The sequence below is a fragment of the Terrapene carolina genome, unplaced genomic scaffold, assembly GCF_002925995.2.
Source record: "Terrapene carolina triunguis isolate 2854851 unplaced genomic scaffold, T_m_triunguis-2.0 Scaffold233, whole genome shotgun sequence".
NCBI classification, from domain to species: domain Eukaryota; kingdom Metazoa; phylum Chordata; order Testudines; family Emydidae; genus Terrapene; species Terrapene triunguis.
In genome coordinates, this window is record NW_020664584.1 from 8757719 (window position 1) to 8829807 (window position 72089).

At 45.1% G+C, this 72089-nt stretch overlaps 1 protein-coding gene across 2 annotated transcripts; it reads right to left on the reverse strand.

The window, feature by feature from the left end:
* Positions 1-13396: 13396 nt before the first annotated feature.
* CBFA2T2 (CBFA2/RUNX1 partner transcriptional co-repressor 2) lies at positions 13397-38622 on the reverse strand. Of its 2 annotated transcripts, none has more exons than XM_024194571.3 (10): positions 38485-38622; positions 34328-34569; positions 32347-32436; positions 31103-31284; positions 30049-30302; positions 29257-29342; positions 26582-26777; positions 23610-23678; positions 22478-22665; positions 13397-16761 (listed from the first exon to the last, which is right to left on the reverse strand). In XM_024194571.3, the coding sequence occupies exons 1-10, from the start codon at positions 38600-38602 to the stop codon at positions 16471-16473; spliced, it is 1716 nt and encodes a 571-aa protein (XP_024050339.1). In that variant the 5' UTR covers positions 38603-38622; the 3' UTR covers positions 13397-16470. The 2 variants fall into 2 exon arrangements, with proteins under 2 accessions (XP_024050339.1, XP_024050338.1); XM_024194570.3 differs by having other exon boundaries at positions 22478-22668.
* Between the last annotated feature and the right edge of the window lie 33467 nt (positions 38623-72089).

The following is a 72089-nucleotide window of genomic DNA, read 5'->3' on the forward strand; positions in this document are numbered from 1 at the left end:
ATTCCAGCATCGGGCTGGGTGGGAACTCAGAAAAACAGCTTGGGACTGAAGTGGCTGCATGTACACAACTCAGCCATGTTTGTTGTGCACAAGTCGGATGAGAACTGGTTAAAAACCACAGTGGTATTTGTGGGGTGGGCGGGGCCTTAACTGCTGGTGACAGGCAGGATCTCCCTCTCTAACGCAGGTTGTCTCAGCAGAGACTCAGTTGGTAACGTGTGGGGAGGGGAGAGCCTTTTAGGGGCAGTGAGGAGCCCTTCCTGGTTCCCCAGCCAAGCCTTTGTGGAGGTTCATAAACCATCTGGCCAAAGTTTCCTCATTTTTCATGTTCCGCATGCCCCAGCACTTCCAGGCTCCCGCCTGGGCAGGAGCAGAAGAGGGGAAATACCAGGAGAATCCCAGTCTGGTTTTCAGGCTTGGGAGGGAGTTTAGACCACCGTCCAGGTGTATCCAGTGATGTGGGGTCCAGCCATCACTAAGAACAGGCCTTATCCTATTGCAGACCCAGGAAACGTTTGGGCTCTAAGTGCACGGCAGCTACAACGCTCTAGACACCTGAATCCCCCAGTACGAAGCCTGGCCTGCTTTTCATCAGCTTGCTCTCGAGTCATCAGTCCTTATTGCCTTAGCCTCAGATGCAATTTAGTGCCATTGTCCTTTTCACGGGGAGGCTGTGGATGGGGATAACCTGGAGATGGGAGACCCTCCATCACCACAGTGTGATTCCTCTAGGTTTGGATGGAAAGGGCCGTTGGGGGAGGTCGTTGTGTTGTACCAAAATACTGCAGAGCTTTCATGTGCCATGGGAAGGCATTTTGTGCATGCTGTTAGAGGCTGATCAGTGCAGCTGGGGGAGCTCACAGGCCCCTAAAGGCTGCCCTCTACAGAGAGAAGGCTGCTGTCATGGGGTGCACTCACCGCAAGGGCGCCTCCTCCTGGTTGCTCCAGGGATTAGCTCTTTCCAGGCCCGATGCCCCCTTCTGCCACTTGTTACATTCCCTGCTGCCTCTCTCTCATTCTCTGAGACTCTGGGTGCTCTCATGGCTTGGCCCTCCAGCCAAGTCACTAGGTGTTTTCTCCCTTCCAGGGTACCAGTCTTTCCAGACAAACTGCCTTTGGCAATCTTCCCATTCACTGCCCAGACAGTGCCACGTCCCCGGTGACTAGTAGGGGAACCCAGGCCCACCCTCTACTCCAGGTTCCAGCTCTGGGACCCTCTACTCTGCAGCCAAGGTCTGCAACATCTTCTTGAGCCTTTTCCTACACCCTTTGCCCTAGGATTCCTGCCTTCCCTCTCTGATAGCCAGAGAGCAGCAACAGGTGCCCTTACTGCAGCCCCCTTCTGCTACCAGCTTCCTGGCTTTATCCTGCCCCACCTGTTCTCAGCTGGGCACTGTCATCATTCAGGGGATTAACTGGGCCACCTAATTCCCCTCAGCTGGGGCCTAGCTGGTGAATTGGCCCCTTCTCAGCCTCATTAACCCCTTCCAGACTGGTGTGGGGTTCACACCCCAGCATGGTAGCAGAGCAGTCCCTTGACAAATGCATGGCTTGGTTCACAGACACAGTCACCTCACTGTACCAAGAGCTTCATCTCCAAATTGAAGACAGTGAGATTTCCCCCTCCCCTTTATAACATGAAGTATGCCGGTCTCTGAGGACTCCAGAAGCCCTTTCCTAGGGGACGTGCATATTGGTTCAATCCCAACAGTGCATTCTGCTTTCTGTCCTGCATAGCTTGAATGAGGGGAACCAGTTTGTCAGCTTCCACACACGTTCCTTCCACCCGTTTCACTGCTGCTCTTCACACCCTGCCTCAGTGCCAGCAGCTACGTAGCCATTGGTTAGTGGGAGACTCCCACCTCGGCGCCATTTTGTTGTGCCAACTGGCCAATCATGGGGTTTGAATTATGAGCCCCTAAGCCTCAGGGTGTTTTGTATGGATGCCTAGAAGAAACCCTTCCACCAGCTTCACCAGGATGGGACTCACAGGCTGTGGTGCTGACCCCACCCTAGGTGCAGCCCAGTTCCCTCTGGCAGCGCGAGTTCCCTGTGCCCACTGAGTATTGGGCATAGAAGTTAGGGAAGTGCAAATGCACAGGGCTAACATTGAAGAATCCAGCCCCAAGTGCCTTTCCCCAGGCCAGAGCCAGCATTAGAACCCAGAACTTCCTGCTGGCTAGTCCCAGGGCACTAGGCCACATCTCCCTCCGAGAGGTGACATCTCCCAGTGTTATATGACACAACACCTGATTGCAAAGGCACGCTGTGCTGTGACTCACTGGGGTTCCGTTGTGATGCCATGCTGGGTCACAAGATGACCTACACCTGATCCAGGGACCAGGTGATGCTGCTGAGCAGTGCAAACCACACGGGTGAGTCCCAGTCCATCGGTTCCCGGTGTGACCGAACAGGATTTAAGGCAACGCAGCTGAGAGGCCAGCGCCCTGAATTACTGTACCTCACAACGGAGCAGGTGTGTGGGTGAGTGAATCCAGACAATTCAGCTCACTCCATGGGTGCTGTTAGGTCACAGTCATTCCTCCCCTTGGGGTCAGGTGCAGGCCTGTTCCCTATGGATATTCTCCAATGCTTTCTCCCTTTGGAGAGCATTCCACAGTCTGACAGAGCTCACCACAGCTAATAAAGCCATTCGGCCCTAATTGTGGTTTCCCTTTATGGTGAATGATCATTTTCCACAGGTAAAAATTTTCCCTTCTGTTCCCTGAGCCAACGCCCAGCAGAGGGCAGAGAGCGGCTCCGGGCCCTGGCCTAAATAAACACTATTAACCACATCTCACAGATCCAGTTACCTGCAGGAAGCCCCGGAGCAGAGGAGAGTTTCCTGCTGCCCAGGTCACCCCATGTGGCAGGACGTGTTTGATAAAGTGTCACATTATCACCTGGCAGGGTGGTTTGTTCTAGGGTGGCAGGAGGCAGTTCCAAAGGGATCCCCTCGTCCCTGTAGCTCACAGCCCCATTCAGGCCAGCCACCTTCTGGGTAAGTCCCCCGTTGCCCCAGCTCCAAGACTGGCCAGTAGGTTGCAGTAGTGGCACTGGTTTAGGTGTCTATTGCTCTGGGAAGTCCTGTCCCCAGGCCCCATTTACCACCCTCCTAAAACAGAATGGCAGCTGACCGGACTCGGCTCCGGGAGCGCTTCAGAAGTTGCTCGCTCAGCCTGCTCCGAGAGCTCCCAGCTAGCCAGGCAGAATCTGCAGGCAGCAGCCACAAACTGGGGCTGGGGAGCAGAGCTGAGAGGCCCCCAGTGAGCACCCCCTGCCCACAACCCTCCAGGGTGCAAACGTGGGGACTGGTAGCAAGAGCTTCCTGGCTGCTCCCAGCTCATGGATGGGAACCCAGGCAGGGCTCTAGAAAACCAAGAAAAACACCTCCTTGCGTTGCTTGCAGGAGCACATTGGAAGCCAGACTCCAGAGCACAGGTGCCAGAAACCCACCTAAGCAAGGGAGCAGCTGTTCTGTGGCCTGGCTGGAGTTCCCAGGTGCTCTCAACCCCCTGGGAGCGGTTAGGGCCACCCTATCTCCTGTAGGCTCAGGGGGTGACAGACCTGCCCCAGGGCCCTGGTCTGCTCTGATCACAAGGCCCTCAGGTGGCAGATACTGTGCTCTCAGTGCCTAGGGTGACCAGACAGCAAGTGTGAAAAATCAGGACAGGAGGTTGGGGGTAATAGGAGCCTATATAAAAAAAAGACCCAACAATCAGGGCTGTCCCTATAAAATCGGGACATCTGGTCACCCTATCAGTGCCAGCCATTGCCCTCCATGGATTGAGTGATTTGTATTCATTCCCATCACACACCCGCCTTCTGCCCTGTGAAGGACTGAGAGAGGCAGTCAGTTAGCCCTGCTCCCAGCTGCTGTGGTGTCAGAGATCATTAACTGAGGTCATTAACTGGCCCGTCATGCCGGGGCCAGGCTCAGATGGAATCACTGTATAAATTACAATATTTAGCAGCCAATGGTGTGACGCTCCCTGGGTGGCTGCTGGGCAGGGTGGGCTTTGAAGGCTGAGCAGGGGAGCTGGCAAACCCTGAAAGCCAAGCCCCAGCTGTCTCAGCAGCTGGGAGCTCCTCTGGTGGACCCAGCACTGGTGAAAAATGCAATTGATCCACAGAGCAGGTAGCTACAGCAGGGGCAGGGGTGGGTGGGCTCACACACCTCACCCTCAGTCTAGTCTGGAAAAGACCAGCTCCCACTAGCTTAGGCCTACTTGACAAATGCCTTTGTGAGCCCTTGGTCGGTGAGACAGGCAGGTACCGGGGTACTGAAAGAAGAGGGATGCTTTTGGTCAGACACCACTGGAGTCTCCAAGAGCAGGCAGGGCTCCCAGGCCATCCCCTGACGTCCAAGCCTCTTGGATCCAGGACCAGCAGCAGGAGCCACCCTGCCATACCCTCCAGCTCTTTCCCCCAGCGTCGCACCTATCTTGCTCATCTACAATCCCAGGCTCAGCCAGGCTGGGAGAGGGCAGACACCACCCTGTCCTCATCAGGGGGAAGTCTGCGTGCTACTGCCTGAAGAGCGGAACTACAGCCCAGCACCCCAGACACGGCAGGACAGGATTTCTCTCTGTGCTGGCGTGTATCAGGGTTCATACCATGGTGCTCAGAGAGGGGCAACACCAGCCTCTGGAGAGGCTGGTACGTCAGGTGCCAGCCTCAGTGAACCACAGCTGGCCTGCCAGACGCTGCTGTGAGCTGCAGAGCCAGCTTGGGAAGTGGTGCAGGCTGGGTGTGCCCTGGGTGATTCCCTACAGCCGCCTTCCTAGCACCCCTCCCATCCCACCAGGGCTGCAGCACAGGGCGGACGGGAAAGGAATTAATTAGCACACAGAGCCAGGCGGTTGCAGCCCTGCCACACAGGCTTCCCAAGGGGAGGGAGGCTTGTTACAAGCCCAGGCATTTTCATGGCTCCAGCTGACCTTGAGATAAACCCACAGGAATCCACGTGGGAGGCAGCGGAGCAGGAAGAAGGTTGCAAAAGGCTCCCAGGACATGCAGGCAAGTGAATGGTGCAATGTCTGAGGTCAGAGAGGCCCTGCTGACCCTATGGCCTTCGGCAACGTACAGTGCCAGAGTGGGGCAGCGTTCACCTAGTTCAGCGGTTCTCAAACTGGGGGTCAGGACCCCAAAGTGGGTCACAACCTTGTTTTAATGGGGTCACCAGGGCTGGTGTTAGACTGCTGGGGGCTGGGGCTGAAGCAGAAGTCTGAGCCCCACCGCCCAGGGCTGAAGCTGAAGCCCAAGTTACAGTGCAATGAGGTTTGAGAAGCCCTGACCTAGTGAATGGATCTTGCGGCAGAGCCTGGCTGCCTGTCACGTAGGCAGGGGCCATAAACCTGGCCATCTGATACCAGAGTCTGGGAACCTCCAGCCTTGCCCCCTGGAGACACAATGAACAAAGGAGTCCCCGGGTGCAACATGCCTGGAGCCTTCTATTAACTGTCAGGCCCTGTCCTCTCGAGAGCAAGTTCCGGCCCCAGGAGTCTGTGAGCGTCTCACCATTCCCAGTGGAGCTGGGCCAGGGCCGGTCTCCAGAGATCCTCAAGCTTCATTTCCAGTCTGGGCTGCAGGCTTGTGTTATTCCTGGGCCCATGCCAGAGGCACCCTCCTCCAACCCCAGCAGTGCTGAGCCTGGCGAGGGCAGGTGCTGCAGGGGGTGGTGCTGGTGAGGCACTAAGGGGCGTTTTCAGTGCAGGGGCCAAACTGAAAAATTCCTTGTGGTTCAAATCAAAACAGATTTGTTTTGGTTCGCTCGGAAGTGAGATGCAGATTTTGGTGGTTGTTTTTCCATTTAGTTTTGGGTCATTTTCCAGGTGTTTTTCACCCTTTTTGTTTTTAAAAATTAGCCTAATTTCTAACCAAAGCGCCATTGGAAACAGATTCCAAATGTTTCCTTTTGAAATATTTCCAAATTGGTTTTTTCAGGTTTTTTAAGCCGAAGCCACTTGCTGAATCCGACCTGAGCCCTCCAAAATGCATTTTTCAGCAACTTTATTATATGCCGAAGAGATTGCCCCCACCTGTCTGTCATCGCTTTGAGTCAGTAATAAACCATGGCTCCAGCACTGTGTTACTGGAGGGCCTCTTGCTCAGCTGAGCCCTAACACTGAGGCCCTGACCCACTGATAGTTATCAGTGAGATCAGGGTACTTTAAGAAAGAATAGACCAGTTAACCCCCGTTCTAGCCAGATTCCTGGGGGGATAATTGCACACCACCGACCTAAAGTGCCCTTGTGTTTTTCACTGGAGACACTATTCTCCTTTTCCTGTCCTAAGCCATTGTTGCAGTGACACTGCGTTTCACACAAGCGGTGGCTGCATTATGACAGCGGATGATGTGGAATCTCATTTATACTTTGCAAAGCACCCTTTGGGCTGAGTACGCCATGGAAATGGAAAACGTTATTGCTATGGTTGTTAGAGATAAGGAAGGGAACAGGCAGACGTGCTAGAGACACGACATACGGAAAAACAAGGGAAGAAGCTCCGTTCTTTTATTTAACCAAGTGAAATGTCAGCAGCTTTCGAGAACTCTCTGCTTAGACAATGTTGGTAAAAGTGCAATCCCTCTGCAGGAAATGAGGCAAATGGAAATGCAAAACCCCTGTAGGAAAACTCACAAGCTCAGTCTGATCCCTTTGTGCACCAGGGGACCAATCTTCCAGCAGCTGATTCAAGATTATTTACCTAATTATGTTGATATTAAGTGATTGTCACTTCAGAGGCTGTAATGTGCTGCATGGGAGTTAGGGACGCTGATGCTTTATACAGATCCAGTCCAAATCTGGCAGGTTGGGAGAACAGGAGACAGCAGGCTTCAGACCCTGGGATTTGCAGTGATTGGGGAGTGCGTGCTGCTAGACGGAGGGAAGGAGGAGACACATTTGCTGTTAGGATTGCCCCACGGCTGTCACCTCAGCAGTGCTGGGCAATAATGCAAGTGGGGAAACCCAGGTGCTTTGTATGAGCTGTGTTCTGAGCCCAGCTGGGAGATGACGATAGCCTCTAGAGTTGTGCATTAAACATTAACTCCGTCCCTGCTGAAGTACTGTGTGGACCCACAGCAGACAAGGGTGACCTGTGAACATTGCCCTGCCTGGCTAAGAATTGCTCACACCCTATTTTATTGCCCCATGAGCCCCACTGTGCCCCCTTGTCCGTCTCATCCAGCTCCTAGGTCTTGTCCTCTACACTGTAAGCTCCTTGGGACAGGGACTGTCCTCCTCTATGTTTATGCAGTGCCTGGGACAGTGGGGGCCAGCCTGGCTGATCTCTAGTGACATGTATACGATAAACATTAATTAGAAACAACAAAACCCTGACAATGATGTGAGACAGCAGCTCCATTGAGGGTTAAAGTTTTACCCCAATTCTACCCCATCTAATCTAAATTGATATTTGTTAGAGCTACACTACACAACTAATCATTTGTCCCAGGAACTTCCCCTACTTTGCTGCTGGACAATTGCTCATAAACAAATTGCCAAAGTCCTGGAAATAGCCATTATCCAAAACTATCTGCAAATTTCTTCAGCCAGCGAGTCTGCCTCTGGAGGCCATCTGTGAACAGTTCCATGTGGACATCCAGAATTCCTGTCATGTGGCACTGGTTCTGTTCCCTGATTGGCTAACATATGTAACTAATCCATATTGTGCCCACTGAGAATTTTACATCCCAATCTACGCCACAGTGTGGAGTTGGTTTGGGCGGATACTCAAGCAGTGGCATTTTAAGGGTGCCGGGGGCGGTTTTGAACTGGCAAAGCAAAATTCATACTGTATTCAAACAATTCTCCACAGCTAATGTCCCCCAGTGTCTCCCGACCTGTAGTGTCCAGACAGCACCTGGTTATGCTGGTGTGCAGGCAGTAAAAAGCTCACACTGACACTAATCTGACTCCGTGAGGAAGTGACAGCCTCACACCTCTCCAATCATCTCTCTCCTTCATTGCTTCAGCAACCCAGGTGCCATTGTCACAATTTGTCTAGCAGCCTGTCTCCCCAAGGGGCAGATCGCTGGAAGGGCTGTATATTGTTTGTCCAAAAGAAGGTAATGAGCGGGGCCTGGGCCAACAGAGAGCGGAGCCTTCCAGGTTTGGCTGAACGAACCCCCGGGGAGCAATCGGGCACTAGCGGCTTTCTGAGCAGAGAGGAGGGAAGGAAAGGGCTGAAAATTCAAGGCAGTCACTGTTGATCGTGTTGTCTGCAATCACCTGCAGAAGTGCCGTATCAAATGGAAGGAGCTCCAACAGGCCGGAGCAGTGACTTGACTGCATTAATTACGGGTACTTTCCAAAATTAAAAAACTTTCCCTCTGCATAAGCTGCTGTATTCGAGAACTTCAACTCCGCAGGGTTTCACTCTGGAAAGCAGGCAGCCTCATTAAAGCAGAGAGCAGAACGGCTGCTTTGACGAATGGCGTACACAACACATACCATTAACAAAGGTCTGGGATTACTCAAGAGACCGGCTTGGTAATGAACATGCAGAACTTGTTTGAACCAACTGCCACCCTGGCTCTCTCAACACGTATTACACACATTATTTCTAATGATATATTTGCCTCAGAAACAGCTGGTGGGGCCATCACTGAGCCGTAGTCCTTACTCTTATTGTGAATTACTTGTATTTTCTATCTAAGTTCTGACACGGCGCACCTCACACAGGAGTTATCTCAGGATGGTCTCTGGCCTGTGTTATACATGAGGGCAGGCTAGGGGCCAGAGTGGACGTTTCTGGCCTCAATCTATGAATCTTTAATTGTTTTACCCCACAGCACCCCCTTGAGGTAGGGAAGTGCAATGACCCCCATTGTACAGATGGAGAACTGAGGCCCAGGCCAGAAGTCATACACAGTCTGTGACAGATCTGAACGCAGGTCTCCCATGTCCACTGCCACCCTAACCACTGTACAATCCTTACTGTACTGCCTTGATGCCCTGAGTGGTAATGTCCACACCCACAATAAAAGGCAGTTTCTGCCCCAGAGAGCTTACAATCTAAATAAGCAAGACAGACAAAAAAAGCAATATTCTTCCCATTCTGTCTATGGGGAAACTGAGGCACAGAGCAGTTAAGTGACTTTCCCTAGGTCACCAGGAAGTTGGCACCAGGGTCAGGAATGGAACCCAGAACTCCTGTGCCCCAATCCAGTGCCCAAACCACCCTTTCCCTGCTGATGGGGCTAAGGCCAACAACAACCTGCAGTGGGATTTCTATGGGCCCAGCCAAAAGGAGATAGGATACAAGCAAGATGAAAGGCAGTTATAGTCTGAGTACAATTGCTGCTAGGAAATCTTTACGATGCTGGCTAGATCCAGGGATTAAGAAGGGGAGATGGGTGCTGGTCCAATCCGGCCCAGCTCAGGAGCTATTTAGGGCCATATATTCAGAGCTGTGCATAATTGCAGGGCTAGCTAACATGCTTATGCTAATTAGGGACACAAGGTGGGCGAGGTGATGTCTTTTATTGGACCAACACCTGATGGTGAAAGAGACCAGTTTTCAAGCCACACAAAGCTCTTCTGCAGGTCTGGGTAAGCAAGTGCGCAGTTCTGGTCCCAAACGACGTCACACTGGTGGCAGTCTGTGAACTGAACCCAACACCTAGCAGGCACCTTACCAAACCATCATTGCATCTGTCATCCTTGGGGTGGGTCTGGAGAGACCAAGGACCAAACATGTAAAGGAGACTGAACTGGTTTTTAAGCCCTAGGGATGGCAGGACTTGGGTTAGGTGGAATAGAGGAAGCCTGCAGGCAGATGAGAATTAAGGTAGGATCCCATGCCAGAACTGGCCAGGTTTGCACCTCTGTAGCTTGAAATCTGACAGGCAGGAGGCCAGTGTAACTTTCACACTTGTAAGTGGGAGGGTGGGTAAATGGAGTGAATTATATTTGCAGTGGGTCAAGAAGTTCCCTATGGAAATGGATCCAACTCAACCTTTTATTACGTGAGTGTTATTCTGCACTGGAGGAGTCTCCAAAGATGTGGATGATCAGATAGCAGCAGCAGCTGCCATGTTTCCAGTCCTTTAGCAGCCTCTGTGAAGACACTGTGACATCAGGCTTGCTACAAAGCTGCAGAACCACAATTATGCCAACTCTCTTTATTGCATGGCAATGAAACATGGGCACTGAGAAAGGCTGAAGAGTGGCTGATTGACATTTTCGATTCTCATAGTCTGTCAGCTGCTCCGTATCAAGTGGAAGGACACACTCAGCACTGAGGATAGTTGTAGCAGAACCTTGTAACTACCTCCATCAGCACTGGTTTGGTTTTGGCAGTTTTCTTGGTATGGACATATTAGGATGGAAGACCAACAAATTACAAGGGTGTTTACCAAGGAATGCTGCTACATGGCCAGTGATCATGTGGTTGCCAAAAGCTTTGGTGTTGTGATAAAGTTTGCCAGCAATGAACAAACTGAATATCCAGCCAGACCACTTTCAGAACTTAGCTAGGGATCACTCTGGGTGGCAGCATCGGCCAGCGACCTGCTGGCCAGGAGCCTGCCAGAAGTCCAGCATTGAAGCTTGGTGGAGCATAGGCAGGGTACTGATGATGGGTTTTTGGTGTCACATAATCATAGAATATCAGGATTGGAAGGGACCTCAGGAGGTCATCTAGTCCAACCTCCTGCTCAAAGCAGGACCAATCCCCAACTAAATCCCCAAATTGCCCCCTCAAGGATTGAACTCACAACCCTGGGTTTAGCAGGCCAATGCTCAAACCACTGAACTATCCCTCCCCCCGAGAGACCCTGGCCTAATCGGTTTGGCTCTGAGACAAGTCTGAGAGCGGCTTGCATGAGGATAGCCGTCAGCCTGACATCCCTGTCTTTTTTGGTGCACAGTCTAAAGTCCCAACAGATCTGGCACTTGCGCTTCATGCGAGTTTTGCCCAGGCACTTTAAGCAGCTGGAGTGCGGGTCATTTACAGGCACAGGCTTGCCACAGGTGGCACAAGGCTTGAAGCCCAGAGCCCAGGGGATGTCCGGCCCCTGGGGCAAAGTCCCTCTACGATAGGAACTATTTACGCTAACTATACACTACACTCTGATAACTGCAAACGTAGAAAAAGTCCAAAAGCCACTAGGAAGAAGCCCTGACGAAGGAAGAAGGGGTGTTCCAGCAATCCTCATAGGCGGTAAGTAATTGAGATGGTGCGGGGCCAGCAGTGCACCTTATACCAGCGCATAAGCGCACAGCTCCAGAGGGTGCTAGAGCCTGCCCAGTGGATACTACTAAGGGAAAAATCTCCAGCAATGGTGCACGTGGTGCACACGCGCCTAGCATGGAATGGACATGAGCAAGACTCGCAGAAGAACCGTTCACAGTAGTAGCCAGTGCCTTTCTGCTGAATGCATAGAAGAAATGTGGGTCACGGACCACATGCCATGGTGAGAGGAGGTACAACAGGCTGGCCAAAGGTTTCCTGTTGGAGAGCAGGCTTATTTGCTCTTTGGACAATTTGGGTTGCCTCACAATTATAGAGAGAGGAAACGAGCGAGACTACAGCAGGAACGAGCACTGCACTCGTTCTAGAGAACGCAACAGCTTAACGTTCAGACTTAATCCAAGAATAGATGCAAATTCACAGTGAGAATCTGTGATTAGAGCAAATTATGGTCTAAGATTTTACCGTTGTGAATAATGCATTAAAATGCCGTCCGCCCAGCAGGGTAAAACACTGGCTGCCAAATACAAATGCATGTTTTTCTCCATGTTTAGAATTTCATTTAAACAAATGAATTAAGTGTTTGTAAAAATTGCCCGACAGAGCCCTGGAGGCTGAAATCCTGGGATTATGCAGCATGTAAGAACAGCAGACACAACTATCCAAATCTCCTCCAGACTGAGCCTCAGCCATGGCTGGAACATGTGCCAAGACGGAGAGCATGCAAAGGTGATGATTGTGGCCTCCCAAATCCTCTCCTGTAATATCAGATAGAGAAGTTATTGTTCACTTCCTGTCCTAAACAGCAGCACACCATCATTAGGGGTGCACTGTTAGATGCGTTCCACCCCAGAGACAATCACATTTCAGGAGCGATGTACTCCATATGCAATAGTCGATGGGGACCAGGTCTTCTGACTGCAAAAGAATGTAATGTAAGGAATTATTTACCTGAAATGTCCCATCACCTTGCAATCACATCCCATTCTGAAATGCAGGTACTTATTGTAATTATTTACAGTATCTTCTAGACATCCCAACCAACATCAGTGCTCCAGCATGCAAAGCACTGTACATACACAGCAAGAGACATTCCTTGCCCTCAAGGGTCTATATTCTAAATAGACAAGGCAGTCAAACTGTGGGAGAAAAGAAGATGCCACATACAAGCAAAAATCACAGATTCCGAGGCCAGAAGGGACCATTGTGATCATCTACTGACCTCCTGTACAGCACAGGCCAGAGAACAGCCCCAAATAATTCACAGAGCAGAGCTTTTAGAAAAACATCCAATCTTGATAGAAAAAGTGATGGAGAATCCATCACACACCATGGTAAATTGTTCCAATGGTTAACTGGGCTCATCTGGGATTTGAACCCAGGAACTCTTGCACCCAAAGCAAGAATCATACCAATGAAGCACCTCTTTGCAAAGCTCTCTGCAGCATCTCACTGCAGTCAAAGGTGAGGAACTGAGGCTCAGCAAGATGAAGCGACTTGCCACTCCCTTCTTTTGGGTAACAATGGACCTCCATCCCAGCAAAAATCTGGCATCCTCGCTTTCTGCTAATTACTTACAAGAGAAATGTCAGACTGTGAAACTAAAGTGACTGAAAATGTTATTTGTCCCAGAGAAACCAATCCCAATTTGTGCCAAGCTTTAAGCAGTGATTTTTGTCTCTAAATGTTAGTTGCTCCCCCTCAACACTGAGACTTCAGCAGGTTGAATATGCTAGTAAATCTGAGGGGGGGGTTATGAAATTTTATATACATACATACATACATATATATATATATATAAATGAAATATGAATATGAAATTGTATATATATACATAGATAGCTAGATCGATCGATCACTGGAATTTGGGGGCTAGAGAATATCCTTTGCGATAAACATCTTGGCCTGAGTACCAAAATTAAACCACTTTTAAAAAACCTCTGTGCATGACTCAGGTTGGAATTCTGCATTTGTAGTTGACTTTGGGGATTCATTTTGGGCTCCATGGATGTGCCCGAAGATTGGCATGGCTGCCTTGGTTTCTCAGCTTTGAAGTGGACATACTGCTGTCATTTCCCACAACCCTTATCAGTCATGGGAGTGTGGCACTGTTCCAACAGAAACCTCAAGGAATCTAAGCCTGTTGCATGTATCATGATAGAATGCTATTCCTTTTGAGAGATGAAGGAGGAGTGGTAAGATGAATATAGTCTTTTTATTGACTACTTTGAGTAGAACAAACTAAATACATCTGTAACAGTTTGGGTTCCTTTATACAGTACATTAAATAAGTTATGCACAGGAATTAAGTAACAAATTCCTATTACAGAATTAAATGACAAAAAAATATAGAAAACTCAATCCAACAAGTCTTCCCATACCAGAATTTCACATTTATCATTCCAGGTTTAAAAAAATCATTCTAATCATGACGGTTAGTATTTCATTTATTTACATTGGGGTTAATTTTTATTTTAATACATAGAGAGCCATTGAAGTTGCATGAAAACTATGGAAGACTGTCTATTTACAAATAATTCCTTAGAGCACTGTATTGCTCTCATCCTTTTTGGGGTCTGATCTTAGGGATTGCCCTTAGACAACTAACTAGTATCACTTCAGTATTTGTAGCTAAATACAGAGGACACTACAAACATTGAGGCAATGTTATGTAGTTACCGGAGGCAACTGAAAAAGTTTTCAGGGTTACCACTGTACCAAGAGGGTTCTTAATCAAACCTTCCATTGGGAGCATTGACTGAGTAAGGACTGCAGAATCCCGTCCTCTATTACAAAGGATATTTTCATGAAAACCACATACTCTGTGGCTTCTCTCTGGTCCTTCTCAACCCAGTACAATGCTGATGGGTACTGGATCGTCACTGGAAAGGTTTGATAGTTTAAGAGAAGAACAGGACTTTGGAGGGATTTCACACCTGAGACGCTGTTTCTGCAGAAATATGCTGATAGCAATAGCAAATGAAGGGAACAGAGATGAGAACCTTACTCAGGATAGGAATTGTTTGCAGATAGGTTTCCACTATCCAGGAGGCATCAGCTGTTCTCTGAGGTGAATATAGATGGCTATGGAACAGCCTCACCCCCCGAGATGGCCCCAGCTCTTGTACTTGAGGCAGGTATGCACATATGCATGGAGAAGGACTTCAGACAAGTAAGGAATACTGCCAACAATTATCCTTGCACCCGGCAATCCCGAGCTGTTCTTCCTTTAAGAAGCAGAAGAGTCTGTACCAGAGAAGCAGCTCTTTCACCTATCTGCAATCTGTATCTACAGGCCATGACTGAGTCCAGGCTCTGAACTGTGGTAGTAACCATCTCTCGCGGGGCAAAAACTAGTGATTCTTAATACGGAATTTCGGCAATGAAGATTTTTGCCTGGGAGTGAAAACTATTAAGACATGTGAGTTAACCACTTCATTACTGGAGACTGCAGCTTCCAAATTACGCTAAGGACCACAGCCCAAGCAATGAGCTAACCTGCTCTTGTTACCGTGGCATATCAACAACATCCAGTCGACAGCACACCTGTTCTCATTGCTAGCCCGAGGAATAGTAAACTACATCTCCATCAGCAGCTGCCATTTTAAACAGTGACCAAATATAATTTAGGAATTATTTGTCTTGTTTGGCTCCAATCCAAAGATCACAGAAGGACAACACAGTCTCGGAAACAAAACCTCAATGAAGGGTTAATACTCTAGCCCTTATTCATGTGCAGCATGAGAAGTCAGTGGGACTCCCAAAGCGAGCATGCGCCGATTCCTGTTGCATTAGCTGCACATATAAACAAGTTTTTAAGGGACTCATAAAATAAGTTCTTCTAGGCAAACTCTGCTTCTCTCCATGCATCAAACCAATGTCCCCCCGGACCAGATTAGAACATCGCCTTCAGGCCCAACCAGCTTATTAACAGCCAGTTCAGCATGCCACAACCCAACCAGATTGCACCCTTCTGAGCAGCCATCTCTAGACCAGGCTTTAAATGATGGACAAGGTGATATACATTGGTTTATAAATGCACTGCTAGTGAATTTTGTCAACTAGAGCAGTGCAACCAGGTGCTTGGATAGGGTTGCCCTTCTCTGCATGGAACATAGGTCTGGAACCAAGAGTTCAGCACACAACAGAGCTCTGGTAATCCTATTTAGGCTTGGACGTTGAAAAAATTGACATTAGTTGCAAAATTCTGAAACTTTTTTTTAAAATCGTTGCACCAACATGCTTGGAAAGAACAGGCTGTAAATGATCCATTGCAATCGTGTGGAGGAGATTCACAGGGTGAAAACAAAGTCAACAAATCTAAAACTAACAGTTTCCATGCAGTGGAAAAATCTTTCCTGCACAGCAAAGTAACCCAACCCAGCCACTGGGGCAAGGGGCCATGATGACAGGTCGAGATTTGGTCTGAAATATTCAGCACACAAGGAGAGTGGAGGCTCCTAACCAAGCTGATTGATAAACAATGGACTGTCCAGTTAGAGAAGAGGATTAAAAATGGGCCATATAAAAAAGATCAACTGTTCCCTCTCAGCACGGAGATTTGTTTAGCTTCCCTCCTCAACAGACCACAATTCTCCTCTACTCCAGGGAATGCCCAACCCCTGTAATCCCAGTGAGTCACTACCCAGCTGAGACCTGGGGAAAAGCAGACATCTTTAACCAAGAAACTGCTTATTTCTCATTACGCTGGAGAATGAGAAGTTCTCCCACTGAGGAAAATCAGTTCGGGTGGACAGTTCATTGCAGAGAGTTAAGAAGTACAGAGCCATCTGGGAAGAAGAAAAATATGTATCTGATGAAAGAGGAGGAGCAGTGAGTTATATGGGGAGGCTGTTCAGGCAGCCTGGCCATCCAGCAAAAAGGAGAACACCACACTTCATCCTTGGATACTGCGCGCTGCTCGCCTGGATTCTCTTACATGTCAAGGCAGGACACGGGAGCTCCTTCCCAAAGAAGTTCAATTAAAACAAAGCGGAAGAGGCCATAGTCCTGAAGGTCCAAGTGACGTGCTCTCTGGCGCCAAGACTTAAAAGCGAACAGCGTTGAAGTCCCATTGGCAAGGCTGGCATGTGGTTCTTAACAACTGCTGATGGATTATAATGAAACGGAAAAAGCCTCACAAAGATTAGCTGGAACGTCGGGGCTCTAGAGTAGCCAGTGGAGTTTTGACAACCTTCTGTGGAGCGTATGTGTTTTTTAGGATTAAAAATAGGAAAATGTGTAAAACATATTGAACTGAATGGAAAGATTTAGAGTCCATTAGTGTCTATTGCTGTCACAGAAGCTGGGGTAGAGGATCGAGAGGTCGTTGCAGAGGTCTTCTCTAGGGCGGGGCTTGGCACCCCATCGGCTGGCTTGGCGGTGGCTGCTGCCAATCGCCCTGCTGGCAGGGAAAGCGGCTTGGCCTGGTTGTGTAATCCTTGTCCGCAGATCCGATGATGTCGCTCCCAGTCTTTGTGCTGGCAGAAAGAGCCACAGTACCGGGCAATGTTGCATCCGCTGCACGTCTCACTGGCTTTGCGACCGCAATTCCAACAGCTCTGCAAGACAGAAAACACTTGACTTAAAAATATATTTCCAGAGGACGTTTATATAGTTTGGAGGGCAGCAAGACAGGGCTTACTCGGCATTTGCAGGATTTGCAGGCTAGGGTGACCAGATGTCCCGATTTTATAGGGACAGGCCTGATTTTTGGGTCTTTTTCTTACATAGGCTCCTATTACCCCCCACCCCCGTCCCGATTTTTCACGCTTGCTGTCTGGTCACCCTATTGCAGGCACTGCTTTGTCCCAGAAGAAATAACATGTAAAAAAATCCACCACTTCCAGCCATTTCACACACATTCTAGCCCAGGAACAGACCACGCTTCTGTGCTAGAACTAGAACCTGCCAGACTGTACCCAACTGACAGCCTACCCCAAGTGCAGGCCCAAGAGCACAGATGCTGCTACACCATATTTTCATTTCCTGTTTTAAGCAGCTCTATTTTACTATCCAAGGGCTCTTCACAGAGATTACAACATTATTATGGAGTTGACATTTGCTTGTGACCCTGCTTATCTGCACAAGAGGTTTCAATGGACTAATGTGAAAAAGAAAAAGCTAATTTAAAAGCTCATCCGCCAGGTGAAACTGTTCCCAGGGGGTGAGATTCAATCTGGAAGCTGGAAGATGTGTCAGCTGGCGGGCTTACACCGTGTGACTGGTTTGTAAGGAGCACAAGGGCAAAAGGCCAAAACCGGGAGCTGTGACTGCAGTTGGTCACAGAAGCGGAATTGGAGGATTAGCTTTCTGCAGCAAAAACATACTGGGAGAGCAACGTCTGCTGTGAAAAAACAGCTTTCCCCAGATTCCATGTGTACCCCCTTACTCCCACCCCACAAGACGTATTTCACGAACCACCGCGCTTCTGCAATGCCAACAAAAAGCTGCTAAGAGAGCAGGAAAGGGAAGCCGCCTCGAGAGTTTCTCTGGTGGCGCGTCGCTCTTGCTGTGAAGCTCGGCAAGATGTGTGTTAAGCAGCTCTCACAGCTCAGCAGTTCTGCACCGAAAACCATTTGCTCCTGGCAATAATTTACTGGCTTGTAGCAAAGAGCCTAACTCAGTTGATTGGTAGTGGAACTGCTCTAGAGTCAACACACACAGGAAAGCAGTCAATCTTTCAGAAGAAGAATGTGGAAAAATACTCCACTGGCATGTGAAGCCTGAGAAATTAAGTCACAGCTTGAAAGCTACTGACACTCCTGCCTAAAACAGTTTGCTTCTAGCCATATTTTATGGATTACAGGATACGCTGGAATAATGACACAGCTTCTTAATGTGGTGTCTGAAGAATAATGCATTCCACAGAAGAATCACAGAGGTTAGTGACAAAAAGATCTAGTAGCTGGACAGTCCAGGGTTTTCCTGCGGCTCTATGCTCCAATGCCGTTTCAGGAATCCAGTTTTAACTGTATCACATGGTGGTGCTTCCATCATTTCCCTTGGGTGAACACAGCATCACTCAAACAGATCTCGCTAGCTAAAAGTTTGCCCTGATATTTAGCCTAAAAATCATTCCTTTACTTAATTTTATCTCATAACTTCTGTATCATGCTAACCAATTCCTCCCGCTCCTTGATACCAGCATCCCTCAATCCTTAGTGACTGCTACACCCTCTCCTTAGATGTTTAGCCAAGAAATAGATAACTATATTAAATTTCTTTTTGTCCCCAGTCATAATAATATGTAATAAATATATAGCTCCTTTCATCCTGAAGGATGCCTGCGTACCAGCTGGAGCCAGCTGGGTCAGAACTGGGCATGCAGTACCATCCAATCATGGCTCAGCGATCGGTAGAATTGTGTGACCCTCCATGAAGTAGTGATGGCTTTATTCACAGCAGATTGGACATTACTGAGACACTCCTGGAGGAAGAATCTGAGTTACCTTGTACAATTTGGGCAACATCAATATTTTTCAGTGGGACCATGAGGATTTTCTGCACGATCCTAGAATGAGGTGGCTGGTGCCATCTGTGAGGCTTGCCTCCCTCTGGAGAGTTGCCCGAACAGGCCTCTTCCAGGCTAACTCAGTATCCTCACAAACCACATAACCAACCCATGCAGAGCCATATTCCATCGACACCAATGGAAGACACCATAATCACAAGAGAGACCAGCGTTTCTGTGCTTTGGAATGGGAACTCTTGTTCCTTGATGCCCGAGACCTGAACAAGGAGATGGGGAGGGCAATGCTATTTCCTCCCAGAAGTTGGTCCAATAAAAACTATTACATCACCTACCTTGTCTCTCTCATTTCCTCCCAGACTCAGACAGTCATGGTACCACAGAAACCCGCCAAACAATGAGAGCAAGGGGGCTATTGCTGGCCTCCACAATTCACAACAAAACAAACTCCATGTGCTCACCAGACCCTCGCCCAGAAACTACAGATCCAAAACAAACCAGAAACACCCACACAGCGATGCTCCAGAAATGCAACTGTGGCACAGCTAACAAGGGTAGGAAAAAAACAAAGACAGATCAACGCACATGTTCATTCCAGAGTTTGCAAAGTGCTTTGGGAGCCTTTGGAATAACAAGAGCTATAGGAATCTTACTTTTATTAATTTGAGCAGTAACATTTCATAACCTTAACAAGTGAGTAAGACAGGAGCACAGCTTCTTTCCTTCTGACTCTCCCAGTGCAATGAAGCAGTTTATACTTGCTACTAGTCTTTCAGACATCACTTTGCAAATGACTCTGTATTCATTAAAAAAAAAACACAACAACCCTTCTTCTCATCACACGCCCACTTCAGTTCTTGAGATGCACAGTTAAGTGCCGGCTTCTAAATTAGCTGTTGCCACTCAAGAAAGATCTAGGAGTCATTGTGGAATAGTTCTCTGAACACTTCAGCTCAACGAGCAGGAGCAGTCAAAAAGGCTAACAAAATGTTAGGAACTATTAGGAAAGGGATGGAAAATAAGACAGAAAATATAATGCCATTGTATAAAATCCATGGTGTGCCCACATCTTGAATAGTGTGTCTAGTTTCAGTCACCCCATCTCAAAAAGGATATGGGGGAACTGGAAAAGGTTCAGAGAAAGGCAACAAAGATGATGAAGGGTATGGAACGGCTTTGACACAAGGAGACAAAAAGATGATGGCTGTTGAGCTTAGAGCTAGGAAAGTGGCAAGGAGGATAAGACAGAGGTCTACAAAATCACGAATGGTGTGGAAAAAGTGAATAGAGAAGTGTTATTTACCCTTTCACACAATACAAAAACCAGGAGTCACCTGATAGTATTAAATTTGCTATTAATTTCATTCAACAAGAGGAAGAACTTTTTCACACAACAAATCTGTGGAACTCATTGCCAGGGGATGTTGTGAAGACCAAAAATATAACTGGGTTCAAAAAAGAACTAGATAAGCTCATGGGAGATAGGTATATCAACTGCTATTAGCCAAAATGGTCAGAGATGCAACCCCATGCTCAAAGTGACCCTAAACCTCTACCAGAAGCTGGGAGGGGAAAACAGGAGTGGATCTCTCTAAAATTGCAACGTTCTGTACACTCCCAGTGTAGCTCTGGCACTGGCCACTGTCAGAGACAGGAGACTGGGCTACATGGACCATTGGTCTGATCCAGTATGGCCATTCTTATATTCTTAGGTTAGTGCTGAGAATCTTAAGATTCCTCTTAAAAAAAAAACCCAAGTGTCTTTGGGATTTCCTCTTCCCAATCTTTATTCTCCATGTGTTAAATTAGTTTCCCCTCTAAGGGCAGGTCTTCACTAGGGGGGGGGGGGGTGTCGATTTAAGATACGCAAATTCAGCTGAATTTGACGTATCGGAGCCGACTTACCCAGCTGTGAGGACGGCGGCAAAATCGACCTCCGCGGCTCCCAGTCGACGGCGCTTACTCCCACCTCCTCTGGTGGAGTAAGAGCGTCGATTCGGGGATCGATTGTTGCGTCCCGACGAGATGTGATAATTCGATCCCCGAGAGATCGATTTCTACCCGCCGATTCAGGCGGGTAGTGTAGACCTAGCCTAAATTAGCTCCATACAGATGCATACAGAACCCCCTGACTGTACTCACCATGCACAACACACTTCAAGGGGCCATTAATGAGGGGAAGTAAATCAGCATCAGGGGGAAAATGGTGGAATGTCATTTGGCAAGAGCCTGGATGTGACAAGGCCAGAAAGAGAGAGGAGTCCAAGATAACCCCAAAGCTGAGCCACTGAATGATGGAGAGGATAGCAGAGTTGTTGCCAGTGATGGAGAGAGACTAGTGAAAACAGTGTTAGCACTATATTTAAATATTCCCCAATATTAAGATCGAATCTATTGTAGAAGCATTGTGAGAAAAAGAAAGAATGGACCAAGCTATTTTCTTTGCTCAAGATGACGGGAATTGAAAAGGTAAATAAACTAAATTTCCACTGTAATAATGTTAGGCATTATTAATGAGGAAGGTTATAATTCATTTTCATAAAATCAATCCTTACCTGTCAGTGCCCACTAATTATGAAGGAATCAAACATCACTGTCTAGAAAACATGCAAATACCCTGTTGGGTATATTTTGTGGGGGTTTTTTAGTCCTGGAAGGATCAAATTAAAATTTTGCACTGACGTGCTCAAGATTGTTCATGCTCCACTAAGCTTTACGAGTTTTCACTAATGAGAAAAATACTAGGGCTATATGTGGAGTGCAGTTAAGTGTTTATCTCACAATGAATCTGTTATGCAGCACGTGTCTTGTAAGACAACACAAACCCCAGGATCCAAGATGATATTCACCATGCTGGTCTGCACAGACAGATGAACACACACTTACAGACTGCTATATAATGAGCTATGTAAGTTTCTGAATGCCCATCTGGAATTAAGTGCGGAATCAAACTAGGATGTTGCTTGTCTTTCGGGCAGCAGTGTGGCCTAGTGGGTAGGGTACTAGGGATGGGACTCAGGAAATATGGGTTCTATTCCTGGCTCCGCCACCAGTCTGCTGTGTGACAATGGACAAGTCACTTCCCCTCTCAGTGCTTTTGTTTCCCCATCTGTAAAATGGGGGTAATGATTAGGGTGACAAACTTAGGGACACTTTGGGTGTGTGGGTGGGGTTGGGGGTAAGTGTGAGTGTGAGTGAGAGAGAGAGAGAGATAGTTGCCTATGTAAGACAAAGCCCCTAATATCAGGACAGTCCTGATAATATTGGAACATCTGGTCACCCTAGTAACGATCCTGATCTCCTTTGTGAAGTGCTTTGAGAACTACGGATGAAAAGCACTAGATAAGAGCTAGGTATTTATTATTATTATTATTATTTTAAAGTCATTAAGAAAAACAAGGCAACTTTTTTTTTAAATCTCTCCAGGGCCTGCTACAAAACCTGTTGCTAAAGAGTGTCTGTACTCAAAGGAAAGTGGAACAGAACTGTATTCAGCAGCTCTGATTTTCCTCTCGTACTGGGATAAATCTAGTGTAGCTACTGTGGCGCTGCTCCGAGTCAGGATCCCCATACACACTGGCCCTTCAACACGATTTTCACGTACACGAGGTAGCCTCTTACACAGGTTTCACAGCATGCCCAATGGAATCATTTCTAAACTGATCCCGCTGTCAAAGAAACAAAACGGGAGTTCAGAGCCCAACGTCCACTGCAAGTCAATGCGAACTGGGCACCATGTCTCATCCTAGAACACTGCCCATCGTTCTCCCAGCCCAGGCTGCAGGGATACGGCCCTGGGTTCTTACCTCTGTGGACTCTTCCTGCTCATTAATTATGAGGAAGGCATCCTCAGTAGCTTGGCGCTTTGCGTCTGCAATGGTTTGTTCCATGCGGGCCCTCTCGGATGCAATCATTTCAAATGCCTTCTGCTCTGCCTCAGCCACAGCTTTCTGCACCTCAGACATGGCCTGGCGCTTCACCTCATTCACGGCTTCTTCTGGAAGAAAACAACAGCCTTATCAACCAGCCTCGCAGGCAAAACAAGCCTCGGACAAAGATGACTGAGTGAGACTGGGCAGGAAAATCCCCCCTGGGCAGCACTATTCAATGTTAGGGCGGATTCACTAATGAGACAATAAGCAGATAAGAACACTGGCTCCTGCCAATGAACCTCACCCCTGAGCTGAAGAGACAACCTCTAGGGAGAGAGGGGAGTCCAGTAGCCTCAGGCAAGTCAATCCATGGCCACTCTGCTGAGGCTGAAGACAAGGGTGCCTACTTAGTGCCAATTGTCATGATGCTTACTAGGATAAGCCTACCTACTGGGACCCAGTCTAAATCCACCATCTGGTTCTACACAGCCTTCTGATCAGCCCTGATGCCAACTGCTTCTGGTCATCAGCTTGTAGCCACTGAAAACCAAGAGTACTGGAAATCCAGGCAGGAGTAGGTCAAGAGCAGGCAAAAAAAGGGCTAAAAACACCCTGCAGATTGAAGGCCCAAGAAATGGAGGGACCCAGATTAAGTTAGATGAAATGGTGCTGGGTTACGTTGCAATGGGATTTGTTTCCCCAACGTATTAACTCCAAACCTCTACACTCGGCCGCTGGGCGCATTAAGTTCAGATCTACGTTTTCCCAAGTGCGTCTCCAACAGTTTCCCAAACTTGTCTCCCCAGGTATTTATACTTCTGGGGCCGGGCGTGCACTGAATGTGCCACGCAAACTCCCAAACTGCGCACACACATCAAGTGTGTGCTCAGCTCAGGTGCATGCATCTTTGCAAATCTAGGTCAGCATATAACCAGCCAGCCAGGAAAGGAACAGCACATTCAAGATGCTTTTCTACAAGCATGACTTTGCATCTGGCCCTGTGTCCCATCTGCATTTATCTTAAGCTTGTGGTAACTCTGTCAAGTGACCATCTACAAATACTTACCAGCTTTTTTCCATATCTCTTCAGTAACATAGCCCGTCCCTGACCTGCTGCTAAAGTCCCGCTGGGAATCTGTGGAAACAAGGAATGCACTGACAGATCAGCAGTGTCTCCTCTCCCTGAATTATTTTGCTTAAACAGCCATTCCAAACCCTGCAGGAAAGCTATGAGAACCTGCAGCCAGTGCCTATAAACCTAGCTAAAGCACCAAGGGACCACGATAGGCTTAATAGCTAAAACCCAAGCAAGTGATTTCTGCAGCTAAAACCATTCATCAAATGGCAAGATGATAAATGAACTTTTAATTAGTGTCCTGCTTGATTTATTGCACAGTGTAATCCACTTCCATCTTCTGATACTTTATAATCACAGGCTATATTTATAAATATACCTCATCAAACATCTGCTATGTGCAATGATTGTGAAGATCAATCTATACTAACAATGTATTACATTAAATACAGCACTTTTCATTTTCAAAGATCCCAAAGGCAACTCACAGACTAAAACAAATACAAACTATGCATCTCTCAAAGCTATAGGTGTACAGACAACTGGCCCAATACTACACAAGCTCAATGAGATCAAATGTGACAGATGCTGGTAAACAGTATCTCTATTTCGTATCATGTGATCTCAGCCATTTAAAATGTATTTCCATTGGAAAGGTTTTAGAAATCCAGTAGTATGGCTTTTACACACAATCCTTTCTGATATTTTTTTTTTTAAAATATATGTTTTTCTAAAGGTTCACATGACTTCAGAAAAACAAAACTAAACTAAGTCAAAGGGTAATGGAAGGGGCAGAAATATCAGTTTGTTGTTCCATAGGTTCTTACAAAACACTGCAATGTATACCCCAGCTATTTCACTGACTTGGAGGTTTTTGATCTAACTGCACCCTCTAGCTTAAAAACACTGGTATTACAGTCCTTGATATTACAACCTGTTAAGGGAGAACTCAACAAGATTCCTGCTCTTTTAAGTAATTTTTAACACCTTGGTGCTGTAGCTACCTTAGTCCTGAGCAGTTTTAAAAGGCTTTTGTGTTCTGAGAAGCAACTACATTCAATGGTATTCCCTGTACTTAACAGATCTGCTCCCTGCGTGAATTCATTACCATCTGCTGACTCCAGTGACTTTTTACCACTTTGCTGCTCCAGTTAGAATCAACATCGTTAAGAAAGAGGGAGCTGGGTTCTGTCTCTTTTGTGAGGTCAACAGAATTATTTGCTAGGTTCTAGTTGGTTAAACCTGTAAAAACTCAACTGAAGGCAACAGGGCTGCACAGGTGTCCCTGAGGGAATCATTTGTCCTGCAGAATCTTTATTACCTATGGCAAAGAAATGAATGAATGAGTCCAGCTTGACTCTCAGAGCCCCAGGTAAGTCTGTAGGGCAGGCAGGTAGAGAAAACAAAAAGCAACACATGTTTTCACTTGTAATTTAAGTGCCCGTGATCTGGAATTTGAGTGACAAACACAGAACTGCACAGTGCTATTTTTAAGGGTAGAGTAGAGCAGAGTAGAATAAGAATTCCTGGCACACCATTAAAGACTATACTTCCAATATATTAAGAGGGGCTGTTCACAGAGTATACCTTCTTCATGGCTTTAAACGGACTGAATGACAATGATTTCTTCCTAATGAAAACCTGCTTCTAAAACAAAGCCTACAGTTCCTTGGCACTTTCAGAGATATCATGGTGCCAATTAGTACTGATTTTATAATGATGGCTGCAACCATTCTACACTCTATTCTCGGTCCTCTTCTCCCCAAAATATTTCTAAAGAGAAATTTCTATAGAGAAATTTTAATTTTTGCAAAGTTTAGGGGAAGCTGCTCAAGTCATTTCAGAACTACAGGCAGCTACAAGTTCACCATGCTTCCAATAATTTTTTTTTTTTTTTTTTAAAAAGCATTCACTATTTTTGGGGTGCACCTGAAACTCAACATCAACTCGGTTTTCAAGTTTCAGATCTATATGATACTTTCAAAGTAGGGCAAAGGCCAGTCTGGAGAAACCCTTTCAGTCTCAGAGTGTACGAACAACTTATTCTTCCTCCAGTCACTCACTGATACATGTAAGTTTCAGAGCACTTGATCCAACCGGATGTTGCCATGCAACATTTCACATTCCGCGGCTTTTAGATCTGACACATTAGATGAACCAAAGGGCCCTGTTTCTAAGCCTCTAGGTTTAAATCTCCCTGTGACAAAGTTCCTCCTCTATCTTGGTGGGTCCTGCGCTTATTGGCGGATTTTCTTGCCTCAGAAATTCACCATGTGGGTTGGGCAACAGCCCAGAGACCTTCCCCTCTGGAAGAACCCACAGTCCAGGTCAATTGGGAGGTTTGGGGGGAACCCGGGCCCGCCCTCTACTCCGGGTTCCAGTCCAGGGCCCTGTGGACTGCAGCTGTCTATAGTGCCTCCTGTAACAGCTGTATGACAGCTACAACTCCCTGGGCTACTTCCCCATGGCCTCCTCCAAACACCTTCCTTATTCTCACCACAGGACCTTCCTCCTGGTGTCTGATAACGCTTGTGCTCCTCAGTCCTCCAGCAGCACACCCTCTCACTCTCAGCTCCTTGCACCTCTTGCTCCCAGCTCCTCACACTCGCACCACAAACTGAAGTGAGCTCCTTTTAAAACCCAGGTGCCCTGATTAGCCTGCCTTAATTGATTCTAGCAGCTTCTTCTTAATTGGCTCCAGGTGTCCTAATTAGCCTGCCTGCCTTAACTGGTTCTAGCAGGTTCCTGATTACTCTAGTGCAGCCCCTGCTCTGGTCACTCAGGGAACAGAAAACTACTCTTCCAGTGACCAGCATATTTGCCCTCTACCAGACTCCTGTACCCCACTGGTCTGGGTCTGTCACACACCCCCAAATCTGGAGGACGCTGCTGTGGAACCACAGCCTCAAGTGACCAGTAAGCCGCCCTGCAACAACATGGCAGCCGTTGGCTCCTGCTCTTACCACTGCTGATGGAGTCAGAGCTCCCGGGACTGTGCTGCCTCGAGATGAATTCACTCCCTCCCTTCCTTGTCTCTGCACTCTCGCTGCACCGCCTCTTCCAGTAGTTGAGCTCCTCCCGGTCAGCCTCCTGACAGCGCCGCAGAACAGCCATGGAGCGCCTAGTCTTCTCCACCATTTCCATGATGCAATTCAAAGCCTGTTGGGGAGGGAAAGGTGCATTTTCAGAACTGGTTACCGATGCCTGTTTCTTTGGCGTTCTCTAGAGCAGAGAATGGTTTCTTAGTGGAATATGCCAAATTGAGAGCGTACTTCCCAACAACAGGCCCAGCCTGCTTATGTAGGCCAAAGAACGCAGAATCATTTGAAGGCAATGGGAAAATCAGAGACATTCAAAGTCCCGGTGAAATAAAGCAGAATATTCTCTCAACAGCTGAGATTTTTCTTGTTACAGTATTATTTAAATGAGTTCTACTTTAGCATTATCAGATCTATGATAGCAGATTCCTATTTGACTCCTTATTCTTTACTATATCTCTACAGGTAAGACTAGGGATCTGTCCCTGTTTGGACCAATTATTGGCACAATTTCAACCACTGGAAGGTACTTGATATGCTCAGAGAGTCAGGAAAAAAGAAATAATATCAGCTACTCTCACACAATTATTGTTCAAAAATAGCTTTTATTCATTCCCCTGGCATTTGGTAGAAAGCCCCATTTTGAAACTGTGTGGGACAGAATTAGTGAGAAATTTCTCTTTATTGGTCTGCAGCTCTAATCAAGTCACTGATTTACAGAAGTGACATTTCAACACAATTTTTGGCTATTTCACATCAGCCATGTGAAAGAGGGCTGAAATCTGACACTCTTAATATTTCTAAAACTTCCTGAAAAGGTTCATAGAGAGCATACTGTATTCAAAATTTCTATCCAACTCCCATCACCTGGAGCTGCACAGAAAACAGAGGGGAATGCAGTGTGTACCCAGTGATTCTCCATCAGGCAGTTAGATTAACTTTGCCTTAGGGAAAAAGACAGTTGTCAGCAGGGATCCTAGTTTTCCCATGATAAAAAACAGCAAAATTCTCCGATAAAAAAAACAAACAAACATAAAAATCCACGTTTTTCTGTGATTAAAATGAAACACTGAACTTTAGTCTCCCTAACCACAATATATAAGTTATCAGTTGAACACAATGTTTTATTTACAATTTTTAAGCAAGTTCGAAATCTACAAGCGTCATCAATCATTATAATAAAATAAATTACCAGAATTGCTCTCCGGCTGCCAGCAGCTTCTCACACCGCCCCAGAATACATTCCACGCTCCCCCCCAATGGGCATATCCCCAGTTTGAGAACTTCTGGAATAAGTAACACTGGTACTTTCAGTAAAATGTAGTGAATAGTTAACATATGTTTTTATTTTTTCACAAAATGTAAAAACTAAAAGATTCTCTGTAAAAATGCAAATTATGCATTTTTCTGCAGCAAATGGATTTCTACGATCCCTGTTGTCAGTAACTAGCCATATCCCAGCCGTGCAGGATTTAGGAAATGCTTTAACTTTGATATCATCTCCCATCTCACAACACAATTTTATCACAATTACGTTATATGCAGGGATCAATTTGAAAAGCCGCTAATAGTTTTCGTTGACTTCATGGAGTCCCAGAATCCAGGATTAGTATCAGAAGATTGAACAGTATTTTGGGGTAAATTTCCAGCCAGGCCTCTGTCCAGCCTCCACTTGTGCACGTGCAAAATTACCCCACAATTTGGTCAGCACTTTGTAGATGAAAATACCTGTTACAATGCTAATATTTGTATGTACCCTCGAAATAGTCTTGTACCTGTACGTGCATGAAAGTGGTAGCATTGGGTCCAATTGGGTTTTGCCGGTGCAATGGTTACTAACTGAGCTCACAGAGGCATTAGCTTATTTAAAGGTCATAAACAAGTGTAAGTCCTCACAGACATTGGTGCCTGCAAAGTGCAGGTGTAACCCACACGTGAGTGTATGTTACAGATTCCCCTGTGCCTGACCCACGGAGGGTCTGAGTCTGTTACAGACTCAGCTACTGAACTTTTGCTCAAGCTGCAGTAGCTCTGGAGGTCCCATGTTCAATCCCCACAATGCCAACCAAGATGATAGCTGTCACAAAGACACAAGTTTGTGCCACTTGTCCATGTCACAATCAGCCCTTCGTTTCCAAACAGACCCGAGAAGATAGCAATGCTCCCGCTCTACTTAACATTGCATTATCAACAGCAGCAAAAAAAAAAAAAAAAAAAAAAAAAAAAAAAGTCTTTGTTCTTCTTTAACTAGCAATAGCAATTACAAGGTCTTTACATTACACTGCAGTTTCCATGAAAATATATTGCCTCCTGCTGTTTCCTTACCGGCAGGGTGCTCTGCGCCCTTTTGACTGCCTTCACAGCACAAAGACATTTACTCCGTCTTAGCCAAAACCCAGATTATCACAGGAGATCAGAGACTCGTTACGGAAAATTCGGCAGCAGTTTTAAAACCTTTTTAGTGCGCACTAAAACAGGCCACTCAGAAAATGCTGAATTGGCATCACCTATGACACAGTCATGTAAAATGAAGCAGCTGGCGGTTTGGTTGCTGGGGCCACAAAGGATTTTTTTTTTTTTTTTTTTTTAAGGTTCCTTACGTGATCGAGATGCTTCCACTCATCAGCCCACTCTCTCTCTGTTAGGCGATGGTCCACGAGCTCATCCTGATAGCCTCCATTTAAACCTGTTATGAATTACACCCAAAATTAGGATTGGACAGGATGATTTCTTCCATTAGACTTTACCACACTTTCAAATTGTGGTCTGGTAGCTCCAGCCAGCGGATAATAAGGCTCGTTACACTGAAAAAATGTATGTTTCAATAGTGAAGAGCAGTGGTGTGGAAAAGAGAAAAACCTTGATTTGCGCAAGTATTTTTTCCTTTAATCCCAAATGCACGTACTTCCTATGAAACTGGTCTCTGGGAACATGGCTACACTGCAGCTAGTCACCTGAGTCCAAGCCCACCAGACCTTCTGGGGGTAAGCTTTGGTGGCTAGCCCAAGCTACAATGTAAACACTGCTACTTCAGTGCGGTAGCTTGTGCAGAGTTAAGACAAGTCTGTATCCATGCTGGGAGGCACACTCCCCATTGCAGTGCAGGACATACCCTCTATTGCCTACAGCAAGAGGGACCACTCGGACGACAGCAAATAGCTCCACTTACACGGTATTCTAAAGAGCTCCTGCAACTGGTTGTTTAGATACAGCCCCCCTGCCCCCCACAGGTTCATCTGCCTATAGAAAACGATTTCCAGCAATGTGCATTTTATTGGCGGATCTCCTCAGTATGCTGCCCGGTGGTGTACCGGACCATTCCATAGGAGCCCTGGTATGACAGATTTGGCAAGATGACGTATGGGACAGAGAAGGGGCCATGGCTTTCTTACCGAGATTGCTATGTCTGTCGCGCATATCCCTCTGTTCCAAGAGCTTGTTGGGGTCTCTGTACAAGTGGGAAGTTGCAATGTCTTCCAAGGTGTAGTGCTGGAGTGGAGGTGGGGTTGGATGGAACTGCCCAGCAGGATTCATGAGGGGTAGAGCCAGGGCAGGGCTGTGCCGCGGAGCTGGACTAATGGTGCACACTCTCTTGGCCGGCGGCTCCGACGGGAGCGGGTCTCTCTCAAAACTATTTTCTTCTCTTCTGCAAACAAGCCAAAAGAGGTGGATTTCTGTCAGCACTAAGAACATATTCAGAAAGGGAAAGAGATGAACCCAGCCGTCCAGAGAGAGAAACAGATTTCAAACCAGGACTCTGGGCAGCGGCACTTAGCAGGAACAAGCTGGAAAGCCAAAACAAATGTATTACACTTGAAAAAACCCAAAACACAACTACATGACACGTTGCCATTGGGAGGTGTGGGGGAGAGAAGAGAGGATGTGAATTTAAATTATTTCCAGTTGCTCTTCTCTAAACTCCAGGCACATCCTATGTAATTACACACAAAACTCTATCCAAAATACAATTAGCAAAGCTTAAAATAGACTTCCGAAACACACCCCTCCCTGACCCCCAGTATCTCCTCCAGAACAGCCTCTTGTTCCCTACGCACTCCACTCCCCCAGGGAAAGCCTCAGGGAACAGCCACCTCTTGCATTTTAGGCCAGACTGAAGACGACATGCTAGCTTCTAGCCAGCGAGGCACTCTCAGCCAGACTCTGCTTGATAGCGGATCAGTGCCTGAAGAAAACCCTGTGAAGCCCGGCGCAGCGTCCTCACAAGCACACCATTCTCTTGGAGAATTTTTATAGAGCCACGTTGGACACAGAAGTGAGAGCGAATTAGAGGTGTCATTAACTGTGAATGAGAGTTTGAACAGGCCATATGGCTTAACACAGGGCAAGAACAACATCCTCCAACGGTATTAGGTTTCACTTTGACTTCACTGCTCCAGGAACAGGGCCACTACTTAAAAACTGAATTGAACATGCAGTTCCCTTTACCTGTCTGGACTATGTCTCTTCCCATTTCCATTCACCTCCAGCAGCAGCTCAGAGGAGTCGGCTGGGGACGTGGTGTTTGTGTTCAGTAGGATGTGCTCATGCTGGGCCAGGTACTGGGAAGGCGTTTGCTTGGCAGCCCGGGCGCAGTGCAGCAGCTCCCTCTGCAGCAAGGGAAGGTTGGCCTGGAAAACAGGTTGCACTGCATTGCAGTTCTGGTTTGTAAAGTCTGATGGCAGTGTCAGTTCCATCTGTCTACTTGACTCCAATTATCTGTCAAAATGGCACGACTAGTGTCCACAATTTACAATTAACGGGGCCTGTGCTATAGCCTTGCTGTGCATTACAAAGGCACTTTATGATGTTTGTATATGTGACATGTGCTCATGTGAAAAAACTGTTCTCTCGAGAACTAGGGAGGGCCTGAAATGAGTTGTGTTAGGAAACAAAACGTTACACAATAACCGTCCTTGTGATTCCAGCATCTTGACTATTTCAGGGCCTTGCACATCTGAAAGCAAGATCTGATTAGATCACTGCTGAATTTAGTTCTGTTTTATTTTTCTGACACACAAATAGACAAGATAGGCTATCATAGGCTTTAATATGCTGTTAGGGCTATCCCAGATTGCTGTATAAACAAATATTTAGAACATATGTTTTATGCCTTTAGTGCATCTCTAATGAAAAGATGACAGCATTCAACATTACATATCAATTACTGATTTGTTTTGGTGGAGTGCATAATTTCTCTGAAACCTCAGAAACTCCCTTCCCTAAGTACTTGTATTTCCTCTGTTCAATACATGCCCAGCTGGTCTGCTGAAATTAGTTATGGAGTAAACAAGAAATAAATTATGATACTTGGAGTTAAAGAGAATGTGTGGAAAAATGAGTCAAGTAGCTTATGCCCAAATAAATCTGTTAGTCTTTAAGGTGCCACCAGACTCCTTGTTGTTTTTGGAAAAATGAGATTATGCAAAGAAATGTGTCGGGAAATTCAGTAATCACCTTCAGATGCAATCAGCCCAGGGGAAATGGACAATATAGGATCTTTAATGATGTCCATGACAAAGTCACACTTTCCCTCTGAGCTGGTCATATTAGGTCAACATGACTGTATATTCTGGTCTGTCCTCCTGCGACTTTATGTGTAATTGCTCTGATGAGCTTCCTGTTTACTGGTTCCAAGCAATCGCAGTGCTGCCGAACACCACATTAGCGAGACCCTGCAGTTTCACCCTCACCTTCAGAAATGGAATCACAAAGGGACGAAGAGGGAAGTTGGTGGCCTCTTGGAGCTTGCAGTGAAATTCCTCAATTGTCACTGTAGAATTCTGTAAAAAGAAACAAAATGAAACTCCATCTTCTGCATAGTTTAGTCCTTAAAATAAATTCCGTGTGAAGAAGGAAACCAATGAAACTTGAAGTTAGCCTTTCCATTTGCCATGTGGGATCAATAATGTTTGCACCAGATTTTAGTCAGCAGCACCTTATCTCCTAACTGGCCTACCAGTCCATTGCCGCAGAGGATGACTGAAAGACTTCCCAAATCCATGAAACATACTCCACAACCCAAAATACAATAGAAAGTGCTCGAGTTCTGTGGAAGCACCATAGTGATTTCCAACGTGGCTTTTAATAATTGGTTGGAAACACTGATTGGGTACCATCCCTTCTACTCTGAAGGTAAAAATGCCTGCATGCACTATAATCATTTCTAACACTTGCACAAATACAAATCCTAATACACCCAGGTGTGTATCAAGCAAGCCATGGGTTTTCCACCAGCACTGTATTCTAATACTTACGCAGGTGTTAAGACCATTGAAAGAGTCTGCACAGGTGTTGACAAATTTGTATAGTGCGTGCAAGTACATGCACACACGTGAACAGGAAGGACACTGAAAGTTCAGCCTTCATTTGTTAAGGCTAATTTTCAACACTTACGAGAGTTTAGCACTATTTTCATTTGCTCTCCTAGTGTATCTGGATTAAATTATGCGGAGCAGCCCAAACCTGGCATTAAGAGCCAATAGCCATTAATACACATCATGTGTTCTGCTAGGTATCCCATCAGAAGCATTTTGTGTGTCATGAGGCTCTCTGCTCACTGGAGGCTTAGAACTTACCTTTTTCTAAAATAGTGACTGAATCAGTGAATTTACAGCAGCTATCCCTGTACAGTGGTAGCCAGAGGACCCAGGATTCACCAGAGATCTTTCTCCTTATCTTTAGAAGCATATGCATTTAACCAGTCAGCCACATACTGAACAGTTACAGAAAATATCATGGTGGCCTGTATAGATCAAACCTAGCACTTACATCACCACTTTTTCAGAGCACCATACCAAACATCAATCCATTCTCACCACAGCCCCGCGAAGCAGGGAAACATTATCGGTTTTCCCCAAGGCCACACAGCAAGTCAGTGGCAGAGCCTGAACTTGTGAGTTCCTGACTCTCTCCCCTCTGCACATTCCTTTAGACCACATTGCCTCATGCAGCAAGGAAATATTAAGTTTGACCACACTGAAGCCATGACAGTATTTAACAAATGGTGTGTCAAACTGGCATTTCCTTCATTTGGAAGCAGATTAGAGCAAAATCCATCAGCAGCCAGAGTCAGGAAAATTAGGAATTCTTTGTGTTCCAGAGGGTTACAAGAAGACACAAGCAGGAGACTGTTTATCTAGCAAAAAATAACATGCACTTCTCAGTTGCAAGGAAGCTCTATCTGCAAGAGGAGGCTGAGGAGAGTCCGTTCGGGACCCTTTAGCAGATGATTTACATCATAGGAAATTACTGTTTTGAAAAAAATCAGACCTGCTACTCTATTTTCAGTTAGAAAAAAAAAACACACACCAGGCCTGTGATTTTGTAAGGTAGAATTTTTAGCCCAAACCCCTCTGGATTTCATGGAGCTTAGTGGTGTCCAGCTAGTAGCTGAAGAGAAATACAGATGAGATTCCACAGCTTATTGAAGCCAAATGAAGATGATGAAAAACAGAAAAGTTATGAGACAGGGTAAACATTATAAAAAGTTTAGTAAACTTGGTAAATTGCTTTCCCATAAGCCACAAATGCATAGTATTGTGCAATATATACACATGTTGGCTGCCAAGTTCCCATCACTAGCAGAGCTCTGGCCCACCAGAAAAGCCCCAATGGCCATTTGAGAGGCTTTGGGTTTGAGCGGCTTCCAGGACTCCATTTGTTAGTGCTTACCACTAGCGCTAGGACGAGGGTCCGGACCTTCTCCCCAATCTCTGGTGAAATGTCATTGCCAAACTGCTGAAGGGTGGTAAGGAAGCGCTTGAGTTTGCTGAGCTGCCGGGCTCCACAGGTTGCTGGGAGTTGCTGATTGGTCAGTGAGGACGACGATGAGGAGGCAGGACCGTTGCTGAATCTCTGGGGTGGAGAGGGTGCCCCATTCAGCGTGGGGGGAGAATGGTTAATCCCATTGGGCACTGAAATGCAGAGCCAAACCAAAATGTAAGCATTAGTGACCACTGCTGCAACATGTCGTAGAAATACCCGAAAGGGGCACACAACAATTCCATGCCAGTTCGAGAGACTCAGAAAAGAAACCTGACTAGAAACAGAGCAGAGCACCTCAGAATTGTGGGTTAAAGCAAAAATACAATATTAAAATGGCCACAATGGGTCTATTTCTTCAATCCCTGTACCTGTTTCGCTAAGTGCTCATGAAAACACAGGACATTTCCCGTTAACGTACTCAAATACAAGGATGCAAGCACAGCTTTGTTGAATGGTATTTATACCCATTACTTTTCAGCACTCTAACCTTTCCACTTCTGGCTCTGTTCCGATACGGAAGTTTAAATATTCAGCCTCTTGTAGACCAGCTGTAGCAGTTTGCAGGCCAGATCAGCTGTCCATAGTTTCTTTTTTAAAACTACTGGTCAGCTGTTTTTTAAAATGTTTTTCTCATCTGAATCCTATTGAAATTAAGAGCATGGACTCTAATAGACTCCCAAGGCCTACCTTAACTTCCAAAGACATGAAATAATTACTAACAATTAGGGTTAAAAAGAAATGCTTTCTAAATAAATACATATGGTTGCGATAGCTCTCGGGGAACTGAGCTTCATAATAGATCACATGCTCAGATATGCTTTAACTCACCCAGAAATTATGGGCTACACGCCAGAATTTCTGGGTGACGTTTTCTGGCCTGCATTAAATGATTGCAATGGTCCCTTCTGGCCTTAAAAATTGACAAATTCAAGGTAAATCAATTTTGTTCACTTAGTCCTGAGTCCTGCCAAGCATCTGACAGCACAGATGTTTGCACCCACATGAAGCACTGCTGACATCAAGAGGCCTTTGCTGTGGTGTAAAGGTCCATCCAGGTGGATCCCACTGCAGGATCACGGCCATGCCGCTCCCCAGGGAATTTACATCTGCCTCAGTTTTGCAAGTGTCTGCTGTTTTTGATCTGATCATGTTGGTGACCTTGTTCGTCTATTTCAACATGCTTTCTGACTAAATTAGACTAAGTTGCTGATGTTTAGGGGCTTCAGGAGGGATTTGAAAAATTGTTCAGATCCCAATACAGCTCTTGTGCAATCTGAGGTCCTGTCTGGGAAACGTTTAAAGCAGGCATCTGATTTAGGCCCAAATGCGATCTAAACCATGAATTGCAGAGTGGAAAAGTACATCATATTCAAAATATATTTTAAGTCAATTCACGGTTTCAAATTTACAGCCCCAAATCTGGACTCCTTGTACCCCAACACCCATTATGGTCACTGGGAGTTTTGGCTGAGGAAGTAATACAGGATCAGGCCCCAAAGAGTATAAAAACATTACAGTTCCTCTTTTAAGGGCACTGTTTGGAGCAGCACTGCAGAAAGGATTCCTAGGACTGTGCTGTCTTTTTGGGAAGCTGATGCACACACATGTACACATGCACGCAGAGAGAGAAACGGAGTTGATATGGCTGTTCAAGAAAAATAGATATGACCACTTCATCTTCATATAAAGAACAGGGAAATCCAGCAATATTTACCAAATTGGACCATGAGAAACAGCCTGGAAAAATTATTTATAAACTTAGTATAGTGCAAACTATGGTAGGTTAATAAAAATTATATAAAATTATTGTGTCCTTCTAAAATGAGAGCCTTTCAACTTCAAAAGACTACACGGGTGAGACCTTCTCAAATTATGGGAAGGGAAGGATTAGGGCAGTTAAACCGCTCAAGGGCTGCTCAGAGATCTGAGGTTATAAAAGCTCCACACACCTGTCGTGGCAGTGGAGAAGCGGGGAGACAACCAAAGAATAACCAGAGTCAGTTACAGATTCACAGGAAAGATAAGGGCAGAAAAAAAATATCAAAGCTTGCTCATGTTAATGATGAACGGGGTGAAAGGGCTGCTACAGAGGGAAAGTACTGCTAGGCAGAAGTAGGTCCATTAATATAGAGAGAGGGAATGAAATTAATGACAACATGCTGAGCTCTTGTTTTAAAGGTGACCTGCAAAGAAAAATAAAAAATGGCTTATGAGTTGTGTCTCTCATTATTATGGCTAAGGAAGATCTGAATGTATTTTAAAAAATGTATTTTAAAAAAATTAAAAGTAAAGGAATCTATGGAACATTTAAACACTTTCAAAGAAGCCAAACTAGATGGTGGGCATTCTATGATATTAGCATGCATAATGAATCCAAGAGAAGTATTTGGGACAGTACTAGAAGACTGGATAAAAGCAAATGGCGTAATGAATTTCAAGGAGGAGGATCCCGGCAATTATTTCCCCATAATTAACATCTATTCATAGTAAAAAAAAAAAAAAAAATGCAATAACTAACCACTAGATAAAACTACCATAAGTAATAAGCAAGGGAGGCAGCATGGGGTACTGACTAGGACACTGGGATGGGAAATCCATGTTCTATTCCTAGCCTTGTTACTGAGCTGCTGGGTGAAGTCAGACAAGTCTTTCCCGCAGGATCTTTTGTCTGCCTGTTCGGTTTAGCTCATCAGTTCTTTGGGACAGGTTACTATGGCGTATGTACAGAGCCGAGCACAAAGGGGCCTTGACTTTGGCTGGGGCCTTTAAGCTCTACTGGAATATAAATAACGAGACTAATCCTCACCAGACCTACTTCACTCCAATGCTAGTAAAACCTAAGTTAGCGAATGACCAGACCCCAGTAGGATTTTAGTAGATCTGAGACTGTGTGATACAGAACCTTACTTGAAAAATTAATTCAGAATGGTTTAGATAAGACTGAATAACCATAAAGTAGGATGCCATAAAAAAAACAATGTATCAAAGATGAGGGCGAGGGAAAGTTTGATGTGGTAGCCCAATGATAAGTATTACAGAATATCTAATTAAGCATTCTGGCAGAGAGGTTAAGTGGTAAGTGAAACTCACAGATGACACTAAATTGTGAGGAGTTGCAAACATCAGTGAGGGCAGTAAAATAATACACAGGTAGCTAGAGAGATGAGACGTGTGGGCAGAAAACAGTGAGAATCAACTTCTAAAAAAATGTACCTAGTGCATCTGGGGAAAGATAATCCTTAACTCAGCTGTTGCACGGAAGGAAGAAAAGTGGAAAGCTGTAATGCTGAGAAAGGCTTTGGGGAGATAGCGGATGGTAAATTGGATACGAGTTTGCAATGTCATAATGGGAGCAAAAAAAGTCCAAGTTCCTTTGAACTGCATAAGTGAGGCACGAGGGAGCAGAGAGGGAAATACCCCTCTGTACTATGCTGGTGCTATTGCAGGTAGACGAGTGTTATTTCTTGGCATCACACTACCAGAAAGAAAAACTCGAGGGAGTAGTTGGAACAGCAACTGAACAGAGCAGGGGTATGGAGGGACTGAATTATGACTAAGAGGGGCAATGATAGTCAACCCTTATTGGAAGGGTATAAATAATTGAAATGGAGAGAGATGATTTGGGGCGGAGAAGAGGAATAATGAGGAGCAACTAGACCTTCCTGGCAGCGAGATACATCAACCCATGGACTAATCTCCCAAGGGAAGCAGTGCGAGTACCAGCACTTGTTTTATTTAAAACTAAACTGGAAAAAGCACTTCTGTATTTGAGTCAATGTACCATAGTGAACAATTCTGCACCAGTAGGGAGAGGCACTGGATAAACTACCTGGTAGGATAGCTTCAATCCCCAATCCCAGTTCTTTGCTACCGTGAAGTGCCCACTACAATGCATAACTAACTCTCTATTCTGGGTATCAGCACACAAAAACAACTGCAATATTGGCAGCAACTTTTAAAAACTGAATGTTTCCCCCACATCGAAATTAAGAGTCCTGTTGAAAATTCAAGGGGAAAAGCAGTTTCCTAACATCAGTTCAGATCCAGGTACAGACAAGCCTTACATGCCGTAGGAGTGAACGACAGTGGCCGGGGTCCGCCTGGGTTTACAGGTGGCAGTGGTGGCATGCTTGGAGGAGAAGATCTTGACTGTATCTTCACTTCCACAGGCGATCCAGGCATCACTGGCACCCTCTTCTCACTAGCAACTGTTAAGAGAGGAAAAAGAGTTTAAAGCTTACTGAAGGTCAAAGAAGCACACATACACCCTGCCCCAAACCAAATCACTCCTCTGAACTCACAAGGCTAGGGGGAGTAGTAGAGAAAGCAAGGTGCTCATATTTTGCAGTGATGAGGGCAGCATAAAAACCTGAATGGAATAGGTTAAAACCTCTGCAGGCAGGATACGGATATGGAGCACACTACAGTCTGGATTGATCACGAGCGCACGCATTAAACACACACTGTTCCAAGTTTTTTGTTCGGTTATTTGTTAAATCTTTTCAAAAGTAACAAACCTGCCTGGCAGCACCAGCCTATTCCTGCCAGCACACTGTACATACATGGGTGGGATTCTGAGAAGTGACTCACGAGCACAAGTCCCATTGAAAGTCTGTATGATTTATGCTGCTAAGTCCCTTAGACACTTTTGAAAATCACACCCATAGTTTTAAAGAAGGCAGCTGAAAATGAAAGACTTTCACATCTCCACCCCTCATTAAAACTTGAGGTCAGGCACATAGCTCTCACACAACACAAGGCAGAGTTACATTCTTTACAAGGCGCCTGTGATGCCATCAGGTGGCTGGTGGAAAGAACAAACTCAGGCTTTGGCAGGTAAGTAAAGGAGACATTTGTAAAGCTCTTTTGTTTCAAGGTTTGATATTCAGTGCCCCAGCAGGTGTGTGTTTGCAGGTGTCAAATGCACGCCTCCCTTCTGTGAACAGCACGGGCTGTGCACCCTTGCAGAAATACAGGGCTACCCGATCACACAAAAGGAAGGATGTGTGAGCATTCAGATAAGTACATCTGAATAGACGAGTACTTACGTGGGCACTGAAAATAAAGCCTATAAAATGTACGGATGCATATACAGTAGAGTATTCTCCTAAAGGTTTGGGTTCTTAAAACTTAGTTTTTATAAAACATCATTCCACTTCACCTTCAAGGCCATGTCTTCATTGCAACAAAGGTGTGACAGTTAACTCATTGTTAAATCCTAGTGGAGACGTGGCACCGTAGTTTTTAATCTCGATATAGCTAGTCGAGATCGACCCCAGGTGGAGGGCTCTAGGGTTGAGCTCAACTAGTTACATCAATAAAAACTATCTGTGTCTTGTTTCCACTAGGATTTGACTTTGAGGTAGCTCTCCACTTGCCTGCAGCAAAAGACAAAGCCCAAGCGTCTCCAAAGCACGGCTGCTTTACTAAGAGCCAATAAACCTGCCAGCATATTAATCAGAGAACATGGATGCTTACTGCTGCTGCTCTGACGACACTGGCACGCAGCTCATTCATAAGTTTGTGACCCAAAAGGGGCACCGTGAGATGATGTGATCCATATCATCCCCCTCAACAACGTGCTGACCACTTTCTGCTCCTGAAACCGATGCCTGTCTCCTCCGATTGGTTCCCAAACGCGTTGTGACTATGTTGTAGCATGCCCTTCATAAAAACGTTGAAAGATTTCCAGCACATCCATCTGGGCCCTGGCACTTTTTTTTTTTTTTGGCAGGGAGGGGGAGGTGAGGGGAGGGAGCAAGGGAAGGAAGGAAGGGACAGTTGTCTTTCACTTCTATGTGTTGTGTGCAGTGTGAGAAAACCCAAAGGGAACCATCATTGCAGACCACCTGCTTTTTCAGCAAGGCTGCCAAAGGCCTGGAGGAGAGCTTAGCAGTTAGACATGTTTCAACCTTCACCACTTGGCATAAGCTGGAATTCAACACAGCCTACAAGCAGGGCACTGAAATGCCTACTGAAGCGTTGACTGAAAAGTTTGGATTCTTTCTAGTGTAAAAGGAAAAAACCTCAGCTGCTTGGATACTTTTATAACAGCTGAAACTAATTGCCTTCACTGCTGATTGGTTATGGGCAAAGGAAAAAGCATTCTGGAACTTTGAAAGGTGAGAAGGCACATGGGGCATTTCCCTTGTCATGAAGGACGTCTGGGCAGTTTTTTGTTTATATGTAATGAAGCATGTTCCTGTCTAACAAGCCTACCAAAGAGTTCAGAGCATGTTTATGTTAGGAAGGCACTTCAGAAAAACAGCAAATTGCTACTCACAGCTCCTTCACTGCCAAAAAACAAATCTAACTTCTATCAGCACTGCAGAGCAAGCTGGACTCCATTCTGCCATGTGCAGCATCAAGAGAATTGTCAGCGAGCTTCTGATAGCATAATCTGTATTACTAGCGAGGATTTAAAAGGCAGGAAGGACCCAGCTAGACCTCTGGGGCTGATTAGAAACATCAAATAATACTTCTTAGCACTAGAACAGCCCTTCTCATCTTCAAAGCATTAACCATCAGTAGAGGTAAGAAGCATACACATTTTTACAACTGGAAAAAACTAGCAGAGGTGAAGTGACTTTTCTAAAGCCCTGGAAGGAATCTGTTTCCAGTTCTGAATTAGAACTATGAAATTCTTGGTTCCCAGACCTGTGTCCATCCACACCTCTTTAGACTGGAGATGGAAGCTATTGAGAGGGACTTAATAAGGAATCGCCCACTGAGAGCTGAGTTTAACCCACTTAGGTGCTGTATAAATACTGTACATAAACACTACAGAACAATGTCATTTTTGCAAGTTATCAATCAGCACTAAAGAACACAGTTGTACCAGGGCTTAAACTCTGAGTGGAACAATCCTATTTTTTTTTTTTTAAAGGAAACTGATTGAAATGAGAAGTTTTTCACTGAATTATAATCACAAAACCTGCTGCTTTGCAATTTATGGCAGCAATCTGTTCTCCTCAGTAAAGGTGCTGGTTTGTGAAAGCATCGAAGGAACAACCTGGCGCCAGAGCCCTTCTGCACCAAGCACTTGGCACTATCGCCCATGGCCTGAAATCCTGTATGCAAGTCACACGCTCCTGTTTTTCCTGCATACACCAGGCCACAGGTATCTCATTTATTCTCCTTGTGGAAAATCATCCTTAAGGTCAGCAAGGTAACAAATGGATCTTGCACTCCAACAATCTCCCTCTCTGTGAGATTAGAGAGGTGACATTGGCAGGGTGAGCAGAGATGACTATACAGTAAAACATCCATTCTCAAGCAATTAAGAAACTCTCTCCATTTCAATGGATTTGGGATTGCTCACAATTAAAAATCAAATCAAATCTGCAGCCCTACTGTATTTATATAGCAGCAGGTGTGTGTTTTAGTTTATATAAATCCTGTTTCACACCAGTAATTTTCTGTTCAAATCTCAGCTTCCCATCCGCCAAGAAAGCGACCAGAGATTATTCAAGACACTGGCCATATACTGTACACTTCCGTATGCAACTGTTCGTTCACACTTTTACATTAATTCATACTGAATGTGTCCATCCTTCCTGTGTGTTCACTTCCTGCAAATACTCTAGCAAATAAGTTTATTGACAGGAAAATTGGAAAGGGGGGGGGAAAAGAGGGGGGAAGAGAGAAACCAACTGTGAATCAGACAAGCATTCCAGAATATTCACAGAGAACAAATTTTGAATTTGCAATCAAAAGTATTCACACCAGAAACTTCATGCTAAGAGTTGCACTCATCTGTTCAGGGAACAGAAACACACCCTGGGATCTACAGCGTTCAGTCAAAACAGTTCTAACTGTAAATATCCAATACTTTTGCTCCATAGTTTGTGAGCTACCCAGTGACTGAAATATGTTTGCACAAATCATTTGAATACATGCAAACAGTGAGCTAACTCATGGAAATTATAATCGATTGCCAGAAAAGAAACAAACAGAAAAGAAATTTCTACAACATTTGATAAATGTCATTCACTGTAAATTGTTCTTCCTGTTCTAGCTTTACAAAATTCAATATTCTCTCCTACCTTTACCTCCAAAAAGACAGCACACATGCAAACATATGCATGGTACCCCTTCCATACTCTGTTTTCTTCACCCCTTTCCTGTGAAACCTGTTCCCACAACTGCATATGGGGAACATGACATGAAACATACAATCTCACTAGAGCATGGACTGGAATCTTGACTTTGATGATCTCTCTTTCCAAACTATTTGCAGGACATATTAAACATACTGTCAAAACACTACCAAGGGCACATTTTTAAAATTAAAGTGTTTTTTTTTTTAAATAAAGGCCAAGCAGAAATATTGCCATTGTCAGCTATAACAAAAAGTTCAATGGAATCCCACCCCCTCCACCCCCAATAAACAATCCCATGCACTTGTAATAACTTGCAAAACACTGCATTGCTCTGTGGCAGTGCATGAGAACCTGAAAGCCAAAACTCACAAGAAATCAAGTGGCTTGTTTTCATGGCTCACCATGAGCGAAATACAAAAAGCAAGCAGCGCTGTTAGATTTCACAAGCTTTCTATTACTGGATTGTTGTGGTTGTAACCCAGATAAGGACGTATCTGTCTTCTAAACATTCTGATTTTACATATCCCTTTAATGGGAATAATATGGGTTTTTACTCAGCTTCACACAGAGAAAAACGAGCTAAAATGGGACAGTGCAGACACTGATGGAGGAGGTCAGCTCTCCCATCAAGGGCTGAAGGAACATTGCTTTCTTCTCACACTGAACTGTTTAGGAAGGTTTGCTGGTTCATCAATGACAGGATTTTAATTCAGTCTCCGGCTGCTGATCTCCAGCTGTGGTTAGGGAGAAGGGACACCCAGCGGCTGTTCAAACTGCGTGCAAGCCATAGAATTTGCCAGTTATCTGAAATCATGTTGAATAGAATCAAGTGCAATGTTAACTGTTTGGAGGCAGGAAGTGGGACATTAACTCAGTCTAAATGCACATCCAAGTTAGGATGCTTTTCAGCTCCCTGACGTACAAGGTTCATAAGAAGCACCAAACAAGACAACACTGGCAAACCAAACTCCTTCTTCCAAACCTGCATTTGTTGCTGCAGCCTCCCTGTAAGAAGAGCAGTTGCATTTGATAGCTTGACCACTCAGAACGTCAGTTTAGCATCTCTTCCTAAATTGGACATCTTAATCTGTTCTACTTCAAACAGGCTTCCTTCCAAAATTCCAGACAAACTTCAGTGCTAACTCCTGCTCCTCTACAAAGCTATCAAACTTGCTGTTCTATGTCTCGTGTGGGAATGTTAGCTGACATGGTTTGGTCTGACGGTGCTGATTGGATCTATTTTAGAAACGTTTATGAATTCGGTGTCGCTATTTTCCAAACACTGCCTGTAGGACACAGATTGAACATGTTTATAGCACACAGCTTTGCCATCAAGCTGCTAAACATCACAATTTTATGATGACATGTGCGGACTTCACATCCAGAGATAGCAAATGTTGACTGGTTAATGAAGACGCGCTGAATGAACAAGAGAATATTCCTGCCAGTGCCGAGATGAGAGGTAAACTATACTGAACGAACCTGAAACAATCTGAAGTGTCACCAGGGAATAAGATTCACTTTGTTTAAAAGAATCCTGGCCATTGACATTCTGTTTTATTCTTTGCTTGACAACCGTTAGGGTCTCCATCCTCACAAATTTGATGGAGAAAAGCAACAGGGACACAGGGGCTTTGAAAACCAGATTTTACAATGATTAATCAATACAGATTTCAGCTGATTTCCACGTTATTCAGCTGTAATAGCAAAGCTTCTGATTTTGTATATTGGATGGCCTGGAGGTAGGAAGCCGTTTGGTTTGGGGATGCCACTAAGGGTGTCCTTGTGACGAAAAGGATGGGGAATTTCAATGCATTCTTCTCAACGTATGCACATCATGCCTCAGGTGGCACATGATCAGGATTCATCACTGAATTTGGTCCGCTGGTTGGATCATTGGCTTCCCCAGCTTGGGCCGGGCACTGACTGGGGGTGTGACATGAATGCTGATCCATGCATTCAAGCGCTTGGGTTGATTTTGTGCCCATTCAAGGAACTGCTGACCACAAAGCTGTACTGTATCCTACTGTGACGGGGTGTACTCACTGGCCCTGAGAGGGTAAATCAGGCTCAATTAACTGTCCAGGCTGCACCTGGAGGAGGAGCCAGGGAGCAGGGATTAATTAGACACGAGGCTCAACTGGGCAGGGACAGACAGGGCCTATATAAGCCAGGAAGCTGGCAACAGAAAGGGGCTGCAGGAAGGCAGGCTGCAGTCACTGCCTGGGAGGCGGGAGGTGTGTTGGGACTATAGAGGGTAGTTCACAGTTACTCCCTGGTGAGCCCAAAGAGGGGGAAAGCAAGGAAGGTAGAAGTAGCAAGGGATAGCAGTGCAGGCCTTGGCTAACTGGAGGGCCCCTGAGCTGGAACCCGGAGCAGAGGGTGGGCCCCGATTCTCCCACCAGCCACTAGGGACGTGGCAAATACCAGGCAGAGGACAGTGGACTGCCTGGGACGATTTGGTCCAGGAAAGACTTTGTTACACCTCCCCGCCCCCTGGAAGGGGGAACCATGTTGTGACCTAGCCAGAGAGCTGAGTCACGAAAAGGAGGCTGCAGTTCCTGGAGCAAGCAGGCCTCAGAATGAGAAGACAGTGGGTGAGACGCCGCTGGAGGAGGACACAGTACCTTGCAGAACTAATCCCCAGGATGGCCAACATAAAGTGCCACCAGCGGTGAGTGCGCCCCATGATACCCCCCCAACCGAAAAATATACTGCATGGCACTCCAGTAATTGGTTTGACTAGATTTTCTACACTAGTTGCATTGTATTTTATTTTGCTCCCTAACTGTTGTCTTCATGTAGCAGACAAAGAACAACAGTTAAGAGTAGCACTGCTGATCAACCTCTCATTTAACAAGCGCAGGCTAAGTTCTAGTTAAGGATCAAGTCCCAGAATGAACAATGCATTAGAACAGGTTCTGGAGGAAGCTGTCAGACCATCTTTGCCTTCACTCACAAATCAGAGAAGTTCTTCCCCTCAGCTCTTCAGCAACAGCTGAGCGTTAAACATGCCCTATTGTGTCCACAATATACACACTTTTTCAACTCAACAGTTTAAACACCAGCCAAGACAGGTTTTCAAGACATTTACTTTCTTTAAGTAAATCTTCCTGCTATTGCACTTAATAAAAGGAGAGTGTTGCTATGATGGGTGACCTCAGAAGAATAGCCAAATTCTATTTAAACTGTAAACGATAAAAAGAAACGTCTGTTTTAATAATCCTTTGCATTCATACGGTTTTGAAAAAAGTAAAAAACACAATCAAAATAGCTGGGTGGCTAGGGAGTGTCTAAAAGACTCGAGAAATTTAATTTCTATCTTAAAGTCTTTGGAAACGAAGAAAGAAACTGAGAACCAGGAGAAATAAAGGACGGCAGGACAAAAGCTAGATAAGCACCTACCATTAGAATTCAACGTGAGGATAAGAAAAACGTATAGTATGAAATAACCATGGCCAGTGGAAGGACTAGATGACTCCAAAAGGCTGATAGGATAATATCAGGATGTGCGATTTACATGTGTTAATAAAATGTGGTTTGTGAACCTGTTAAATAATAACAACATTAAACTCCAATATTAAAAAGTTGGCATCCTGGCATATTTGAGGACTGCACAGTCCTGGAGTGGGACAGAAGAAAGCTAAACACGTCCCAGTAGACGGAGATAGTGTTGCTGGGAAAAATGGGAAGTCATCTAGGGAAGAGAAGGTTCAACTAGAAGCAAAGTGGGAGGATGCTGTGCCTCTGACCTCACAATGCTAAGCAGTGCTGTTTGGGGGTAGCTGGACAGAAAGGCTGGATTACTATGAAAGGAATCTGAATGTTGGGATAGGAGCATCTATCGCCCGGTCAATGCACAACGAGGAATAATCTAGTTTTTAAAAGGTGAGCACAAGCAGTTTCCCAGTGACAAAACTGGCTGCTAGCATTAAGCTAGTAATGGTGGGAGGGGAAGAGTAAATGTTGATCCTGGTACAATAGCCAGAGCCGTGAGCTTTCAGGCAAGTATACAGTGCTGGGAAGAATGGAACAAAGGCTAACATGATATGTAGACAATGTAATTGCCTTTTATATATTAACCAGCTCAAGATTATAAGGCTAGTCTGGTTTGTACAAGTATTTTATCGATTCAGTGCTGGAAAAGTTAATTCAATTAAGGAAGTCCATGTCGAATCTGAATTTAGACCTGGTCTACACTGAAAGGGCAGGCTGACCCAGCTACGTCACTCAGGTGTGGAAAATCCATACCCTTGAGCGACATAGTTAAGCCGACCTAACCCCTGGTATAGACAGCACTAGGTCGACAAAAGAATTCTTACCACCTCGCCGGGAGGTGAGTTACCTACCCCAATGGGAGAACCCCTCCCGTCCACGTTGGTTGTTTCTACTCTGAAGCACTATAGCAGCACAGCTGCAGTTGTGCGTCTGTAGTATTTCAAGTGTAGACAACCCCTTAGTTTGTAGGTCCTAACTACAAACCAGCAGAGTCTGTCCTGCAACACACAAAATTGTTTGCTGGGTTTAACCAACTTTGCTATTAAACTGATTTCTCTATTTTGTATTAAAAACCAAAAACGTTAGAAGCAGCAAGTCAGGAAATCATCTCCATGCAAAGTAAATGAATGTTCACAGGTTTGTTTATAGTAAGGCCTACCATGTATCCAAAGAGTCCCTCTCCACCCGCTGGTAATCACAGTTGGAGTGATCAGAGTCAGCAAGGCACTTGCCATCAGATGATTGGATTCTAATGTCTGTAAAGTAGCCATATTTTGTTTTTACATGATGCCTTCTGGAGTGAAGGATTCTGCATACATACCCACTGAAATGCAGCCTCTTGAGTGAAAGGGTGGGAGCAGCGCATAACATAGCAGTAGGGAAAGGGGACATTTTAGCTGGGACAGCAGGGCAAAACGCTACTCATACAGTAAATGCCCAGGGATCATTGAGATCCCTGCAGAGCAGACAGGACTGTCTTTCATCCTAAAGAGTCACCCTCCCGAAAAAAAGCAAAATGCACGGAACTCACATTTATCTGCCATGTAAGTAAAAAAGACTGAGATGATCTCCAGGGTCATGAACCTGAAGTTACATGAAGTCATAATACTTCAAAGTGGAGGCTCAGACCACTTAAGACATCCCTTCAGGCTGCTTTGTGGACTCTCATAGTTTAACAGGACAGAAGATAAAGCAAAGTTATGTATTTTAGAACTTTTAGTGTGCTGTAGAACGGTCCAGACAGGATGTTACTGCGCAGCAAGCTAGCCCGCTGCAGATTCACCCCCTGGCTTGCCGTGCCCCACATCCCAAGTAGACAAACTCTCAGTTTGAACACTAGGAGAAACACGGTTCGGAAAAGGAACAAGAGGGCAAGGGAGGGGATGGAGTTACCATCTCTGGGGGCTATTCAGTAGTAAACTAGATCCTGCTGACAATCTACTAGGGATGGTTTAGGATAATTAAATCAATACTGCCCTGAAGGTGAGGGGCCGACCAAGTGGCTTATTAGATGTCCATTCTAGCCCAAATGATTCCATGATTAAAAGGACACATTGCTATTTCCTTGCTTTCCAGGAGATCCTGTTGTTAATTTTAATGCAGCCTAAAAGCCGCATCAGTGTAACTTGACCTGATAATGTAAATAGGGTGGAGTGAAATATAGCTTGCCACCTTCCCAGCTTCAGCGAATGTTTATTTTGAATAACGTGCTTATCTGCTCCAACTGCTCACCATCTGTTTTCAGTCTCCACCAAGCTAATAATTTTCACATTAGGAACTGAGAAATGGGAAGAATTACATTTAAATTTCATTTTTAACATCTTTGCTTTGCTCTTTGAGATTGTCTTGTCTCCTCCCCTTGACAGCTTCAAGCCATTTATGAAGAGCTTTCCACCTCTGCACAGTGCTTTGAGATACTCAGATGAGAGGAGTTATATGAATGCAAAGCATTTGTGTTATTAGTCTCTACCACCCTGTGCGAATAGCTCAGCAATATATCAGCCTACAGTCCGATACCTGGTAGCTCAAATGAAAATCAGTTTGCCTAGAAAAGAGCAAATCTTTTATCATTTGGCAATAGAATTACATAAAAAGGTGGGGAAAGAGGAAAGGATTAGATACACAAAGCATTAATGAGAGCAGCATAAAGACAATGAATAAAAGCAGCCTTAAGGGAAGGGAAGGGAGAAGTGTATTTTGTTACAAAATATCTAACTGGAGCAGGGAAGAGGAAAAACGTCGTAAAACGTATGGGGTAAAGATTTTAGGTTTCCATATAGAGAGTTTCCAGGTGGCCTCAAAGTGCTTTCATATATTCTATGGCCAGAAGGAACCAATGTGATCATCTAGGCTGAGTTCCTGTATATAAAACACAGGCCAGAGAACTTCCCCACAATAATTCCTAGAGCAGATCTTTCAGAGAAACACCCCATCTTGATTGAAAAATAGTCAGTGATGGAGAATTGTTCCAATGGTTAATTACTCTCACCATTAAAACTTTGCCTTACTTCCAGTCTGAATTTGTCTAGCTTCTTTGCAAAGATGGCAAGTGTTGCTACAGTACTCCATTTTACAGTTAAAGAAACTGAGGCACCTAGAGGTTGAGTAACATGAGTCACACAATAAGTCAGTGGCCAATCTGGGTGAGCCCAGATCTACTGACGCCCAATGCATCCTCTTTTATACATGGACAATTCTCTAAGGGGCTACTATGGGTCCTATTGTGATGGGTGGGTATAAGGTTCCTGCCTGGGTACGTCACTGAATGTGATCAATCCATTTTTGTACTGTATATTTCAGTTTACAAAGCACCAGAGGCTTTGATCCTGCAAGATGCTGTGGGAGTGGAGGGGACTCAGCACCTCACAGCAGTGCTTAGCGCCTTGCAGGACTAAGCCCCTAGAGTTTGGGATAGGCATTTCACAAATCAAAAATAAATGCATTCATCTCCAGTGCCATCTCTCCATCTCCCACACACAGCTGTTTCACTTTCAAGCTCAGTTATGTGGAACTCAGCTATAAGAAATTGAAATAGCAGAATATGTTATCATTTGCAACCAGTCAAGGAAGCAGTTAATAAGGAAAATAAGATTAATAATTTCTTTTCTTTATGGCTGATTGCTGATCCTTCTCTGTCTTATCCGTCAGTGATTTTTATGAAAACCTATTAATGTGTTTGGCAGTATAAAGTTACCAGCATCTGCTCAGTTTTATAGCGATTCGTCCTATTTTGTTGTCACATATTTAATTTCAGCATTATCATTTCAGCTAGATCTTGCTTTCCTCCTGCATAAACAGTGCAGTGCCAACCATGACATGCAACTGGCTCAAGATTACACAGAGTCTGTGGCTCAGTTCTGGTTTACAGACCCACAGCAAATTTAGTGCTTAGCAGATGAAACTGCCACAAAAATTTGGTCCACAACCTAATGACACACGTAGCTTGGGTCCAGATAATTGAGAATCTCTAAATACATAGCCGGGGTCTGCAAGAAATCACTTCTCTAATTTCACAGGCACAAATGAACCTCTGCCAACAGAAGTTTGCTGATGACTGATTTGCATCATAGAGGACTGATTCTCTAAAAAGGTCTGAGGAGCATCGCTTGATATACAGTTTCTTTCTGCTCATTCAACATACTTATTATGGAGCTAGATGGCAAAACAGTTAATGGCTTTGACTTTCACCTGGAGCCCACCTGAAATATATTTAGCAGTCTCAGCCTAGTCCCTAATAGACATAAGGGAACATGGCTGGACTAACTGACAGAAGCTGGTTGGGTTTTTGATCATTCTACAGCTATGTACCAGCTCTCAAATGGGACATGGCTCGGATGGAATCACTGCAGAACGAAACCACCATCGTCATCCATTATATTAAATGGGGTATGCGGTGTGGGGGAGAAATTAGCAGAGTGGCCTGGGGGAGGGGGTGGAAGAATTGAAGGGAGGCAGATGAAGGGAGGGAAAGCAGGTCACATTTTAAAAACTGTCCTGCCCCCAAAATGCCAAGCTGCCCTGGCAGCAGCAGTTCATAGTTCCGGAGCCCTTATACCCACTTTGTATTGGAAATGCCAAATGAAGAGCTCTTCAATGGTCACCATTTAGATTTTATAATAAAAAGGGCTGCTGGGCCCAGGGAAAGGAAGAAGGGCTCCAGAACATTCAGGGACCTTTTGTAAAATAAAGGCAGAGGTTAGAAAAAATAATTTCCACTTGTTCTTCTGCTACGCAGTATTTTCCACAGCAGGACACCTTGCATGAGACTTGTTTTGGAGCAAAATTAGGGTTAGTGAGCAATACTGCCTGCTCTGTCAGAGTGTGCATTAGACAGTTACTGGGGCTCTTTTCCCTCAGCTGTAGGCATGTGACTTTTGGCTGTCTGTCACACAATGCAACTGAAGTGGGAATCAAGAGGAACCTAATGCACATCCTGATAAACTTTTCTGTTATGAAAATATACCCTGTAGACACAACTTACACTGAGAAGTGCAAGAATAAAGTTAGTGCAGTTGTTCCCTCAGGAGTCCATCTTTTCCCTTTCTGAACTGTTGAAAGTAGCCAATAAACTTGTCTAGACTTTGCGCCTGGCATTCTGCAGTGACAGAATGATGAAATACCTCCAAGCTCCTTCTCCAGAGGAATTTGCTTCCTTCCACAAAAAGCAAAACCCCATTCACCATCACGATCTAGCTGTCCAATACTGTAACCAGAAATATAACGCCCAGACCTTGGATAGCCAACCATGGTCAAGCAAAGCAAAAGATCCTCGCTAATTAGCTGAATTAGTTATAAACATTTTGGTAACATTGTTTGTTTACCACTGCACACAACAAAATAAGTTGAAAATCCATTTCTAATGTAACACAGATATTTAAGCCTCTGCAATATTTATTCACTAGGTTAACAGCATTTCGAATGAAAAATTACAGCTGCTAAACATTTTTAATGGATACCAAAAGAACATATTCAGAGTTCTTAAAAATTTCCTCTTGCTTCATTGCTCTCCAAATAGTCTTACTGTAATTTAAACTATTTGAGTGCAATAATGATGGCTGGAACTAACCCTTCCAGATGTGGACATCTGTCTTGTATTTGCCTTATTGGCGAAAACATGAGGAAGATTAATGACTTCAAGTCCAACGGAGACCAGACATAACAAGTAAAGCTGGGATACAACCTAAGAACACTAAGAGCAGCAGTTTCTATTGTTGAGCCGTCACCAACACTGAATCAAAGATGATTTCAGGGTAATTTCCCTGCATGTATGTGTGTGAAGTGTATGCACATAAAAACAGTACATGGAAAACAGAGTCCAGTGGTAACATTTACATGAAACATTGTGTACAGTAGAAGCAAAAACTTAATATGAATATTAAAATTATGATAATCACCCTATTAGTGGTCTATACACACCTTCACTGTATGTGCTAATTTGAGAGATGTGTGGAGGAAACCCGGTTATCCCACTTTAAAAAAAAAGTTCCCTTTAAGCAGTTAAGCTTCCAAATGTTCTGAAATTATTCACTGCACAATCCGGCAAATGTGTTTCTACTACATGCAAAGTTACAAATGTAGAAACTCTCCTTTGAGTTCCATGGCGTGATAAATATGGAGATGGTGCACAGGCGATGCCATTCAGAGACACTTTGGGGAAAGAATTCCTTCGAAATATTACCATCCAAGACTCTGCTGCACCTACTGTTTCATTCCTTAAATCTCTGCCAAGGCTTTTTTAAAGAGTATGGGCCAGATTTACAAAGGTATTTGCACCATATTTAGACACCTTAAATACCTATGTAAATCCAGCCCTACTTTAAATACTATGTAACGTGGACAAAATCTGTTCATTTAGGCCCCATTTCAGCAAGGTACTTAAGCACGAGTAGTCCCCTTGACTTCAGTGGGAAACCTGCTGGCTCTGTGTGGTCTTGAGTAAGTCACAATCATTCTGGCTCCTAGTACCCTGGAGTTCCTCTATGCTATTCTCTGGTTTTGGAGGTACTAATTTAAAACTTGTTTTCTATTTAGTAACTGAGTTTCTGAAACAAAACAAAAAAACAAGGTCAGTCGCTCACTAGCTTTAACCAGCTTTTATCTTTGAGTGCCTTTTCCAGAGAATGTCACCTGTTAAACAGCATACTATTATCCTGCTTGTTAGTTTCTAAGACTAATGAGGGAAGAGCTCAGGAGCATGACAAATCGTTTTTAAAAACGACAGATTCAGAAGCCACGTCTGATTTTTTTTTCAAATTTCCATTCATCACAACTGAATTTAAACAAAATCTATGTAAGGATTTGCTGAGGTGCTAGTAAGGACATTTCATTTTTTGTATCAAAAAGCCAAAGGTTAGGTGGAAGGACATGCAGCTGTTTACTGCTTCCCTAAGAATTATGATTTCTGTGGGAGATTTTTTGCCCTGCTTGCAGTTAAAGCAGTGTATAAAGCAATAACTTTAGTTTCTGTAAAGGTAATTTTCTGTAGTAGATCATGGATTTGGTGCAGATATATGTGCAAGTGTATTGGTGAAAAACTCTAGCTATTGGCAGCGTTTTCTACCTTCACAATGTTTTTGGGGGACAGTATCTAGTGTTTATTATTTTTATTTAGCATTCTTTAATTCCTGCTAAAAGCTTGAGAACTTGAAGTCTGATCTTTTCCCTTTTAATAAACATCCTCGCCTCTCTCCCACTTCCGTGCAGAAGGGCAAGCTCCATTCTGTTAACTTCGACTGTTGCTGCCACAGCAAGAAAAAGTTGCCAGCGCAGTGTTGGGAACAGCATTTCATCCTGCAGGCCTAGTCCCAATTAGCTCTGAAGCAGCAGCAAACATGTGGTGTTCTTAAAAGTCAGGAAAGGGGCCTGATCCAAAGCCCAATGCAGTTGGGAGTTTTTCCATTGACTTCAGTGGGCTTTGGATCAGGCTCATAGTAAAGATCAAAACAAAGATCACAAAGGAGGATCAGGGCCTGATGGAGCAGACCTGTGGGTCTATGGGGAGTCCACTAAAGTCAGCGGGACTCTGTGCAGTTGCAGAGGCCCATGCTAGTGAATCATGTTGCAGGATTGGGGCCATGGTAATGATGTTTCCTTTTAGTTTCTTAATCACACTAGCACATTTGCAATAAAACAATATTTAGAAGCTAGTGGGCATTCCTGGTGAGGCTACATGCTTAAAGTAGGTCAGATTTCAGGTCTAACTGCTAAAATATGTTTAATGGGGACTATTCCTGGAGGATACTGACTTTTGCCCTGCTTTTCTGCAGTGTTTACCATGGAAGAGACTTAAGGACTTAAGCCGCGGAGATATTTTTAAAAGGTAACAAACCAAAGTCTAACAAGTGGCGCAATTAAAAACAAACTAACAAAACCCCTTCAAAATCCCAAATGAGCACCAAATTGGGCTCCATTTAACCCAGTCTGAAACACTTTCTCTTCCCAGTCTCATACACCTTTCAGATTTTTTTTGTCATTCTTTATCTGACTAGTTCAATGATGGGAGGCTTTGAAAAGCATTTCTGCGGCACCGGGAATAGTGACCTTGTGGTGCATTCGTTATGTTTCTAATCGACTGAGCTGAAGAGAATTCACCACTGAACAATACGATCACTGCTACAATGCTGCATCAATACTTACCAAAGACGCACCCACCCTCCTCCGTACAGGGCTGCAGCAAAAAGCAAGGACGAACATCTGCAGGTCAACCTCTTCCTGGATTTTTCCATGGAAGCAAAATGTCTTTTACAAATACCCAGCTAGCCCCAGCCTTAACTGGCTCTGCAAACAGAATAAAACAGCTCACACATTTGTCAAAGCAATTTTCACCTGGCACTGTGGACTTCTTTCTGTGGTGCTTGACTCAAAGCCTGCTCCCCTGAGGGCTGCAGAACTTTATGATGGGATGTTCTTAGCTGTCAGACTACTGAGTTGCTCACCCTTCATGCTCGCCAGCCATTGTTTTATTCCCTAGTTCTTGAATTTGGCAGGAAAAAGAAGCTGTGAGGAATGAAGGGAATTTTTCCAGCCACAGTGTCCTCTCTCAACTCTAGTTTTATAAGAACTGATATAGGCTATAGAGACAAAGCCCCACGCCAGCAGATGCTGCTCCAGTTCAGAACAGAGAGCATTAGCTCTTTGCTTCAGGGCCACTGTGGTTTATTTAACAGCACAAATAGTTATGCAGCCTGGGTTTCCCGCTGATTGTCGCTTCATCCCAACCTCTGGATGGCATCTGTACACATCAGGGAGCAGAGGTATCTAGGGAGCTTCCCCCATGTAACCTGCTTGTCTCCACCAGAGGGCCCCTGGCAGGGATAGAGTAAGGTCAAGGAGGGGAAAGGATGTCTCTCCATGGCATCCTTCTTGGAGTGAGGAGATGCACAGAGGGGCTGCTGAGGGGAACCTGGAGAGAGAAGCTGCACAAGCCAGCTTCAGCAGGACCAGGCTTTGCTGAACCCTGTAGCACTGGAAGGATGATCCAGCGTGGACTGCAGACACCCCAGCAAAGAAACTTGAGAACCAGACAGCCTGGGTACCTGAGGGGTGTGGTCCCAGGAGAGGAACCTATTTCTAACTTGAAGGAGGAAGGTCACTCTAGACTCACTGTTCCCCATAATGCATGTGTGGTAGGGTGTGGTCTGTGCATATGCCTCAGAATGCACCGCAAATCTTCCTTTCAAGAACTTTTACAGTTCTCAGAAATTAAGTTTAAAATGAAGCCAGTGACGGCCGAAGATATGGCTGGAAGTCAGAACATCTGGCTCCTATGCCTGGCCCCAACATTGCCTTGCAGACCTGCTGTGTGACTTTGGGCAAGTCACCACACCTGTTTCCTCATCTGTGAAACCGAGTTAATAAAGTATCTAGCTCGTGTATGTGCATGAAAGAGGCCCAATTCTTTAATGTTTATAAAGCATTTTGAGGTATTCAGATGATTTGCCAGATCATCGGGGGCTCTCTCCTAAGAACGCCCTGCACCATTCAACTCTACGCACCCTTTCCTTAAATGCCCCATCTGATCTCAGCTGTGTTCATGTCACACAGAGATGATTCTCAGGCAGCCAGTACCCACGCAGGGCTTTATCACTCTTCTTATTCTGAATTTCACTCAACAGGCACAGGAGCTGGCACAGCCATGAGGTACTCCCAGCTGCTGACACAGTGAGGCATGGTTCTGCACAAGCTGTGCCTTCTAGGTGGCCCCAAGCAAAGCATTTTGCAGTAACAGTCTAAGGTCACCAAGGTGTGGATAATTGTGGTAAGGGCTGCATCTCAGAAACTCTCACACCAGATACAAAGACTTTTTTGGCCCCTGTTGCCCCCAAGAGAATCCAGGAGTAGCTGAAGAGTTCAAGAGTAAATCCAAACCACAAGCTTCCTTCACAAAAAGTGGCTAAAAACCCCATTAGTAATGGAACCAGGCACCCTTGAGGTGATTCTTCCTAACCTGCCAGCAGCACATCCATAGCTAGATTTTATCCATCTCCCAGCCTTGGCCAAATTCTTAGTCCTTGAACCATCCAGGTTGGATGAAAGAAACTAGAACTGCATGTATGGTTTTACATACTGCAGAGTGTTATTGTCTGACCTCAGCAATAGACACAATCTTCCTTGGAGACCAAAGAAGGTAAAAAATATAAGACAAGAGGAAAACAACCTGAGAATTATTGGAGAAGAAAATATTCCCTCTTTCTTTTAAGAACAGATGCAGCAAATTCATCATACAGGCCCTCTAGCAAACCACCAAAAGGCTTGAAAGAAGAAACTTTAACCTCAATAGAAAACACAGAAAGGATATTAGAAATCAGAGTATTCAAACAAAAATTTAAAAATCCCTGCTGCTTAGTAGAACCCAAGCAGTCATTATCAACTAAGCTGAAAACACTGCTGAAAAGCAGCCAGACTTCAGGCAAGCCTGGATTACCTCCAACAACGAGGGAGATGTCTGAGTGCACAGATCCCTGAGGACAAACAAGGTTATGAGAGATGGGTCCTAACAGATCCAGTGACAAAAGACACAAGTGTATCCAATGAGTGTCAATCACCAAAACAGGTAACCCAGGAACAAGGAGCAAAACAGACTGCAAATAAAATAGTGTCAAATGTATGGCTGGCAATGTCCCCATCAACAGCCCAAGTGTCATGAATAATTACTAAACAGCGTAGTGAATAGCACTGTCTTAATAATTAAATAAAAAGAGGAGCAGGGAGCATTGAAAAGAAAAATCAGTTAGTTACCTGAACACAGAAGATGAATAAATATAGGACCATCTAGAGGATTCCTACCAGCAAGATGGAACCAAGGGTGCCACCCCAGATGTACACGCTTATCAAAACTCTCAGATAAGCACAGAAGCACTGAAGAAGTCAGGTTTCGTTAAATCAGAGCACTGACAGTCAAGGAACTGATAAGTCATAACTGCTGGCTTGGGTGAAAAATCAGGTTTGCCAAACAAGAACCAGCAGAGTCACACCGCTAACACAAAGAGAATTAACAACAAAAGAATGACCAGGACAAACAAACCAACCAACCACCATGCGCAGTGTCCCCAGGAATGAAAATTAATATTGAAGTTTTCTCAAAACAGAAGGCAGAGTCCAACAGGCAATCCTATTTCCCTGAATGCAGGATGAAGACCAGGAAAAAAGGAGGTTATTCACCCAGTGCAGTAACTGTAGTTCTTCAAAATGCATCCCAGTGGGTGTTCCATTTCAGAAACACGTGACCCCTCCCCCCCCATCCGCATGCACTTTCAATAGGAGATTTTCTTTAGCAGTGTCTGTTCAGCCCACGCATGCGCCGTTGATATCCTCGTGGCCCATGCTGCCACGATATCAGGCTGTGCAGGTGAACTGCCATCAGTTCCTTCTCCACTGAAGAGTCTCAGAAGGAAACTCCAAAGCAAAAGGGAACGAGGGTGGGTAATGGAGCACCCATAGGGACACACCTCTCGAAGAACTACAGTTACTGCACAGGGTGAGTAACCTCTCTTTCTTCTTCAAGTAGCACCCTATGGGTGCTCCACGTCAGGTGACTCCCAAGCCGTATCCCATCAGGATGGGGGAGCTTCAGAGTTGAGTTCATTACAGAGGAAAGAACTGCATTGTCAACTGCCACATCAGATCTGGAGGCATCGTCGTCTAAAGCATAGTGTTTGGAGAAGGCACATACCGAAGACCATGTAGCAGCTCTGCAAATCTCAGCATCTGGAGCATTTTTAAGTAGAGCTACAGATGTACACCGTGACCTCAGAGTGAGCTGACACACCAGCAGCAGGGGATGTTGACCACACAAGTTGCAATACATCCAGAAATCCATTTTGATAGCCTCTGGGTAGAAATAGCAGAGCCTTTTGATCTGTCTGCAAATGGAACAAACCGTGTAGGCGATTTATGAAATGGTTTAATCCTACGTAGACAGAAAGATAACATCCTTCTGACATCTAGCGTATGGAGTGCAGTCTGCACGCTGGACTTGGTGGTTTCTGAACGAAAACTATCACGTAAAGGATCCGATTCACATGAAACTTAGAAGACAGTTTAGAAAGGAACCGGGGATGCAGATAAGGAAACCTTATCCTTGTAAAAAATTGAAAGGAGGGTCCACCATTAAAGTGCCGATCTCTCTGACTCTGCAGGCTGAGCTAATAGCCACTAGGAAGGCTGTTGTTCACAGATAAATTCGATAAGGAGCAGGTTACCATCGGTTCAAAGGGAGTTTTCATGAGACTTAAGAACCAGATTAAGGTCCCAAACAGGGATAGGGACTTGCACTGGTGGAAAGAAATTTCCCAGACCTTTCATGAACCTAGCAGATGCAGCAAACAGGGAGAACCCCTCAATAGTGGTATGAAATGCTGTTATGGCTGCCAGAGGAACCTTGAGAGAATTAAGTGACAGCCATATTTTCTTTAGCTGCAACGGATATTCCAGAATGAACTGAAGTGGGGCAGACTGTGGGACAGTGTCTTGGAGTTCACACCAATGACTAAATCTTCTCCACTTCTAAAGGTAAGCATTTCTGGTAGAATCTTTCCTACTCTTTAAGAATAGGTGCCATATGTCTGCGGAACAGGAAGACTGTATTCTTGCGAACCATCGAGGAGCCACACCTTGAGGCAAACACCACTTATATTGGGATGTACCAATTGACCGGCATCCTGAGAGAGGATTTAAGAAGTGACTGGAAGATTTATCGGTGGACAAAGAGCTTGGTGCAACGGATAAGGAAACCACGCTTGCCTCGACCACGTTGGGGTTATTAGAATGATTCTGCTCCTGGCTGATTTTGTTCACCACTCTGAGGATCAAAGGCATTGGGGGAAAACGCATAAAACAGCTTCCCTGTCCAAGGGAGTAGGAAGAGGAACTGGGACCTAAACCAACCCACTGAACGAAACAGTTGGCCTTTTTAGTTCGTAGCGGTTGCAAGGAGGTCCACTTCTGGAAATCCCCAAATCTGAAAAATGCTGACCAGGACATGGGGGTTCAGTTCCCATATGTAGTCTTGGGGAAAAATACCTGCTGAGAGCGTTGGTAAAACAGTTTGTCTGCCTGGAAGATACATTGCTCCTATGCAATGTTTTATGCACCAGTTCCATAACTTTATCACATTGACGCAGAGAGAAAGGGGGTCTCAGTCTTTCCTGCCAATTGATATAGAACATGCAGGCCACATTATCAGTCATGACCCTGACGGATCTAGTTCTAGTGACGGGGTAGTAGGTCTTTTCCACCTCTAGTAGCCACAATTTCCTATAAGGTCAAGGCATCAGAATCCAGCACTATCTAAGTGGCATATTAGTGTCCCTCACATCATAACCAACTGTGGCTTGGCTGTTGTAACCATTAATTACATTCCATTTGTGCTACTTTCTTTAGCCCCACACTTGCTACCCTGTCAATTTACCCATGTATCCAAGGCAGACTAATCTAGTCATAATTCATGTTAGTTCTCTTTGGAGAGAGTGCCTTGTACACTCTGGGCCTCATAACTGCTGCCTACCTAATATTCCTTGATGGGAGAAGGGGGGGAATTATCCAGGGGCAGCCACTGGATGCTTTAAGTTCATTTAGATGCAAAGTGAACTTGGCAGCCCAGAGAATCTGATCTAGTGTATCTTAATGCATGTTAAGCTGCTATGGTAGCTTCATGAATGTAGCTTGCTAACACAATGAATAGCATTGGTCACTGCATTTGTTTTTAAAAAACTGTTAGTGCCTTGTCTATAATGTAGCATAACTAACAGATGCCATTCCATCTCAGGAGTCACTGGAATGGTGCTATGCACTTAAATACACCAGCCCTGATCAGCTCTCAAGAGCCAGCAAAGGAAGGTTCCACCTTTAGCATTAGAGAAATCGGAATCAGAAAGTGTGTTTTCAAAAACTGCAACCACACGTGTAAAAGCCAAGTGTGTTTCAAATGACATTTCCTTCTCCAGCCACAGCGCAGTCTACCAAGCGGTGCCTATAGATTTCCTCTCAGCAGAGGCAGAGTCCTATCTGTGTGTGAGCCCGAGTGAGACTTTCCACAATCAAGTAAGTGCAGAGTGCCTTTCAATTACATTCACCAGACCATTAGGCAAATCAGATTTGCACATGAGATAGTAACTAAAACGACAAGAAAGAGACCCTAAAGAACAATAGATTAATAAGCTCATGAATTATGTTGACTACTGGTACTTTGGATAGAGATAGAGAGTCCTCTTGATATTCACAGTTAGGCTACATTTAAGGGTAACATTCTTTAAATTTTGTTTTTCGTGTAGTATGTGTATTTTAAAAGACTTGAGTCTAAGTGTGGTACAGAATTACAAGCCATGCAAAGAGGCATTACTTCACTCGATACATCTCCACTAAAAAAACAGCCACCTCTGTGGGGGGTACCCCTTCAAGGTTAGTTTCTTTCTCGCAACATACCTGACATTGGTTTAAGGTATTACTTTTCAAAGGGAACTTGAGCGGATTCTAACTACTTGATTTTACTCTTTTTACCCAAAGACCCATCCCAGCTCAGACAGAGCAAGCCACAGACTCTGTTCCTTCTTGTGTCTATCAACAAAATTATTTATTATATTCCAATGAGTTACATCTGTGCAAACTTACTGAAGGGACTGGGACTGCACAAGTGCCATGGAGGGCATAAATTAGAAGACAACGGGCTTGCTTGGGTGTCGCTGAAGAGATCATTTAACCCTCAGCAGCTTTATTACTAGTGATTATGTGCAAAGTGGAGATAACCCAGCTCAACTCTCAAAACTTAGGCCTTGTCTACACTGCCACTTTACAATGCTGAAACTTTCTCGCTCAAGGGTGTGAAAAAACACCCCCCGAGCGATGCAAGTTTCAGCGCTGTAAAGTGGCAGTGTAGACAGTGCACCAGCGCTGGTAGCTGGGCTCCCAGCGTTGGTAGCTACTCCCCTTGTGGGGGTGGGTTTTTACAGCCACGACTACACAGCCACGTTAAAGCGCTGCTGCAGCTTTAACGTTGGTAGAGAAGACAAAACCCCAGACAACACTTGCAAATCTTGTCAAGGGAGAACACTTGCTCTAGAAACCATTGAGATAACACAGTGCCTCCTGATGCTATTTTCAGCAACACTCTTCAGAGAAGAGCCACAGTTCAAGCATACTACACATTAAGTATTAAGCACACTGATGTGGCAGCTTTTTGGTGACCTAAGCATGGATTTTGATTCTAGAAGCTTTGATGCTGGAGCACAAACTGTGGGAGTGGGAGGGAGGGGGGCCAGAGGGGAGGAGGAAAGAATCATATTAGCTCAATCTCTAATAACTATGCCATGAGCAGTGAATTTACACCAGACTCGAGTAAGGTGTCACACTATTATTAATTTATATACTGGCAAGACAAGTGAGAACTCATTACAAGCTACACTCAAGCCCCACAATTACATTAAAGGGACTAGAAGTTAATTTTCTAGGCCGGGGCCAACTCATAAATGGACACCAAGGCCACTGCCCCAATTCTGGATACTTTCAGTCCTTTGTGCCTCCTGCTTATTTAGGGATTACTTTGCCACTTTTCCATTCCCTTAAATGCAAAGTTCAAGTAGCAAAACAGTTGCCTGATTTCCTCCCTTCTTCCCCTCCAATACTAATTAATCTCTCTTCAGAAGTCATGTGAAAATTCTTTCCATGTGCTGTCTTTGATAACAGCTTTTTACAATACATTTAAAAAAAAAAAAAAGTTAGGGTGTTACTATTTCCTGATCCACACACTTCCCCCTGAAGAGGTGATCTATTTTACTAATGGCAGTAATTAGTAATTTTCAGAAAACAGAGATGCTGCTCCAACCTTCTCATCCCAAGGACCTTAAACCAGTAATTTTTTTATAGGGGAGTGAAAGACAATGACCTGGGTAGAGTCCTTGGGAGAAAAAAAAGACACATTCGTTATATCGGTGAAAGACAGGGGAAGATTGCTAAATGCACATAAGATTCAGCAGCACCACAGCAGCAGAATCAGAAGGTTATACCAACAGCAGGGAGAAGGTCACTGGAATAATCCCCAGCTCATCTGCTGCTGAAAAGAACCTGCAGGTTTCAGGACAGTGACATTAGGTAAAGCAGCTTCTTTTGAAAGAGAGTGATATAGTAGGTAGGCGCCTTCCATATCACAGGCACTTTCAGTAAACACCATATGGTCTGATCATTTAATTGGGGAGAAGAAACCCCTTAAATTTGGGATTTGACTTTGTAGGTTTACAACAAGTCTGAAGAAAGCTGCTGGGGATATTTACCAGCATCACATGTTTCTCACACATTTTCTAACCTCCGATTTAGCTACACAGCTCCGATCCTCCCTTGCAGAGCATCTACTACTGTCAAACTCCAAAGAATCTGCCCCATCGTAAATGCAAAACCAATTGTGTACAGCATTGAAATGCTCGGCCTGTATTCCCACCTTCCAGAGACAGAGACATCTTTAACGTACAATTTTTGAGGCCCTGGATTAGACAGCAAATCTCAAATGAATCCAAGGAAGAATCTGCGACAAACAAAGCTGTCAGAGATGTCTTCTGGAGGATCATGGGCCATTTCCTATCCTTTTAAGGAACTGCACTTCTCAGCTCATCTGCTGATGCTAGAATGGCCCTGGAGAAGCAGGTACGTGTGATAAATGCCTTAAGGACTGATTCTGAGGCCTCATAATTTCATCAGATGAGTCTAGTCTCTTGGGCAGAAATCACCCCTTCCATAGGGATCACTGTAGCACTGATCACAGATACAATTCTGAAGGCAGATGCTGCAGTAGTAACAAATTCTCTCTCTTTTTTTTTTTAATCAAAAAGAACAGTCTATCCAGCCCTTTTACCTTACCTGGGCATTATCCTACATCTTTGATAAGATCATCCAGCAAGTGACGGAGGGGAATGCAAATCTCCTTGGATTTGGAAAGAAAGCACTTCTGGTGACTTGGCCAGCCCTACCACTCTGTTCTGGATCCTCTGCCAATGGAGGTTGGATCCCAAGCATAGGCAGGAACTTGTTGAACCTCGCCTCAAACAACTGGGGGTGAGGGAAATAGTCTATTCAGAGCTCCCTCCTCCTAGTCAGATCTGGACAGCTTTCCTATTTCTTGAGAGGAGAAGATGGAAGGTTATGAAGCTCTATGACCTTTCTTAGAACAATGTTTGGATTTTTTTGACTTGTGTTAATGGGAGTCCTCCTTGACTTCCGGTTTCTCTTTACCAATGAGTGCTTCATTGATTCAAACAGAGCAGTTTCACTTTAGACAAGCATTTTAGGGGCTCTAAGGCAATAAGTTCAGACTTTGGAGGCTCTTTGCTCCTAGTGGAAACCACAGAAGGCTGGCTGGTTTCCTCCCACATGTGAATATTTAAGTGGTTTGACAGAGACCCACAGGTATCCACTGCAGGGGAAGGCAGAGGAGTGATAGCAAGTTGCAATAGCTGGAAATAAGGGCATGTGGGGTAGGATGTCACATACATTGCTGCAGGGGTGCTGGAACAATTTGTATAGTGGGGGTGCTGAGTGCCATTAAACCAAACTGTAAACTCTGTATATAATGGAAACCACTTCAAGCCAGGGGCTGCGCTAGCACCCCCATCACCCATAGTTCCAGCACCTATGCATTGCTGCCACCCAAGAGAAAGAGACCTTCTTCATTACCTCCTGGGGAAGATGTAGCTGACTGTAACAGAGAGAGGTGGAATTTATACTAAGGTGGAAGGGCTGGAGCAGCCCACTTGCCCTGGGCAGGAGACCTGAAACCCTAAAGGGAGAATTGATTCCACAGGCTACCCCTCTGCAAAGCCCACTAGAGAGAGCAGAGGCCCCAGTGGGGAACTGCTTTGCAACCCTCCCCCACTGCAGCTGCTGCTGGGAACTGAGATGTTGGCTGCACGGCCTCCTGAACTGGCAAAGGCACCACTGCTGCCTGCTCATAGACTCATAGACTTTAAGGTCAGAAGGGACCAATATGGTCATCTAGTCTGACCTCCCGCATGATGCAGGCCACAAAAGCTGACCCCCCCACTTTCCCTTAACTCTGCTGTTGAAGTCTCCAGATCGTGATCTAAAGACTTCAAGTTGCAGAGAATCTTCCAGCTTGCGACCCCTGCCCTATGCTGCGGAGGAAGGCGAAAAACCTCCAGGGCCACTGCCAATCTGCTAAATCTCTTGAGAAGAGCTGGGGAGCAGAAAAGCGTCTGAGCTGGATGGCTGCTCCAACAGCTAGAAACTTGCCTGGTCTGAACACCAACTGTGGGGTTGGACCTGTTCCTCTTAAAGCACCACAGAGAGATCTACCTGCCCCATCCCCTGCATACCAGAGCTGTTCCATCTCAACCCTGCCCAGCCCTCTTCCCTTGCTTCACCATTTTGCCCATTCTGACAAGAAGGCAGGGGAGGGAAACAACAGCCACAGTGTCCCAGAAAGCTCAGCTCCCACTGAATTTGATTCCAATGTCAGAATTTGGTAGGGGGCCAAGCTGAGGATAAAGTTAATTTAGCTTAAAAAAAAAAATAAAGGAAAACTGGTTAAAAGACTCCAATCTGCTGCTTGGGCTTCTTCTGAGGCAGAGAATGCTGGGCTATTCTCCAGAAGGGCAGTCTCTAGCCCCTGCATCACAAAGGTCTGACCTCCCTCCAAGTGCTATGGAGAAGGATAATCAGTTGTTTAGGCTGCTGGACACCAGTGGGGAATAAAACCAGGAATCCCAACACCCCTATGAGGTAGGAAAGTCTTACAGCATTTTATAGGAGAGGTAAACACCGCACTTGACAGGTTAGCTTTCCCAAGGTCACACGCAAGTCAGTGGCAGAGCCAGGAATAGAACACAGGAGCCCCCCTCCCAGTCAGCTGTTAACCACCAGCCCACTCTGTTACCTTAATATAGCGGCAGAATGTGTGTTCATAACACAAATTGCCCAGTTTTCATAAGTGGTCACCTAAATTGCATAACGAGCATTTAGGTGCACACAGGTAAGTGGCGGCTAAGTGCCACTGTGTGTGTGAAAATGCAGGATTTGTATGTGCGATTTAGACAAGCTCTTTTGAAAATTGGTCTCATAATATATAATGGCTGGGGTTTACATGAGCCTAATAGGCTTCCTCCTTCAGTCAGCACCACACGGAAAGTGCGACTGTGTCTGAGCCAGTCAGTGACTGGTGTCAATCTTCCCCACAGCAGCCTGCTACCCAAGGTGCAGGGGCGTGTATGTGACAGCTCCACCACTCAGTGCCCTGGAGAACAGGGCAACTGAAATTAGTTGATCACCCAGAAGTAACCTCTTCAGAACGCAGTGAATTACAAGGTCACAGTTCAAGTGGATGTATTTCCATCTGGAAAACTACTATAAGTATATTGGAAATCTTGCGTTATCCTTTCATCCAGTTCTCTATGAAAGTAGTTTCCTAATCCTCGTCCATAAGTATAAAAAGTTGCTTTGTCCCCCATGGAATTATAGCACTGGCCATGGTTATCTGTGCTGATGCTGCTCTAGCTTCCTTAATGCCTTTCAAGGTTCAGTTCTACTCTAAAAAGGGACAATGTAAACCAAAAAAATTATCCTTTTATTCCATACATCTGCTCCCTCACAGTTTTACTGGCTGACTTTGGTGACAACAAAAGTTTTTGTTTTGATTCCTATTAATTCTGCAAGGTCAACACAGCTATGGGAGGAAAAGTGAGAGAGTTTGATTCTCATCTGGTTCAAGCATCATAATAAAGAGGATAGTTGCACAACAGGGCTGCCCAGGTGTAACAGAGAAAGGTTTTTTGCTGGTGATGATGATGCACAAGCCAGAAAGAATGCAGCTTGATTTCAGATCCTAGGCTGAGGTGCAGGGCTGACAGAAATGTGCTTAGATTATAAAGGGGGAAAAAAACACATTTAACCTGGGGTCACAAGGAGAAACAGGGAGCTCCAAAGTGCTATATTTTACAGTAAAAAACACACATTAAATGGTTTAGATTTAAAACAAAATCAAAACACACCATTCTTGAGATGTGTTATATTAAAAAACGAGGAGTGCTCTGCTCCTAACTAGATCATCCACATTTTTTTAAAAAGTGTCTCCGCCGCCCCTCCCTTCGTCTGTCTAAACTTATGAAATTAACAATCAACTTGTAAAAATAGCAGCGTCTATTCTCTTGTGGTTCCCTGAAATGTGATTTGCTCATCTGGTTCATAGGTGTGGCACAACAGGATATAAAAGATGATGGCTAAATAGTTTCCATTAAAGATCATCCAAAAACTAGCAGAATTTTCCTGTTAGCAAGACGCCTCATCTCTGGATATTTCAAAGATTTAATTTACTACCAATTGGCCCTTGGTTATTTCACTTTTACAGAGGAGGAGAGGGAGGAAGGAAGAGAATGGGGGGGGGGGGGAGAAAGATAATTAGCTTCGCTTGTAAAATGTTCATCACCATCCTAATACTGAATAGAATGTGGAGCCTATTGGGGGGGTCTAATAGATTTCAGCGTATTGTTCTTTGTGAGTAATAAAGTGCGGGGGGAGGGGGAGAGGGAAATCAGTAAGTGGATATTACTTCTTACCATAACCCCATATGGAAGTAATCAAGCGCAAGGGTGGCAGCTGGAGCCAATAACAGTCACCTGCAGTTGAGGGACATGGGGGTTTCGGATGGGTTTTTAATGCTAATTTTCTTCAGAAACAATGATCTAGAAAGAGCAGAGTAACAGACGAGGCTGGATGAATAGAGACCAGCCAGAACAATAGCTGCACCTGGTGTTAAGAGCAAAGGAACAGAGCCGGCACGCGTCAACAGCATAGGGCACATCTGTTACCCTCACAATAACACCCCCCCCCATCCAATCCTCCCTTCCTGCTCCTCCAGCATGGTAAGTAATACGAGGTCTTTAAACATTCACAGCTTGCAGCACAGCAACAGGTTTGAGTTCTTTCAAAGCAGCAGCATTCTCTGCACACTCCCTTTCCGTCCTCATTTAGATTTAGTTAAATAACAGACAGCTGTCAATACATGGATGGCTATTTAAGTTGCATGGCCGGACTGGAAGAAAGTCATCTGATTTGTGGGCCGACTGATAGATTTTTGGCTTTTCGTCATGCAGCTTTCGTGGCACTGAAGAGCAACAGTGACACTTAAGAGTTCCAGCTGCTAACAATGTTCTTCTGTCCAAAAGTCCACCCACCTGACCCTGAATTGCAATAGAGACACTGCCACAACCAAGAAAGGAGGAAATGCTGCATCTGAGCAGGGGACTCAGTGCTTAATGAGTTTCATTGTTCCGTTTTAAAAACTCAGGGTAGGTTTTAAAGTGCCACTGCCCAAAGCTGTTAAGAACAATGTTAATTACTTGGTTTGTAATGTGCTATAAGAATACAATGAGTTAAGACTCTTAATACCGAGCAGATGATGACATTTTTACACATGTGGAAATCCAGTTTATGAGGAAAAAAGTCTATAGCCTGTGTAAACAGGTCAGACTAGAAGTTCACAGTGCTTCCGTCTGGCCTTAGAGTCTATGCAAGTGAGGCACAAAGAAATGACACGCCTCTGGTCACACAAAAAATATCTAGCAGATCCAACAATGGAACTCAAGTCCGACTCCTAGTTCTGTACTTTAACTACAGGACCATCTCTCCCCTGCACTTCAAGGCCCCTGGTATCAAATGTAAGCAGAAATACAGGTATTTTCTGATTCACTTCAGGAGCCGTCTCCAAATCTTTGTACAAATGAAGTAAAAGAACATCTCAGAAGTAAAGTTTAATTAGCCTTTGTGAAGGGTACAACATGGCTTTCCCAATGAACATTGTCAAATTTTTGTTCGAACACAATTTTATACCTAATCTCTGAAAAACAATGGAGTATGTAAATATTAGTTAGCCATTAGATTTGGTCAAGGAAGGTTTACCATCTAACTCAGAGAGAATACAGAAAAGTCAGCTCTTCTAGCATGTAAAAAACGAGTAGGTGATATAAGTGACTCTCTTTCTCTTCAGTTCAAATTTAAAAACACAATGTTATCTAATGCTGCCTGTAAGCCTTTTAACAAGTATCTCCCTCCACACATTTCACAGAAGTCCCTTCATATTCTGTTGCATTGTACTCAGCGATCTAGTAATATAATGGAAACTGTGTCTGGGTACCAATCAAATTAGAGATTTTTTCTCCAAATCATAAAAACTAGAAATGGGAAAGCCAACAGGCCATTTAGTCCTCCCCATACCAAATCAGGGTTGTAAACCATGGTATTTTCTATTAAGAGTAACTAAACATGGCATTGGGAGTTTCCATGTTTACAGTCCCAATTAGTTACACAAAATGCTGGATCTGGAACTGCCAGCCTTGCAAACTCAACCTGGAATCCAGAAATCAGGCACTGTTCTTTCTTTCTTTCTTGTGCATTAGCATCATGACTAAAAGGTTCTGCAGGCCAAATTATGCCCTCAATGACATGTGAGCAACCCCTTTGCCTTCAAGTGGGTATGCAAAGGTAAACCAATTGGGACTTGGTAAACAATTATGTTGATGGAGCCCTAGAAGAAATCGAATCCAGATCTCTCTCAGGGTATGTCTACACTGCAATTAGACACCCGCAGCTGGCCAGTGCCAGATGATTCGGGCTCACGCTAAGGGGCTATTTAATTGCGTTATAGACATTTGGGCTCAAGTTGCAGCCCGAGTTCTGGGACTCTCCCACCTCACAGGGTCTTAGAGCCCGGGCTCCAGCCTGAGCATCTACACCATAATTAAACAGCTCCCTCAGCCTCAACCCCGCAAAACGAGACAGCTGGCACAGGTTTTTAATTGCAGTGTAGACAGAATCTCGGTGCTGTTGGTGCTGTAGGCCTCTGAGAAGTGACACTGTAATATTAGAGCCTAATCTAAAACCCATTGAAATAGATGGGAGTTTTTCAGTGACTTCAGTGGGCACTGGATCAGGCCCTCAGCACTATTAGCAGATACAATTCAAATACACCAAGCAGGTAGGGGAAGCAAGAAGATAACACTTTTCCATAATCACTACTCATAGTAAAACTGCACTTGAATGTGTCTTTTCCATTTTTAAATGACCCACGTGATAGTGTTTCCATCATTCCCCTAGGAAGACTATTCCAGTCTAGGAATACTCCTCAGATTAGGAATTTATCCCCATAGTCAATTTAAGCTTCTCTGTGCTCTGATTAATCTCTTACTCTTAGCAATTCGCCACTGGCCCACTCTGAGCAATTCCTTTCCCTTTCTGTGGTTACAGCCTTCTAATACTCGGTTTTGGTTATATTTCCCTTAGTCATCATCCAATCATGGTACACATGCTTAGTTCTCTTAACCTTCTCCCTCAAATCAGCCCTTCAAGATCCTTAATTTTGCATCATTTTCTGATTTCACCTCCAATTTGCTGAGGTCTTTCAGTATAGAGGTGTTCAGAAAAACCAGAGCTACTACGGATTCCAACAGGACTGTGTGTAAGCTCAAAAGCTTCTCTCTCTCACCAACAGAAGTTGGTCCAATAAAAGATATTATACCTCACCCACCTTTTCCCTCTAATATCCTGGGACTGACACTGCTACACCACCACTGCTTCCAAAATAACTAATTGTGAGATAGTGTGGCAGAACGCGTCCTTGGCAGTTGTTGAAATAGTGAGATGATGCTTCTTCTTGAGGGCGGCAGAATGAGGTCCTAAGTGGACTAATAAAAAGTCATGAACTTTTCACTTCTTTTGAACCACTGAACAGTTTGATCAGATCCTATTTTATCCATGCACTCTCCCATTCCTATGTATCTATAATCATTATCCATGTAATTCTGGACAACACGTAGGCGTTATTCTATGAACATCTACCTATTTTTTTTTGTTTCATAGAATATCAGGGTTGGAAGGGACCTCAGGAGGTCATCTAGTCCAACCCCCTGCTCAAAGCAGGACCAAGCCCTAGGCAGATTTTTACCCCAGTTCCCTAAACGGCCCCCTCAAGGCTTGAACTCACAACCCTGGGTTTAGCAGGCCAATGCTCAAACCACTGAGCTATTTCTGTTCTAAGCACTTTTCCCCCAATGTTCCCTGAACATCCTACAGTGTTGTTCTAATCCAGGGGTGGGCAAACTTTTTGGCCCTAGGGCCACGTCGCGTACAGAAATTGTATGGAGGGCCAGGTAGGCAAGGCTGGGGAAGGCTATGCCTCCCCAAACAGCGAGGCATGGCCTGGTCCCCACCCCCTATCCAACCCTCCGGAACCCGCACCCCCATCCAACCCCCATGTTCCCCACCCCTGACTGCTCCCCGGGACTCCCGCATCCTATCCAAACACCGCTGCTCTCTGCCCCCTGACCATCCCCCTGGGATGCCCGTCCCCTATCCAATCCCCCCTGCTCCCCAACCCTGACTGCCCCCTGGGGCCCCCCCCACCCCCTATCCAACCCTCCCTGCTCTCCCCGCCCCTCGTTACCTGTGGGGTAGGGGAAAGGGGGGCTCAGTCCTTTCCCTGTGCATTTTCCCTGCTCGTTTGGCTGCTCTCCCTGGCAGTCGGGCAGGGCTCGCTCCCTGTCTGGGCTTGGCTGCTAGGGACAGGGGCCACACATGCTGCGGGTGGAGGGAGACCCTGGCTTGCTCTGCCCCTGTCCCCGGCAGCAGGGCCCAGGCCCCTTGAACACCCCCCTGGAACCCTCCCAGAACTCCGCCTGCTCCCCGCCCCTGGCTGTGTCGCCCTGGAGCACCGGATCTGGCGGTGCTATAGCCGTGCAGCCCAGCAGGAGCTGCAGCCACGCTGCCCAGGTGCTGGGGGAACTGTGACTACGAGGGAGGCAGGGAGGGAAGAGAGCAGAAGGGGAGGGGTCAGGGGCTAGCCTCCGCCCTGCTCATTGTGCTGCCGGGGAGTTGGGCTGGCTCCTCCGCAAGCCTGTCCTGACTCCACTCCCTGGCAGGAGCTCGGGGGCCAGAGGGAAGGGTCCTGCAGGCTGGATGCGGCCCGAGGGCCGTAGTTTGCGCCCCTCTGTTCTAATCTCTTCTCCTCTTCCTCAGGACTCAGTCTTCTGCAGAACTCGAACGTGAATTTGGCAGGCTAGTTGTTTAAAATAAAGACTAACAGTCCAATTGTGCAGTCCAAACGTGGGCAAAACTCCTGATCACTTAACTGGGAGTTTGCTTGCATAGTGACTGCAGGATCAAGTCTTAAATGGAACAAAGTAATTTCAGTGAGTAACAGCATTAACACTGGCAAATTCTGCAGGTCTTCAATACCATCATAGCTGAAGCTACCCAATTGCACCAGAAATAGCTCACACACTGAGGCAAATAAAACAGAAAACAAAAATTCACTGTTAGGAATTTGCACACGCTTGCATGGTTTGTGACATTCTTCCTTCATTCTGGCATGTTCTGGGATGTTAATTTGCACAGCATTGCCCAGTATGCTCTCATAGCTACTTCCTAGGTGTTGGAAATCAAGGGACAAACAGCAAGGTTTAGGTGTCCATGTGCAGAGTCACTTTCATTAGCCAAGGTGCTGGCTTGCAAAGCATACGGAAACAGCCTACACCCAGTGAATGTTTGCAAACTCCAAGAGAAAGAGAATTATTTAAGATGGTAAGAGCGCGTAAGTAAGAATAATGAAACGAGACTAAGAATAGGGACATTTAGCCTGAACAGCGGGATAAACTTGCTGCCGGTGAGCTCTATCAGGCTGTGGAACAGTCTCCCAAGGGAAGCCCTGACACTTGGCAGGTTTAAAACTAGCCCGGACAAAGCACTAGTAAGTGTACAATAGGGAATAGTCCTGCACTGGCAGGGACATGTAGTAGATAACCCAACCAATATTTTCCATCTATGATTCTGTAGCAAGGTTTCCCATCCTCACTTTTAACCTTCAGAACTTTAGGGTGGATTCTGGTATATTTGGTGCAACTGGGGAGCATTTCATGGATGAGCATAAGGAGAACACAATGGATTATAAATGCAGCAGCTCTGGAGTTTAGTGATGCAAAAAGAGAGCCAATAATTTTTAGTGGAATACACAAACATTCAGCCCCAGTGCCAATAGCTCACCGGGTGTACAATGGTATAATTTTTACAGTAGTATGCCCTGAGGG

What these genes read in the sequence shown, in the direction of transcription:
- CBFA2T2 (XM_024194570.3), bottom strand. Translation starts at nt 38,602, where the DNA reads ATGCCTGGATCGCCTGTGGAAGTGAAGATACAGTCAAGATCTTCTCCT. An exon ending in TTGTGATTCCATTTCTGAAG is followed by an intron (nt 31,285 to 32,346) that starts GTGAGGGTGAAA and finishes CCTGTTTTCCAG; the next exon opens with GCCAACCTTCCCTTGCTGCA. An exon ending in AAGAGACATAGTCCAGACAG is followed by an intron (nt 30,303 to 31,102) that starts GTAAAGGGAACT and finishes GCTTGTTTGCAG; the next exon opens with AAGAGAAGAAAATAGTTTTG.